This window comes from Aegilops tauschii, chromosome 5, assembly GCF_002575655.3.
Source record: "Aegilops tauschii subsp. strangulata cultivar AL8/78 chromosome 5, Aet v6.0, whole genome shotgun sequence".
Lineage (NCBI taxonomy): Eukaryota > Viridiplantae > Streptophyta > Magnoliopsida > Poales > Poaceae > Aegilops > Aegilops tauschii.
In genome coordinates this window covers 31,441,967-31,514,055 of record NC_053039.3, presented here as the reverse complement: position 1 = coordinate 31,514,055, position 72,089 = coordinate 31,441,967, and the positions used below count along the sequence as shown (strand labels likewise).

The following is a 72,089-nucleotide window of genomic DNA, read 5'->3' as shown; positions in this document are numbered from 1 at the left end:
AACCCTCTTAGGGTATGGGTATGGGACAAAATGTTACCCATGGGTATATAAATAGGAAAATCTCAAACCCATTGGGTAGAGCGGGTACGGGTATGGGATCACATAACCCATACCCACGTACCCATGTATCCTTATAAAATCTAACAAGTACGGACAAATTACATCTACACTTTGTCGTGAGTTTGTCAGCTTAAAATTTATGACTATGTGCTACTATTTATGACTATGTGTTGATGTTATGATGTGTCATTGTTTACAATAAAGTGTTGTTGTTTTGGATGTGTTGTTGCTTCTAATTATGTATTCATGCCATTATGTGTTGTTGTTTATGAAATATGATTGTATGTTGTTGTTTATAATTATGTGTTGCTCAAATTAATGTTATTCAAACATGGGTATTTTTACCCACGGGTACCCATGTACCCTGTCGGGTGACGGGTATGAGAAAAAATTGTACCCACTAACGGGTATAGGTATGGGTGATGGGTAAGCTCAAATGAGACGGGTAAGGGTATGGGGTGGCTCCACCCGTACCCAAACCCTATGGGTGCCATCCCTAGGCGGAGTGGTGCGATTCTTGCCCAGCGTCTGGCCTGATTTATATAAAGGGCGGACGGGAGGAGCCTGCCTGGCGTTGAGTTTAATGCTGCCCCGCTCGTGAACGGACGTGTGGCCAGAGTAGGTTTCTCGGCTTCCACGCGGGTTTAATGAAGGCGTTTGAATGCGGCGAGGAGCATGTTCAGCCGTACGTGTAGCGGGCGGCGCCCTCGGCCAGCGCGACGCTTCAATGACGAAGGCAATGAGAGGTCGCGTCCGCCCTGAGCCACCTTCAATGTGGAGCGGTGCGCTCTACATCTGCATGAATGCGGGCAGCTGACGCTGGGAGAGAAGCGTGCGCGAGAGGGGGAGGGGTTTTTGTGGGCCAGGACGATCAGAAGCGGGCGTTACAACGATCCAGACTCCTACAAACCTCCCCACGTTTGTCTGGTTTGCGGGGGAAAACGCGTCCGAACCGCGCTGCGATGGATACAACTCGGCGTTGGATGTCTTCCTCGGTTCAGACGGATACGGAAGGTTTGAGGTTCGGCGTTGAAGATGCCCTTAGTGTATAAAATTTACAAAAACGGACAACCAACACTTATGTATTTATTTCCAAAAATGGGAAGCAATACAGTATTATGTAATTACCAAATGTGGCGCACCAGTGGTCTAGTGGTAGAATAGTACCCTGCCATACCCGGGTTCGATTCCCGGCTGGTGCAATTTTACTATTTTTGCCATCTGCTTTCTCCTGAGTAAAACATTATATATATTTTTATGTCATGAGCTGGACGAGTGAGATGGAACTAGAGGACCCGGGGTTGAACATCCAATTGTTATGTCTTTTTCAGCATTGGTCTTTGACTAGGACCCACGGAGGTTAATAATTGGTTACTGTGATCAAGTTTGTTCTTGTCTTTGCAGATTAAGTTCGTGTGGAGTTGGGCACATGGCAGCTCGGCAGCTCCCCTTTTCTCTTTTGAAGCTGAATGAATGGTTGGTCAAGTAGAACCTTGATCATGCTGGTCTGAACTTATCTGATCATTCTACTGCTTCCTCCTTCTGATGACCCCACATACTTTTTGGCCGTTAATTTTGATGCATTTTCCATGTCATCAGCTAGAAGGATGATGTTGATGCTGATGCTGGTGCTCAGGCACAACGCGTTCCAAACTTGCAGTTGGTCATGACCTCTTTCAGGGATCAGACAATTAGGACACGACGGCTTGTATTAGTGACAACCGGAGCAGCTGTTTATGCTGTGGGCCCATGTCGCAATGGACGTACACGTGCGGCAGCCAGAATTATTACTATTTCAGACAAAGGGCGGTACTCTGGATATATATGTTCAAAAAGAAAGAATTTTTAAATCATAGTCATCATAGAACTACTGGTACAATATTTATGATTGCAGAAGACACTTCCAAGGTGAATAACCGCGGGCTGCCGGCCGCGCCTCCCCTCCTTCCCCGCAAGCCCTCCCCCTCTCTCCTCCTCCTCCCTGCCGCCGTCGCCGGCGCCCGCCGCGGGCCTGGCCCGGGCGACGTTGGCTGCGGCGGCCCCCGGCCCTTACCCGCCTAGGGTTTCTCCGGCGCGGGACGAAGCGATCCGGGCGGTGTCTTCAGGCGGCGGCAGTTCTGTGCAGCGGCGGGGTTTCCTGTGCGGCGGCGGGGGCGAGTTCTGGGCAGCGGCGGCGCCGTTGGCGGCGGGGCTGCACGGCGGCGCGGGCTGGCGGCGCCCGCCCGACCCAGATCTGGGCCCTTCTGGCCCCATCTGGGCCTGGGCGGGCCGGCGACAGGCGTGGCGTTGGCGTGGCCATCAGGAGGCGGTGGTGAGCGGCGATGACCGGCGGGGGCTGGTGGCGTCGACGCCAGCCTGCTGTAGCGTGGCCGGCGGGGCTTAGCGGGCCCATTTCGGGCCTGGCCGGGCCAGGGGTGGCCTGGTATGCCCCGCTGCCGTGTCCAGACGGCTACCGCGACGGTGCCGGAGGCGCGAGCCTCCCGCACGACGGCGGTGGAGGTGGTTCCCTCCCGCTCGGCCTCGGTGCTGCTGCTCCCGTCGCTTGGATCTTCTCTCCGGTCTTCTTGGCCTCGTGGTGGTGCTCGCAGCAAGACGTCGTTGGTGGCGGTGCAACCGTGATGGCGCATGGTTGGGCGGTGGTTTGGCTGGTCGGCTCCGACTGGCCGGTGGGGTTTGGCGTGTGGGAGAAATCCTTGCCGGTTCGTCCGGCTCCGATGCGGTGACACCGGCGGGTGCCACTATCCCTTCTTGGAGGGTGTCGGGAGTAGCTATCTCCCACCTCCCTCCGCGTACTAGGGGAAACCCTAGGTCTTGTCCGGGCAGCAGCGTCGTCGGCGTCGCATCCCTTCTTGGAGGTGCTGCTTAGTTCGTGGTAGATCGGAGCCTCGGGCTGTGGCGGTTTGTATCCGGAGGGCGCAGCGGTTGCGGGTCTGCCACGCTTTGTCGAGCTGCCGTTGTTAGCATTTATTTCTTTGGGCTTGATGTGCTGCTCGCCCAGCATTACGATGTGTATAATGGTGATTTGCTTTGAAATACAAAACGGAGGGAAACCCTTTTTCGGTAATGAATGGCCTGATTGACTGATCGAAGTAATCAGCTTGGATGAGCTCCCTCACACTTCTGCTTCTGCATGCAGTTAGCCGAGCGTAAGCAGAATCAGAACAGATCATCATCCTAAAAGGAGAGCTAGTAATTAGACTGGTAAAGATCGTTGGGTTACCTGGTTGCCTTTGCCAGCAGCCTCCTGCTTTGCGGCGTCGGCCTTTTCCTGGTCCGCTTTCCTCCTCAGCTTCTCCAGTTTCTCCCTCTCCATCTTCTGCATAATGAACATACTCTAGTTCATTTAGTCCCAACGGCCTCTGTTTCATCGGAGTATGGACAATACTGAAGAAGGTTAGTAGCTGAGTCCGCGGTTACCTGTATGTAGACGTTCTCGGCGGCGCGCCCCTCCTCGCCGAGCAGCCTGCCGGTGCGAACGCTGTCGCCGAAGTAGCGTACAACAAGCGAAGTGGGAGGATACAACAAGCGAAGTGGGAGGATACCATCTCTCGCAGTACTAGCAGCATCTCCAGCCGCGCCCCAGAAAGGCCTCTTCAGGCGATATTTTCGCGTCGGCGCCGAAAAAACGGCCCAGGAGCCCGATTTTCGCCGGCCTGCGGCGAAATCAGCGCCGGCGGACCCAGGCCGAACCCGGCGCGCTGGGGCGCCCGGGGGTGCCGAGGCGAGTTGTTTGGGCGCGAAGCAGCCGCGGGCCCATCGAGTCAGTGAGACGGGCGCTTCGTCGCCCTCATCGCCTCGGTTCTCGCGGTAATCAATGCCAAGGCTGCCGCGCTGCCGCCGCCGGTCAGCCTTGCCATTGATTCCTCACGGGCGGCGCGTCGCCGGACAGCGCGCCGACGCATCCCCTCCCACGCACGCGTACACACGGGCGCGACTAGATAAGCCGGTGGCCTCCCTCGCCTCTGGCCACACCAGCCCTAGCCGCCAAGCTCTACCTCTCCCCTGCGCCGCCGTCGAGCCCTCCCTCTCCCTCTCCCGTGTGCTGCCGCCGAGCCCTCCCTCTCCCTCTCCCGATGGCTGAACGTTTCCCCGGCGATGAGGCGGCGGCCAACGGCTTCGGCCGCCGCTCTCTCCGCGAACAGGAGTCGTGGCTCCTGTTCAAGGGCCAACATCCCGGCGCCGCCGGACATGCGCGCCGGGCCGACGGGGTGGAGGCTCAGCAACGGGGGAGTGCCCATTCCCCCGTTGCCCGACGCCATGGCGCGCGCACCCTACTTCGCCGCCGAGGTAGAGATCGTGCGCTCCTCCCTCACCGACGAGCAGCTCGCCCTGCCTCAGTACGCCGTCGACAACCACGCGGCGTGGACGGCGTACTTCGAGCGCCGTCAGCAGCAGAGGCTGGCGTCCACCAACGGGGCGCCGGTGGTGGGCGGCACGAAGAACAACGAGGGGCGCCACCTGTGGTGGGGCGTCCCCGGCCGCACGCTCAAGGGCGTGCTGACGCACCTTGAGGGCGGCAACAACCCACCGCTGGCGTACCCTCCCCCGGTGAGGGCGGCCGCCCTGGCCCACCGCCGACGCGCTGGGCAATGGATGCCCAGGAGATTAGGCTCCTCCTCGTCCTCCTCCTCGCACTCTTCGTCCCACTCCTCCGGCTCTCCGGCGCTGCTCGGCGTCAAGGCCGAGCCCGCGGCGGAGACGCCGCTCGGCCAGCGCACTCGCAGCGCCGGCATCGTCATCAACGAGGGCGGCCGGCGTGCCTCCTCGTCGGCTCCTCCGCGCTTCGTCAAGCCAAAGACAGAGCCGGGGCTCGCGCCGGTGAAGACGGAGCACGGCGACGTGGATCTCGACGACGACGCGGCCCTGGAATGGGCGCGCAAGGACTCCCTGAAGATGGCGAGGGAGCGCTAGTGCGCTGCCCTGCGGCGGTTCGAGCAGCGCCGCCGGGGCCGCGATGAAGGAGGAGGAGTCGTCATCGAAGACAGCGACGACGACGACGCGCCGCGGCCACCAGTCCGCGTTGGCGACGCCGGTCAGGGGTCCACCAGGGACGACCGCGTCAAGGAGGAGAAGGCCGACGGCGACGACGGCGGCGAGGATGGCAGCGACTACTCAGCGTTCAGCGATTTCTTTTTTTAGTTATATTTGCTATGTACCGCGTCGCGAACATGTCAATATATGCCAAAGTTTGCCGAAATTTAGCCGTGTTTAACAGAACTTCGCGGAACGTTTTTTTTTTAAATTAGACGCATCTGCGGGCGGCCCTGGGACCGCGACTGGGGACCAACTCGCCCCAGGCCCTTTTTTTGCGCCGGCTCGCCCTCGGGCGGCGATTTTAGGCGCCCCGGGGGGCCAACGGCTGGAGATGCTCTAAGGTAAAACAATCATCTGAACGCAAATGCATGATTGCTTTATTCCTAGGGCTCTTGTATCTTATGTAAAGCTCTTCCACAGCCCGTGCTGGAGTCCCTGTATGAACCTTAGGTTTAACTCTAGCTATTTCTTGTTGTGTTTGTTCCGACATTAGTTTTGAACATGCCGATGTGGATGGACTTTATCTCCCTTCTAGCACTGATTTGATGTCGATGTCTTAAAAAAGATGCATTTTTTTGTCCTTATGGCCGGCTGCATTATTTCCGAGTGCCAGTTATTTTGGACAGCAATGGGCATAATTGGATTCAAAATGTAAAAACTATATAGATTCAAAATTTAAAAACTATATTGGTCATCCAACCAATCAAATGTTGCCTTTGTCAAGTATGGAGCAAACTGTATAACTTGGTTTGTGTTTCTTATCGTATTGCCTCGCTTTTTACTGTCGCATGCTTGTCTTCTTTTCCTTGGCTTAAATTATAAATCAAAGTGTAATTACATTTCATTTCTATTGTTCCTGCTGCTTCAAGATTGCTTGTGCTGAGAGCCCGATCCAGATTTCCGGCAGACCAAAACAATGTCTTGCTTTTTTTAAAGTAGTATCCGAAGTTATGAACCTCCTGTTAAGTTATTATATTGTCGAATTGTCCCCTATACTCTTGTACAGCTATTGCCCTACTGTATTAAGTTGTTCCCTTCTTCGGTCTTATTAGCAAGCACCCGGTGAATTTAAAAGATGTTTGTCTTTTTGAGGAACCTCTTAATATGCTATCTTATTCTGCTGTATTCGTATAATTTGTACGGCATGATTTATTCTTCAGCAGGTAACCTCATATGGGTTACTTTATCCATGTTGATCAAGAAGAAGTAAAACGAGGACATCAGCAAGGACAACCATGCTTTTGGAAAGCTTAAGAGAGAAGCTGAGCGTGCCAATAGAGCCCTCAGTAACCAGCACTAGGTCTGTGTTGAGATCGAGTCCCTCTTCGACGGGTCTTATTTCTCCGAGCTACCGACCCGTGCCAGGTTCGAGGAGCTGAACAACGATCTGTTCTGCAAGACCATGGAACCCGTGAAGAAGGCCATGGATGACTCTAGCCTCAAGAATCCACAAAATTGTTTCTTGTTGGTGGCCCCACCAGAATTCCCAAGGTCCAGCAGCTCCTCATGGACTACTTCGACGGCAAGGAGCCAAACAAGGGTTTGAACCCTTATGAGGCTGTTGCCTTTGGTGCTGCAGCGCAGGGAAGCACCTTGAGTGGTGAGGAGGGCGGTGACGAAACCAATGGTATGATGAATCTTTTTACTAGCCTCCTCTTTGTTTCCTGTTGGCATGACACATCCTACTGACCCTACTGCTGGTGTGCTGGATTTCAGACCAAGTTTTGAAGAATCAGTGGCGATTTCTTTGGAATTCTTATTGCTTAATCAAATTGTGTGCACATATACTAGAAGGAATGATAACTAACAAATAGTTTGCTCTTCTTCAAAGTTACAGTGCCAGTTAACCGATTTTTAGTGCCCTTTTAATCACTAGCATGTTTCTTTAGCACTAGTATGTCTGCTGATTTGTGAATTTGTCTGAGGGGTGCAATGCACCAACACAGAGTTATGATGAGAAGATTAGAAAGGTCAGATACTCAACATAGCATGTTCTTCCAGAAATAATGTTTTTATCCCAAAAATATATGAGAGATAACATGCGTAGATGGATAGCTGAGCAGGTGCTTACAGTGTCATTCGGACAGTAATGGGAAATAATCCGAGGCACGATGAATTCCTTGAGAGAAAAAACCATACATGATTTATGGTTGATTATCTTGATTGCTCCTTACTCTGCAAAACTCAGGGGAATTGAAAGCTCATGGGAAAAATATAGCCCTGTTTTTTACCTTTAGGTGACATGGCCTCACCAAAGCTACTGCCTTTCTTTCTGTATCAGTATAGGTGCATCTTCCCTTCTATGAGTTTGGTGTATTTACTCTGCCCGTCTTGCTGTTCTTTTTCTCCATTTTTGCCCCTTCTTGAATTGCCAAGCTCTTTCTTTTCCTCTGTAGTATGTTTCTTGTAAACTTTGGTGGAAGCGTTGAACCCTTTGCTCGGGCCGCATCTCTATTTATATCACATGTGTGCCGTGACTTACAAGGGATCGAGAGAGATCGTGATCGAACGTTACAGGAGATCAGCGAGGTTACAAAAGAAGAAGGGATAGAAAGATACAAGTTTAAAACACCTCTCCTACCTCTATACAATATCATCTAACACCCCCCCTCAATCTAAACCTCCAGAAACTTTCGCGAGGTTAAGATTGTACTTGAACTCATCCAACCTCCTCATAGTAAGGGGTTTTCTGAAGCCATCAACAAGTTGATCTCCAGTAGGTATAAACCGAATGTCAAGTAGCCTTCGAGCTACCCTTTCTCTAACAAAGTGGAAATCAACCTCAATATGCTTGATACGTGCATGAAAAACAAGATTAGCTGAAAGATAAGTTGCACCAATATTATCACACCATAATCTAGCAGCTTGTGGAGCCTTGATTCCAAGTTCATAGAGCAATGTTTGTATCCACATTACTTCTGCTATAGCATTAGCCAAAGCTTTATATTCAGCCTCCTTACTTGACCTTGAGACAGTAGCCTATTTTCTTGCACTCCACGACACAAGATTAGTTCCCAGAAACATAGCAAAACCACCTGTAGATCTTCTATCATCAGCACACCCTGCCCGGTCTGCATCAGAGTAGGCAGTAACAAGTAGAGAAGGAGACTTGGTAATCTGAAGCCCAAGTCCTTCAGGAAATTTTAGATACCTTAAAATCCTCTTGACTGCAGTCCAGTGAGTTGTTCTAGGTGCATGTAAATACTGACATACCTTATTCACAGAATAAGAAATATCAGGACGTGTAAGAGTCAGATACTGCAAAGCACCCACAACACTTCTGTAATTAGTTGCATCCTCTGGTCCAAGTGCTTCTCCACTCTCAATTGTAAGTTTTTCAGAAGTTGAAATTGGTGTACTCACAGGTTTACAATTGTACAAACCTACTCTCCTGAGTATATCAGTTGTATATTTTTCCTGTGTAAGAAGTATACCATCCTTGATCTGCTTCACTTCTATGCCAAGAAAATAGTGAAGATCTCCCAAGTCCTTGAGAGCAAATTCTAACTTTAAATCTTTAAGCAAACAAGTGGTAGCATCTGAACTTGAGCTTGCAACAATTATATCATCAACATAAACAAGCACAAATATAGTAATATTGTCTTTATGATAAAAGAACAATGAGGTATCTGCTTTGGATGATGTGAACCTAAGTTGTTGTAACTGCATGCTCAACCTTGAGTACCAGGCTCTAGGGGCCTGTTTCAAACCATATAAGGCTTTATCCAACTTACAGACATGATAAGGTGTGCTTTGGTTTTCATATCCAGGTGGCTGCCGCATGAACACTTCTTCCTCAAGAACACCATGAAGAAACGCGTTCTGAACATCTAGCTGACGTAAACTCCAACCTCTGGAAATAGCAATAGACAATACAGGTCAAATAGTGGCTGCCTTAACAACGGGACTAAATGTATCTTCATAATCAATACCAAATCTCTGCTTAAAACCTTTGGCAACTAATCTAGCCTTGTATCTGTCTATGCTTCCATCAGGTTTTCTTTTTATTTTATATACCCATTTGCAATCTATAACATTGCTACCTTTATTTGGAGGTACTAAGTGCCAAGTTCTATTTTTCATGAGAGCATCATATTCATTATCCATAACCTCCTTCCATTCTTTATGAGCTAGAGCGTCATGCAAATTATTTGGTTCTCCAACACTACTAAGAAAAGCACGTTTGACTCTGTCATACCGTACCGTACCATCAGTATACTCCTTTTCTTTGATAATACCTAACTGTGACCGAGTGTGTCGACGAGGAGGCTGAGGTAGTGCTGCTGACGTAGCCACAGGAGATCCAGAAGCAGTAGACACCTCCACAGAGAATCCAGGCACCGGATCCAAGGCAGATTATGCCCCTGTAGCTGATCCTGACGTTGCAGACGCGGGTGTCCCCCTGTCGCTAGTCGCGCCAATCGCCGCATCGTCCCCGCCTGGGCTGGCGGGCTCCACCCGGGAGCGGCTGTCGGGCACATGCGTACCGGCGCCCGCGCCTTGGCCCACACCTGGGCTGGTGGGCTCCACCTAGTGGCGGCTGTCGGCCACGCGCGCACCTGCGCCCGCCCCTGGGCGGACGGTCTCACCCAATCGCGAGGCAAGACAGGCGGGGTCCGCCTGGTCGGCCACCCGTGCGCCAGTGGACGCATGCAGGGGAGGGAGATCCTCCTGGGATCGCGCGCCACCAAAGACAGACGAGCTGACGCGAGGATCTGCATGGGATCTAGCGCCGCTGCCAACCGAATCAGCATGGGATCTCGCGCCTGTTTCGTCCGGATCTACACACATAAAATGATGACCACAATCTGCAGAATTACAGTTTTCTTTGGAATTTTCCACATGATCAACTTTATTTAATTCACCCCCGTGATCTTGAAGCAAGGCTATTTCAGCACGAAGAAGGGCTCCTGCATTGGGATTAAGTTTGGCAAAACGAAACAAAGTTTCGTCAAAAACAACATCCCTTGAAATATAGATACGTCCAGTAGCAATTTCCAGGCACTTATAGCCTTTGTGAAGATTACTATAGCCAAGAAAAGCACATTGAGTAGAACGAACCTCAAGTTTATGACGATTGTATGGACGAAGATTGGGATAGCATGCACACCCAAAAAATTTCAGAGAGTTGTAATCAGGTTTTTGATGATAGAGATGTTCCAAAGGAGTAGAGTTGCCAATGACTTTGCTGGGCAAACGGTTAATAAGATATGTGGCAGTGATGAAGGCTTCGTCCCAATATTTGAGAGGCATGGAAGCATGGGCAAGCAAAGAGAGACCAACTTCAACAATGTGGCGATGTTTACGCTCGGCGGAGCCATTCTGTTGATGGGCATGAGGACATGACACATGGTGTGCAATGCCTATGCTACGAAAGGAGTTGAGCTTCTCATACTCCCCTCCCCAGTCACTTTGGACTGTCAAAATTTTCTGTCAAAGTGACGTTCGACAAGTTTTTGAAACTCTTGAAATATAGAGAAAACTTCAGATTTATGCTTGAGTAAATAAATCCAAGTGAATTTACTGTAATCATCAATAAAACTGACATAGTATTTTTTCTTCCAAAGGAGTCTCGGGCATGGCCCCATACATCATTGAAAATAAGCTCTAAAGGAGCATGAGATATACTATCTGACCTAGGATAGGGAAGTTGGTGACTCTTGGCACATTGACAAGCTTCACAAACCGAATCACTAACATGGCTATGTGACAAAGAAAGATTGCCTTTATTGACTACTTGCTTAACTATGACTGAAGAAGGATGTCCTAATCGTTGATGCCACCTTGCCAAAGAGGGCTTGATGACAGAGTAGACCTGACGACGCTTGCGACTAAGTGCTCCGGATGTGATGGGGTAGAGGCCTCCAATGCATCTACCGTGGTGTAGAAGTTCCCTCATTGCCCTATCCTTGATAAAAAAAGTAACCAGGGTGAGTTTCAAAGAAGATTTTATTATCAGTGGCTAAACGAGACATAGAGGCAAAGTTTTTATCAGCTTGAGGAACATGAAGGACATCTTTTAGGACTAGATCACGTTTAAGCATAGGGGAATTAATATAAGCTTGACCAATGTGTTGAATATCCATACGTCCACCGCTTGCGGTGTGAATCTGATCATGGCCGTGGTACTGCTCACGGAGGGCAAGTTGCTCCAGCTCACTTGTGACATGATCTGTGGCACCGGAGTCAACATAACAGATGCCATCTCCTCCTTGCTCACGCATGGCTGCAGCAACATGGCGAGCATCGGGCACATAGTTCTCATCGAAGCGGTGCCAGCAGTCCATCACCTCATGGCCGGCCTTCTTGCAGAGTTGACAGCGAGGGCGACCACGGGAGGAGGAGGGGGGCGGCTGTTGTTGTTGTTGTTGAAGCCACCACCCCCTGATCGATTGCCGGTGTTGTTGTAGCTGCTGCCGCCGGCGTTGTTGTAGTTGTTGTTGTAGCCGCTGTCGCCCTGAGCGTTGCCGCGCCCGCGCCCACCGCCGCGTTGCGCGTGGTGACCGCGCCCACGTCCGCGTCCACGCGAGACGGTGTTGGCAGCGGACTGGCGAAAGCTGGCGCCATGAAGGAGACTGAGGCGGGCGTCAAAGCTGAGGAGTTGGCTGTACAACTCCTGAACGGTGATGGGCTGAACCCGGGCAGCAAGGGCCGAGACGACTGGATTGTAATCCATGTCCAGTCCGGCCAAGATTTTGGACATGATCTCCGGATCGGAGAGCGCGGTAGCAGTGTAGGCAACTTCATCGGTAAGGCTCTTAATCTTTCCAAGGTATTTGGCCATAGTCATGTTACCTTTTTGGAGATTCGTGAGCTCGATGCGTGTATTGATAGCTTGGGCTTGGCTCTGGGCGGCGAACATGTCGTGGATGGCGCGCCAGACTTCAGCCGGCGTCTGGAGCGTGGCGACTTGAGCAAGGATGTCGCGGGAGAGGGAGCCCATCAGGTAGCCTTGGAGCTGTTGCTGCTGTGCAAAGCAAAGGGATCACGCAAAGTTCAGTACCTGTTCTTCTTTGCCGTCCTTGGTAATGGTGAGGGTGGCCGGCGGTGCCGGACTCTTCGCGTCGAGATGGTGTTCCATCTGCGCGCCCTTGATCTGGGGTAGGACGATGGCCTATCAGAGCAGGAAGTTGCCCCTCGTCAGCTTCTCTTGCGGCGGCGATCCGAGGAAGGAGTTGGTGGAGGTGGAGGTGGACGATGACGCAAAAGTGGAGGAGGTGTCGGTGGTGAGCGCACCCATGGTGCTAGCCGTCATGGCGGCGGTGGTGGTGGACATGGTTGCGGTCGCCTGGGTAGCTAGATGTGATCTCTATCCAATCTATCGAGGAAGAGGCTCCGTTACCATGTAAACTTTGGTGGAAGTGTTGAACCCTTTGCTCGGGCCGCATCTCTATTTATATCACATGTGTGTCGTGGCTTACAAGGGATCGAGAGAGATCGTGATCGATCGTTACAGGAGATCAGGGAGGTTACAACAGAAGAAGGGATAGAAAGATACAAGTTTAAAACACCTCTCCTACCTCTATACAATATCATCTAACATTTCTTACTTCGCCTATAACCCGAACCTATCTTCTATAGAGGAGAACTTTGTTGTGATTGCTGGCCGAATTGTAGAAGTTCTTTTTTTCTCCTTAATTTCCTCGTTTCATATGAAGTCAAACTGGCAAGGGGAACTTCAACAATCATGTTGGTGTGTTGTATTTACACGCACAATCCTAGGTTCTTACACCATATTTTTGTTCCAGCACCAAGCAGTCGTCCTCCTTATAGTAGCTGCACCAAGCAGTCGTCCTCCTTATAATAGCCTATGAATCCTAGAAAGTCTTCTTTTTATGGACTTGACAATGTGAAGTTCCGCAGAGGATCAGAGTATAAACTGAGAAATGGAATTTTTTTCAATCCCTTACGTCATTGATATGGGGATTTGCTTGATTTCTTCCCTTTTAAGATAAATTTATATGACGTCCCGATTAAAAGGAGATGGCATTATTCTGTAGAGTCTATGCAATGCTTGAAACACCCACATGTTTATCCTTGGTTCACTTATCCCTCTATCTGAATTTTCATCTTAGTAGGATAATTTTGGTAATGGGTTAGCCTTATCCGTTGTAGTGATGGATCATCCCTGATTGCAAGGTCATGAATGAATTTTTGACTTGATTGAGTTGGTGCCTTTTGTGCCTTTTCTTCTTCTGCTGCTGATGCATTGCATGGGTGTACTGCTTTACTTACAAGGAGCTCAAATGATATGGTCATGATTAGTTTATCATTCATTAGCTTTGTGTTGTCTGAGACCTTTTACGGTACATCAGGTTTATTTAAGCCGTTCATTTTATGTGGTTGGATGGCTGAGATGAGCCAATACTACAACAGATTTTCAGTAGTATATTGAGTAGTTAGGGGTATTTTGGGTAGTTTACTGTTTATCAATCGGAAAAAGCCAGGTTCACGCAGGCAGGTCTCTTAATGGCCACCTATTAGATTGAGCGTGAGGCTCCTCGGAGGAACTGAACGTCGGCACTTGCACGGCTGCTTGCCGTGTTGTAGTCCGGTGTTGCCTAAGGTCGAAATCGATCTCGAGCATGTATCGCCGGAAACCTTGGGCTCTGTTGGAGGCCGCACGCTCGCATGGCATCGATCTCCAGCTTAACTCGCCCGCCGTCTTCTACGTCCATTGGCTCGATGACGCCCAATGCCTCCATGCAAAACGGTTCCTCCTCGTTGCCGTCGTCCTTGCCCGGCCGGCCAAGAAGGGCCTACATGTCGGCGGCGAACTCCATGAGCTCATCATCTGTCGGACCAAAGCTTCCAAGGCTGAACGGGCGCCGGAGACGGCGTTGCACTTGGCTTGGTGTTGGGTTCTCCATGATGTCGTCGTCCTCATCGCGGCACGACGCGACGGACGTCGTCGCTTCCTCCAGAGACAACAGCGAGGAGAGCTCCGGGAGGACGGGATCAAAGATGGGAATGCGGTACAGTAGGTCCTCCACGTCGGTCTCCTTGCACACTTTTGATTCTCCGGCGAGTCCGCACCGGACGCCTCTGGGACGACGAGCACCTTCGATAGGAGGGGCCTGACGCTCTTGCCTGCGAGCCCCTTCGACAGGAGGAGCCTGACGCTCTTGCCTGCGAGCCCGGGGCCGCGCCTGGTACTCGAACCACGCCGCCACGACCTCGTCGCCGCGGCCCGCGGCCCGAGGGAACCACGGTGAAGTGGGCTGCGGACCCGCTCGTGCCTCCACGCGAGGGGGTTCGCAGAGTGCACCGATGTCTTTATGCCGGTGAACTGCCAGGAGATTTTGGGTTCGCGTGGCATCGATAGTGGCGGACGAATCGAGCGGCATGGATACGATGGGATTATGAAAGAAATAATATAATCCTAACAGAGAATTACCAATATATCCTAAAACGAAAATTTGATCGATCCATATTGACCATTGGATTAACTAAATACTACCCACTATATTGGGTAGTATGATGCACCGTAAAAAGTCTCTTTTTTTGGCCCATATATAACTGAGCTATATATATATATTCTCTCCAGGTGAGGACTTCGACCAGAGAATCATGGATTACTTTATCCATGTTGGTCAAGAAGTACAATGAAGACATCGGCAAGGACAACCATGCTGTTGGAAAGCTGAGGACGGAAGCTGAGCGTGCCAAGAGTGCCCTCAATAACCAGCACCAGGTTTGTGTTGAGATCGAGTCCCTTTTCGACGGGTCTGATTTCTCAGAGCCACCGACCCGTGCCATGTTTGAGGAGCTGAACCACAATCTGTTCCTCAAGGCCATAGGTCCCGTGAAGAAGGCCATCGAGGACGTTGGCCTCGAGAAGAACCAGATCCACCAAACTGTTTCTTGTTGGTGGCTGCACCAGGATTCACAAGGTCCAGCCAGCTCCTCAAGGACTACTTCGACGCAAGGACTCAAACAAGGGCGTGAAACCCTGGTGAGGCTGTTGCCTTTGGTGCTGCATTGTAGGGAAGCATTTTGAGCGGCGAGGGCGGTGACGAAATCAAAGGTATGATGATCTTTTTGTTAGAGTAGTCATTATGGTATACGACTTCTAGTCTAAGTTAGTTTTGTACTCCTACCTCAAGTCGGTTTGTACCCTCTTATATACTTTTATATGCCGCACCAAATCATCAATAAGCAATAGTTTTATTCAGCTTTCATGGTATCAGATACCGGTCCCAGGGTTTAGGGTATGGCTCCGCCAACGCCACCGCCCGGCTACTTCGAGCGCCGGGCCGCACTCATCGCCAAGGCTGCCAACGCCGCGGCCGCTTCTCTCTCGGCCCTCACCATAGCTCCACAAAACTACCCTGCACCCATCCTCGCCGCACCAATATCTCTTGCTGACACAATCTCCGACGTCAGCCCCTACATCCCCATAGTTCTTGATCTCGCCGCCCACAACTACTACCATTGGAGACATCTCTTCGATCTCCACCTCGGCCGCTGCAACCTGCGCTCGCATGTCGCCACCAACTGTCTTCCCCGCCCCGACGATCCGCAATGGTTGAAAGACGATCTCGCGATCGTCCAGTGGTTCTACACCCGCATCACCACCGAGATCTTCAACATGCTCGATCACGACGGCGCCACCGCTGCCAACATCTGGCACTCCCTCCGTCAGCTCTTCCAAAGCAACACCGACGCTCGGAAAAACGCTCTCCACACCGAGCTTCGCAATATGGTGCAAGGAGACGCCCCGGTGAACCTGTTCTGCCAGCGCGTTAAGACCATTGGCGATGAGCTCCGCGAACTCGGCGATACAGTTAGCGACTCACAGCTAATCAATATCGTCGTCGTCGGCCTCAGCAAAGACTTTGACAAGCAAGCCTCGTTCATACCGATGATACGGCCCCCTCCTACCTTCGCTGAAGTACGTTCCTTGCTACAACTCGCGGCGGAAACACAAGCTCGCAAGGACTCTCGCCCCAAGGTCTTTCATGCTGCGGCTCGTCCTCCTCTGTCGTCTACACCAGCGCCGCCTTCCAGGCCGGCTCCTGCCGCCGGGCCGTCCGCATCGTCATCTGTTGAACCGCCCCCAGGCCGGCGTCCTAGTCCGAACTACCGCGGCAAAAATCCTATCTACAGGCCGCCGCCGACTCGTTCGGTTCCGCCTATCTACGACATCACCAGCACCGAGTCCTGCACCACCCACCAGTGCTCCATCTGCGGTTGCATGGCGGCCTCCTCATGATCCTTGGACGGGGCTTGTTCAAGCATGGCCCATGCCCTGGTCCGCTCCGTCCACCCTCGGTGCTCCGCCGGCATACTTAGGTGCCTGGCAACCCGGCCTTCGGCCGCCTACTGGTGCTCCCGGGGTTCTCAACCCCCGACAGCTGGCCAATGCCTATCACGCCGCCCCGACGTATGCTCCTTATGGTCATTACAGCACCGACGGTGGCGCCTACTACACTCCCCAGCCGGCCCTACTGCCTTCACCATCGTATCCGCCGGCACTGCTTCCGACGCCACCCTCACCTGCGACGCCGAGCTGGGATCAAGCTGCCTTTCTCCAGGCCACGAATAACTTTGCTGCACAAGGAAACTCAGGTACGGATTGGATTTTTGATTCAGGGGCCTCTAGTCATATGTCTGCATCTAGTAATTGGTTATCTTCTTGCACTAAATCTCCTTTCCCTTCCATTATCCTTGGAGATGGATCATCTATTCCTATATATTGTGTTGGTCAGGCTCAACTTCCCTCTTCCACCAAACCTCTTTTACTTCGCGATGTTCTAGTTGCACCCGCCCTCATTAAAAATCTTATCTCTATTCGCCAATTTACTTGCGACAATCTAGTTTCGGCTGAATTTGACCCTTTTGGTCTATCTGTGAAGGATTACCTGACCAAGGCCGAGAACGCTCGCTTCAATAGCTCCGGTGATCTTTATTCTCTTAATGGAGTTCCTGCCGCCACCCCTCCAACATCCATGCTGGCCTCCGTCGATCTCTGGCATCGTCGCTTGGGCCATCCCAACCCCGCCGTCTTAGCTTCTATGCTTAGTGAATTTACCATACCATGTAATTGGGACTCTCATAATTCTGTGTTTTGTGAGTCTTGTCAATTAGGCAAACATGTGCATCTTCCCTTTAGTTCCTCTAGTTCTTGTAGCACTTATCCCTTTGAATTAATACATTGTGATTTATGGACCTCTCCCATTGCAAGTGTTTCGGGTTTTAAATACTACCTTGTTATCCTAGATGATTTCACCCACTTTGTCTGGACTTTTCCTCTACGCAACAAATCCGAGGTCCATTCTCTTTTCCTTAATTTTCAACGCTATGTGTCTGTTCACTTCTTCCTCCCAATTCGCTTTATCCAATGTGACAATGGTCGCGAGTTTGATAACATTAAAAATCGTACTTTCTTCTTACAACATGGCATCCTGCTTAGGTTCTCATGTCCCTACACCTCCCCTCAAAATGGTAAAGCAGAACGCTCTCTTCGCACCCTCAATGATATAGTTCGCACTCTCCTCATTCAATCATCTATGCCTCCCAAGTTTTGGGCTGAAGCCCTACACATGGCCACCTTCCTTCTAAATATTCGACCTTCTAAAACTAAACCCAACACTACTCCCTATTATTCCCTCTTTCTTTCCCACCCCGACTACTCCGCGGTTCGTGTTTTCGGCTGTCTCTGTTTTCCCAATGCCTACGCCACTTCTGCAAATAAATTGTCACCACGCTCTATCCCATGTGCTTTTCTGGGCTTCTCTGACGAGCACAAAGGCTATCGCTGTCTCGACCTTCACACCGGACACGTTCATGTCTCTCGTCATGTCACGTTTGCTGAGCACATTTTTCCTTTCTCACAACGCACTACTACACCATCCAACACCCCTAGCTCCGCAAACACCCCCTCTCCCCGTCCTTTCCAACTATATACTCCCCTACCTGCCGAACACAACTTATCACCACCACCATTAACACCCACCATAGCCAATCCCAACGATACACTCACCCCACCCGAGACGTCCCCAACACCCCCGACCCCTGCTCCCTCCCCAACACCCCCGGCCCCTCCTCCCACTCCACCACCCAGCCCTGCTCCCACTCCACCACCCAGCCCTACTCCTTCGTCCGACTCTTCCGCTGCGCCGGACTCACCAGTACCCACCTTACCCCCTCGTGCTATTCCTACAGCAGCCCCGATTAATGATCATCTCATGCGTACTAGGGCCAAATAAGGATTTCATCAAGCCCAAGACCGCCTAAACCTTCATACCTCCGTATCTCTCACTTCTCTTCCAAAGAATTACAAAACTGCTCTACTTGATCCCAATTGGGCCGCTGCCATGCAAGAAGAATATAATGCTTTACTTCAAAACAACACCTGGCAACTTGTTCCTCGTCCTCCCAATACAAATATTGTTTCTGGCAAATGGATTTTTCGCCAAAAGTTCCACTCCGATGGGAGCCTCTCACGATATAAAGCCAGGTGGGTTTGTCGTGGCTTTTCTCAGCAACAAGGAATTGATTACGAAGAAACCTTCTCTCCTGTTGTTAAACCTAGCACCATTCGCACCGTTCTTAGTGTTGTTGTCTCCTCTTCATGGCCCATTCACCAACTTGATGTGAAAAATGCTTTCCTCCATGGTTCCCTTCAAGAAACTGTCTACTGCCAGCAACCTCTGGGTTTTGAAAATCCATCCTTTCCAACTCATGTATGTCTTCTTCAGAAATCTCTCTACGGTCTTAAACAGGCCCCACGAGCTTGGTTTCAACGCTTCTCCTCCTTGATTCAAACAATAGGCTTCACTCCATCTCTCTCCGACACCTCTCTTTTTGTGTATCATCAAACTTCTGACACTGCCTATTTACTTCTCTATGTAGATGATATCATTCTTACCGCCTCCTCTCAAAAGTTCTTAGATCATATTGTCTCTCTTCTTAGATCTGAATTTTCTATGACTGACCTAGGACTCCTTCATCATTTCTTAGGCATTGCTGTTGTTCGAGATTCCTCCAGCCTTTTTCTTTCCCAACGCCAGTATATTCTTGATCTTCTTCATCGTGCTGGTATGCTTGACTGTCAATCATCTCGCACTCCTGTCGATACTAGTTTTAAACTTTCGGCTACCGGTGAACCCTTTTCCGATCCTACTCTCTATCGTAGCCTAACAGGTGCTCTCCAATATATCACCATTACTCGTCCTGAAATCTCTTTTGCTGTTCAACAAGCATGTCTCTATATGCATGATCCCCGGGTTCCTCACTATAATCATGTTAAACGCATTCTTCGGTATTTAAAAGGAACTCTCAATCATGGTCTCCACCTCAATAATTCTTCTCCAAACTCGCTTACCGCATACTCTGATGCAGACTGGGCTGATTGTCCTGACACTCGAAGGTCCACTTCCGGTTTTTGTGTTTTTCTTGGTAACAATTTGATTTCTTGGTCTTCAAAAAGACAGGTTACAGTCTCACGTTCGTCGGCCGAGGCTGAGTATCGCGCTGTGGCACATGCCGTTGCAGATACAATCTGGATTCGGCAGTTACTCTCCGAGCTACATAGGCCTATTGAGCAGGCCACTATTGTCTACTGTGACAACATATCAGCAGTCTACATGACCAGCAATCCAGTTCAACACCGACGCACAAAGCATATTGAGATTGATATTCATTTTGTTCGTGAAAAGGTTGCTCTTGGTCAGGTTCGGGTGCTTCATGTTCCCTCTACGGCTCAGTTTGCTGACATTTTCACCAAGGCACTGCCTACTAAGCCGTTTCAAGATATCTGTTTCAGTCTCAACGTCGTCGAGCCTGCCGTTGATACTGCGGGGGATGTTAGAGTAGTCATTATGGTATACGACTTCTAGTCCAAGTCAGTTTTGTACCCCTACCCCAAGTCGGTTTGTACCCTCTTATATACTCTTGTATGCCGCACCAAATCATCAATAAGCAACAGTTTTATTCAGCTTTCACTTTTTACCAGCATCTTCTCTTTTCCTGCTTGTGTGATGCATCCTACTTACCCTACTGCTGGTGTGCTGGATTCAAGACCAAGTTCTGAAGAATCAGCGGTGATTTATTTCCAATTCTAACTGCTTAATCAATTTGATTGCACATATTCTGGATGGAATTGGATTTCATTTTTGTGGGATGTTGCAATGATAACTAACAAATAGTTTGCTCTTCCTCCAGGGTACAGTGCCAGTTAGCCGATTTTTAGTGCCGTTTTAATCGCTAGCATGTTTCCTTGGTACTAGCATGTGTGCTGGTTTGTGAATTTGTCTGAGGGGTGCAATGCACTAACACTGAGTTAGGACGAGAACATTAGTAATGTCAGATACTTAACATAGCATGTTCTTCCAGAAATAATGATTTTATCCTAAATGTACATGATAGAGAAAATGCTTAGATGGGTGAGCAGGTGCTTACTGTGTCATTTGGACAGTAAAGGAAAATTAACTCGAAGCACGCTGAATTCCTTGAGGAAAAAAAATCATACACAATATATGGTTTGTTTCGAAGTATTCTTGAAATTCTTGGCTAATTTATTGCATAGTTTGAAAAACGATTGAGGCCAGAACATGTGGGAGTTGTTGGTTATCTTGATTGCTCCTTGCTCCGCAAAACTCGGGGGGGGGGGGGGGGGGGGGGGGGATATGGCCCTGTTTTTTAACTTTAGATGACATGGCCTTCACCAAAGCTACTGCCTTTCTTTCTGTATAGTTGCATCTTCTCTTCTTTGAGTTTACTGTATTTACTCTCCCTTTCTTGCTGTTGTTCTTTTTCTCTATTTTTTCCCCTTCTCAAATTGTCAAGTTCTCTGTTTTCCTCTGCATATGACGTTTCTTTCTTGGCCTATAATGTGGGCTTATCATCTGTAGGGCGGACTTTGTGATTGCTTGCTGAATTTTAAAATTTCTTTTCTCCTTAATTTCCTTGTTTCATATGAAGTCAAGCTCTTCAGAAGCTTTGTTTCCTGTGACTAAGATACTATAGATACTTCATTCATGTTAATGAAATCCCACATCTTTGTTTTATTCGAGCTATATTGCAGCTGTTGTTGTGTTGGGTCACTACACTATAGATACTTCATTCATGTTAATGAAATCCCACATATTTGTTTTATCAAAACTAAGTGCTTATTCGAGCTTTATTGCTAATTAGTTTGTAAACAGTGATCTTGCTGCCTTGGATATCTCTCCTGGCTCTGCCTTTTTCGTGTCGCAAAATCAAGTTTTTAGACAGAGTTCCCCGTGAGCTAGTAAGCTAAAAAGCAGATCCATCTCTTCTTGCAGATTGATCGGGAAGCAACAGTCGTGTCAGCAGTCGGCAGCGCGCTAGCGAAGTTTCTTCGAGGAGTCTCATGTTGGTTGAACAAGGTAATCCTGGCAGTACTCTGTAACTACACACTAGGTAATCGTTTGCTGAAACTCGATTTATGTATGCAGTTTTCCTCTTCCTCTTCCGTAAGAGAGCCCTCAGTAACCATCACCAAGTCCATGTTGAGATTGAGTCCCTCTTCGACGGGTCTGATTTCTCGAAGCTACCAACCCCTGGCAAGTTCGCGGAGCTGGATAATGAATTTATCCGCAAGAACATGGGACCCATGAAGAAGGCCATGGATGACACTGGTCTCGAGAAGAGACAGATCCATGAGTTGTTTCTTGCTGGTGGCACCACCAGGATTCCCAAGGTCCAGTAGCTCAAGGACTACTTCGACGGTAAGGAGCCAAACAAGGGTGTGAACCCTGATGGAGTGGAAGCCATACTTGCGGTCTTGCTCAGTTTTCACACCATACTTGCTGACATTATATCCTTTTGTTGACCATTGAACCGTATTCCTGTAGAACTAAATGCTGCAGATTGTGTGGTGATGCCACATGTATTGTAGGATTTAGCATGCTAGAATTTTGATAGCTTCTCTTCGAATCAATCAAGTGCATGTTGCAAGGGCAAATTGTAAATCCAGTGTTAGCTATCAGTCATGTGGTATGTGCTGGGACCGAGAAACTAAAACTCATAAAGAGTAGTGTTTTTGTATAGGTGTTGGTGTACATGATTTTGTTGTGAAATAGTATGGTGCTCTGGGAGCAATATGAGGTTCGGCATTTTGGTTGTGTCGTGGGCTACCAGAGAGAAATGAAGTCATCTCATCCTACTGACTGACCCTGTACCCTGCCATGTCATGTTGCTACTGCAGGAAGCAATGGAGGATCATCATGTTTCTGTTGGTCTGCGCCAAGGCGCAGCAGCCAGGGCTGGAGCATCCCTTTTACACTTTTTTTTAATCCTTCAGTGTTGGGTTTGGATACCACCTGTATACTGGGAGTGAAATTTGTTTTGGTTTAGAGCATTTTGCTTTCATGATAAAGCAGGGGCCTCGAGTCCTAAAGATTTATCTTTCGTAAAACTGCACTTGTCAGTTAGAAAGAAAGAAGTCATCTTTGAGAAATCCTTCGTGGTATTTGCCTTATTTTGGTTGACCTCTTGAGTTCCAGGGGATGTTGTCTTGTTGACATGGTTTTTATAGGAGGGGTGTATGTGTTTTGGAATTTCAAAAAGTGATTATATACGGAGCAAAATGAGTGAACCTACATTAAAATATGTCTATATACATCCGTATTCGATAGTCCATTTGAAATCTCTAAAAACACTTATATTTAGGAACGGAGCATAGTAAAGGAGGAGATGCATGTATCTTGATGACAATGATTCTGAGAGATTCCACACCCTTTTTTTGCTGAAAGGAATGCAAGAGATTTGATTTGGTTCATTGGGGCCTTCGTTATTCCGCCGAATTATGAGGGTGGCGGCACGAAGTGATGTCGGGTTTGGAGGCAAAGAAATTGGTCAAACGCGATATGGAGACGAGCAAGTAGTAGTACTCTTACATCTAGTTGGGTACACACTTTTAATTCCGGCCGTCACATGTATGCTTGGTAATGAAGTAGGCGTGCCATGCAAAAGTGACGCTCCCTCTCCCATTCAGTGATTAATAGTAGAATTAAGGAGGCGGGCCATGCAAAATTGACTGCTCCCTCTTCCATTTTGCGATTAATAGCGGTCACTGCATGCGCCTATGGATGGGTGGTGCGCATCAGTCAGGGAGAGGGAGGGAGGGTTCAGATTGCGCCACGTCATCGATCCATGGCCATGGACAATACAACTAGCTAGCTGCACCTCTCTAGAGCTTCTTCTCTCCACCCTGCCGTCATCTCTCTATATATACAAAAGATGGTGAGTCGTTCGCGTGCGGGGTACGCGTGTGACTTGGACATGGCTTGGGCAACGGCGATGGCTTTTCCATGTGAGTGGGCATTTGGTTTGGGCGTGTCCGTGTATGTACTCGTCCGCTTCTTCTTGTTTTGTTTTTCAGTTTAAGCTTGCACTTGGTTCGATCTGGTAGTGGTAGGTACGGCCTCCTTCCTGCGCGAATTCGCTATAAGCTGCCGCCAACGAGCGAGCAGGATCCAGCGTGGCTTCGTCATGCCCCGCCCGAGGAAGGAAGCAGGTGCCCCACCAATTCACCAGGTGTGGAGCTGCTTGGAGACCTCACTCGGGACGAAGCCGGTCAGGCGTCATAGAAGCGCCGTCCTCGTTGCCCTGGCTGGCATATCGGACGACGGATTGCAATGCCTTCTTCCTCGTGTCCACCTTTATCATCCAAATCCGCTTGTCGCCGTCGTCTACGCCAATGAAACGCCGCTGATCACTCCTCAGCATGAGGCAGAGGGAGTCGGGCTCGTCCATGCTGATGACAGGGAACTCCGCCGCGATGCGCGGTAGGAGCTCGCAGCCCGGGAGCGCCCACAGCTCCTCCGAGTAGAGCACGCCGTCGTCCACGTTGAGGGTCCAGGTGGTGATGCTGAACGAGAATCGGGAGCGATGGCACTCGCTCCAGGGTGTGATGATGTCGCCGCAGCAGCAGCGTGGGTCGATGCTGACCAGCTTCACCGCGCGCCGGCTGTGATGCCGAGGGTCCGGGTTCGCTTGATGGAAATACGATCGAGGTAGTCGCGCGGCCGCACCGAGGCAGCTGCCGCGGGCAGCGGCACGTACCGGTGCACGGGGTTCGCGTCGAACACGTCGCACAGCACCAAGCCAACGTAGTAGTCCACCCAGCACAGAAACCTGTCGCCGATGGGAGCGACCGCGTCGGCGACCCAGGAGCGCGGGCCAATATCTCCTGTGCGACGTTTTTCATGCGAATTGAAAGGAGTGCGATGTAGTTCGAATGAATGGTTGTGATGCGACGTCTTTGAAGCCAACAATAGCTCCAATGCGACATGACTCTGTTTAACCATGAAATGAAAAACACGAGGGGTTAGCGATTTGAGTTATGACACGCGGGACCCACCAGTTACTCGCATGCGGGTGGGACCCACAACTTATCCACACAAGCATGCCCGTGCTCATCAGCGTGCCCCGACCCGAGCCAGCCATGAGCCCGACCCAGCCCCCCCCCCCTCCATTGCTTGCCCTGCCCCTTTTCTTTCCCACCTTCTTCTTCCTCTGCTCCGGCAACGAAGCGCGCCGCGGGCGAGTGATGTCTAGCTCGACTTCGGCCTCCCACCAATCATTGACGCAGTGCGGTCCACTGCCGTTGACAAGATGCCCCGATTGCCCGCGCATGGAGCCTCTGAAGCATTTGACTTGTGTGAGGGAAGAAAATGGCAACCGTGGGCGCGAGTTTGTGAAATGCTTGAGCAAGCCACAGCCGGGGCAGGTTAGATCTGTGTTCTTGACCAATTGTATGGTCTAATTTCTTCCGATTCCTTTCTTTTTCCCTCGAATTAGGGCGGTGGATCTGGGTGGTGGATTTAGGATTCATGCGCCGCCGCCCTCCTGTTTTTCAGGTTCTGAAGAAATGTGGGCATTTTGAGTGGCTCGATGACTATGTAGAAAGGTTGAAATTGGAGGCATCAACCCCAACCCAAGAGCTCAATTTTGGGGGGCGGCTTGCCGTGTAAGAAGCCCCCAATTTGGCGGACAGAGCCGATCCGATGATGCAGAGTGCAGAACTGAACTGTGAATTGAAGAAAATGGGCAAACAACTAAAGCATATGATCGATTTGAAGCAGCAAGCAAATATGATGGCTGGAGCATTTTATTGTTGTGTCATTGCTATGGGTTTATTTTACTTGATGTTCATCAATCGCTAGAATTTGTAGAGTTTCAGTTAGTGTGTCAGCTAGTTTCAGGGGTTCCTTAATTTCAGTTATTGTGTCTATAGCTAGTAGTGCCCAGTAGTTTGAGTTAGCCAGGGATCATTTGTTAGATGAATTTGAATTTGTGTGAAGCAAAACTTGCTTGAATTATTGTAATGATATTCTCAGGGGCCCTATTCAGTGTTCATGCTCTGTTTCTTTTGTTTTTGTTCTTCAGTTAACAGAGTACACACCCAAATTCAGTTTCTAGTAAAACAACAAAACTGGGCTGCCGAATAGATGTTGGGCCGTAAGAAAATAACCATGCCCAAATAGAGACCAGCCCACCCGCGTAGGGGCACCAGCCCACCTCTAACTTCGGCAAATAAAATGTTACTTGTTTTTACTTTGGCTTTTTTCTTGCACTAAATTTTGTGATGGATTATTTTTTTGATGCACTAAAACTAAATGTTACTTGTTTTTATGCATGTCTACGGTTCCATGAACTAAATGAGTTGCATGCTTGCATGAAGTAAATTAGTTTGCATTTCCTAGTTGCATGTCCATGGTTTGGCCAATATTTTGAAGATGGTGTGTGTGGTGATTGGAGTGTAGCAACCCGGGCCCGTAGCAACCCATAGCAATACACAACTAATAGCAAGAACAACTCATAGCAATCTACGAATAATAGCATGAAACACACAATATATATAGTAGCATAATGATTATATAGAAGCATAACGATTGCAACCCATAGTTCCACGATAGCCTTACAACTTAAAATACTAATACAATTTAATAACAGTAGCATAACGATTACAAATTAAAAAAAACTAATACGATAGATATATAGCAAGCTAGATAGATCGGGGGGCACCAAACGCGGGTTCTTCTTCTCCTTCTCCTCCGGGTGAACAACGCCACCTCGCTCCTCCGGGCGCCGCCCTTCACTCCTCCCCGTTGTTGATGGGGTACGGGAGCGTGTGCATAACGCCATTGTTGGGGAAGATGCTACTGAAGTCGGTGAAGATATTATAGGTGGTGAAAGCTATGAACTCACAACCAACCCAATACGCTCGCCCGAGGAGGTGGAAAGCATTGAAAGGGTTAGTGAACGTGGCGAGGAGCCCAACCACGACGCAGTTGTGGTTGACCTCCTCAAGATGGTACATCCGAGGAGAGCCGCGGGGCAGGTGGCGGAAGCCGGCCGCAAGGAAGAACTTCGTTAACTCCCTTGCGCCCCTCCACCTCGAGATTGCCCACACCCTAAGGGTTCTCTCTACATACACTCCGGCCGAGTAGAGCCTTTCCGGCACGGTTGGGGGGAAGCGGTAGGTGGGGGCGTTGTACTGCATGGTGGCTCGAGGGCTCGATCGGGTTTGATGGAGAAGAAGGAAGAAGGAGGGCAGAGGAGGCAGAGGATGGGGTATGGATGAGGAGGGAGAGGAAGACGATGGTGCCCGGCTTAAATAGCCCAAGTGCGACGTGGTTTCATCCTGTAGAATTAATGGGCGGGCGGTGTTTGGTGGCGCCCCATAAAAGTGTGTACACCAGTGTGGGAAACGGGCTGCGACGCTTCTGTGCCACCGGTCGCGGGTCAAGGGGGACGGGCTCACGCACGCGTCTGTGCCGTCGTGGGTCAAGGGGACACGCCTGCCCGGATTCTCTGCGTGTGCCGCCCGTGCATGAATGCATGGCAATGTAGGGGCCCGCAATGTAGCCTGCTTGCTAGGGCCTGGCTAGAGGGCAACGTTCGGTCGATGGGAGACGTGACAATAATGGACGCCTTAATTTGCCCATCTTGTAACGAGCAGCACGCCTTTTGAACTGCATCAATACTCATCATGCCAGTATTATGTCGTTCAAAGAGGAGCACGCCATGCACCGCACGCCATGCACCGTTGGCTTTTTGGTTGTCTTCATCGGGGTCTGGCTGCTGCATTGTGGCCGGGTGCATGCTTTGATGCGGCGCTGCATCGACGCTAATGGTAGGCATGCGACAGCTTACTGCGTCGAGAGGGGTGGCAGATCAGGGCTACGTCGAGGGCATGCATGCAACGCATGGGCGCAGTTTTGCGGGTGGGCATGCATGCTGCAACGGGCGCCGGCGCTACGGGTAGGCACGGGCACGCATGAAACGATGGAAAGGGCACTGCGTAGGCTTGGTCCATGCACCGCGTCAACTCGTGCCGTTGGATTCAAATGAACGGTTCTAATGCCCCAACGAGAGAGGCTGATCCAAACCCCACTGATTCAACCAATCAGCGCGTCTCATGCTGATCGAAGGACACTGTAGCTAACCCTAGCGCCTGATCTCAACCGTCCACGCACAACGATCGACGACCCGGTAGTGTGCGGGGTTTTGAGGGGTTTTGAGTGATTAGGGTTGAGCATAACTAATTCGAAAAAAATCAAAAAAATATAAAACTTGTGCACATAGTCTTATTATGTCGTATAGTAACGAGAAAAAAAATATAAATATGATTTACATACATTTTTACGAAAAATCCTTCACTGAATTGTCATTCCTCGAACAATGTAGTATGGAGTTCAAGGGAGGGAGTAGTGGGCACCCGAGAGTAGGTGGGGTTTTGAAAATGAAAAGAAAACCTCACCAAAACTTCATTTTGGATTGACTAAGAAAGATCTAAACTTACTTTTCTCATTTTCATGTTTTAAACTTGTTTTATATATAATTTTCTATTAAACCTTGTTTTTTCAAAAAGAAAAGAAAATAAGAGAAAATTAATTCAATAAATAGTGAGACTTTAGATTTACACTATATAGGTAGAATAGATGTGTAGAAAAATTATTTGGCTGGTTTAGACAAGGTGCCAAAAAATCTTGCTTAAATATGAGGCCGTTTACCCTACCTTTGGAGGTCATTTGAAACACACTTTTCATGACTATGAGTTCAACTTAGCAAAAGGGCTCGGATTGACCAGCAAGCAAACATATTTCAGTTGAGGTACTTTAGATAGCATTAAAACATCAATAGCCCATCCCTAATTCAAATTTGAGCCCAAATTTGAATCCAAATTTGAATTTAAAACAATGACACAAATATTATCTATTATTTTATTTGGCTGGTTTAGACAAGGTACCAACAAACAAGTTCGAATAGAAATACGGGGATACATAGTGACTACCAGTACGCACCAAGTTACAGGTATTATTACATGACACAAATTTTCAAACTGTTCTCTGTTCTACCTCTTCCTACCACGTCGTGTGCCCTTCTTCGCCTTAGCACTTCTTGTTTTTGGTTCTACTACACACACAAGTTCACTGATCATCTTGGTTTTCTTCACTGGTCTTTTCAACACCTCGCCAACACCCTCGAGATCAGTGTCTTCAGTCTGAATGTTGACAGCAGTTTCAGTTTCTTCGGTGTGTACCTCAACATGGGTTTCTTCAGTCTGAACCTCGACACGCTCAGGTTCAGTTTCAACCTCGAGAGCAGTTTCTTCAGTCTGAATGTTGACTGCAATTTCAGTTTCTTCGGTGTGCACCTCCACATCAGTTTCTTCAGTCTGAATGTTGACTGCAGCAGGATTTTCTTCAGTCTGCTCAGGCTCAGGCACACTTCTCTTCTTTCTACATCCATTGACTCTTGCTTTTTTTGTTGGCCAACATTGTTCAACAACAAGGGGTTGACTTGCTCGCTTCCTCCTGGCCATTGGGAAAATGTTATAGATATAGTAATTGGATAAAAACACCAAATCAAAACACAGACAAATAAACAAGAACATACTTTGGCTTATCAGGAGTGTAACGGCATTTGACAGATCCCACTCTGTGCCCAAGTTTCTGGCACAACTTGCATATGTTTTTGTTACCTTTTTGGGCCCTTTTTGGCTTTCCATCTTTCTTTCCCTTCTTACTACTCCCACCTTTCTCAAACCATGCCTTGAATCTACTCTATTTAGGCCTGCCAGCCTTTATTTTCGTCAAGGGAGGACACATGAAAAATTCAATCTCCACTTCAGGCCACTGAGACTGATCTATAAGTGCTGGAATTGGAGTAGCATATGCAGCTTTGAATCTTGCTACCGAATAATATTCATGCAAATATGGGTGCATGTTTATCTTTGGTTGGGATGCTAAGAAAAGAATGTCATGCTCACATGGTTTACCAGTGTGTTGCCACTCGAGGCAAGTGCAATCATGCAATTCAGTGTTAACAGCATGTCTCCTTCCAGTTTTGTTATCTCTAATTTCAGCACCCCAAGGTGAAGATTTTTCAACAAACAAATGTGAAAGACTTCTGCTCCTATTGACCACCTGTTGTACCACTGCTGGAAGCTTATCACCTTGCAGACAATCACCTATCCTTCTTCTTAATTCCGACAACCGCATGAGCATGATCCAGATTTGGTCAACCATGTCATGCACAGGCAAATCTTTTAACTCCTTAACCTTGTTGTTGAAACTCTCTGCCAAATTTTTGTTGATGTGGTCACACTTGATGGCAGTGTTGAATGCTAACCTGTACCATAACAAAGAATGGTAGGTGTTCAGCTGTAACACCCCAGATGTAACTTTCCATATTTGTAACTCCAACTCTTGCCATTTTCGGCTATGTGTTATGATATTCCCTCCGTGGTTGGGTTTTGTTTTCGTTTTGCATTTTGTTCATGTCATGCATCTCATATCATGTCATCATGTGCATCTCATTTGCATATGTGTTCGTCTCATGCATCCGAGCATTTTCCCCGTTGTCCGTTTTGCAATCCGACACTCCCACATGCACCGGCGCACCCCTCTTGTTTCTTTTCGTGAGCGGGTGTTAAACGTTTTCGGAATGGGCCGAGGCTTGCCAAGTGGCCTTGGTATACCACCGGTAGACCACCTGTCAAGTTTCGTTCCATTTGGAGGTCGTTTGGTGCTCCAACGGTTAACCGCGTAACCGCAAAGGTCTTTTGTGTGTTGCAGCAAAAACCCCTCCAAACAGTCCAATAACCCCTCTAGGTCCCCTCCATGCTCTCGGTCGTTCGATCACGATCGTGTGGGCGAAAACCGTGCCTCATTTGGACTCTCCTAGCTCCCTATGCCTATATAAACACCTCCCCCTCCGAAATCCGGGTCCAAACCCTAGCCACGCTCCCTCCGCGCGCCGGACACGTCCGCCCGGCGCCGGACGAACCCACCGCCGCAGCCAACACCAACCGCGAGCCGACACGTGGCGCCCCGCCGCCCGTACGCCGCCGGCCCGCGAGGCCCGCATCCGGCCCCCGCGGCCCGAGCCGCCGCCGCCCCGTGCGCGCCTCCTTCCCCGCGCCTTCCCCACGCGCATCGCCGCCGCCGCCGTTCCGGCGCCTCGCCGCCGCCGCCGTTCCCGCGCCCCGCCGCCGCCGCCGTACCCGCGTCCTCGCCGCCCGTCGTCGATCGCCGCCGCCTCCCCGTCCCTGCCGGCGCCAGATCCGGCGAGGGGCCGGCCGGATCCGGCGTCCCCGCGTCTCCCCCGAGCTGCTCCGGCCGCCGCCGTCTTCCTCTCCCTCTAGTTCCGGCGACGAACCCAGCGGTCCTCGGTTCGTGTGCACGCGGTTGACTTGTTTCCCCCCCTCGAAATTCTCTAAGTCCCGAAGTTTTTGCATAATATTGCTCTGTTCATCGCATCATATCTCCTCGCATACTGCTCCATTTCGTGCGTGCAATATATCGAAATGTTCGCCTCGAGATGATCTTCATTTTGGTCCATTGTGCCATTCTCGTTTGAGTCCATCTTGATGCCCAAATCTCTGGTGCAAGAGTGCTATATGATGTTTACTACTGTTACTTATCAGAACTTGATGTTTTGTTATTTTTGTTGCATTTGATGTGTGCATCTTATGGGCATGAGCTCTACAGGTGTTTTGATCTATGTCATGCCATCTTTACAGGGGTGTATGCCATGTATTTTTGTGATCTATGTGGTGACTAGACAAGCATGCAAACTAGGATTCGTGATGTTTCTGTTTTCAGGGACTTAGAATTTTGCAAAGTCTGTGACTGCTGTTATTTTATTGTCATGTATCCATGCGCCTACAGAGAGATCCATGCTTCTTCTGGGCATGTTCAGTAAGGATGGTTTGTTTATATAGTTGTGCTCTATCCATCCATGCCCCTGTTTGCAATTATGGAGTGCCATAATATGTCTTTGCTATAAAATATTCCTGGCAGAGAGATCCATGCTTCTTAATCTTGCTCTACTTTTGCTATAAAATATTCCTGGCAGATTGTTAACACGATATTCAATGTTGCCAAGGTTATTGTATTTGATCCATACATGCTATGTATTTGCTCTTGCCATGGTTAGCTTTATAAGCATGCCATCTTACTGTAGGTATGCTTGTTTTGTCATGCATTGCTTTGTGATGAGTGCATCAAGCTCACAAAGATGCCTTCATAATGCTGGGAATGCCATGCTCTGTTTTCTGCTAAGTCTGAAACCTGTTAACGAAACTTGCTATGTTTACATGGTTGACATCATATCTTCTGATCCTTTTTGGCTCATAGTCAGTAAGGGACTTTTGTTCTATGCATTTAGTAGATTCATGCCATGCCTTGTTCTGCTATGTTAAGTTCCTGTAGCATGTGTTTTGCTTGCTCTGTACATTGCTACCTGATATTGTTTCTGCCATGTCTAGTAATTTCACCAAGTCTGTGAAGCTGATATCTTTTGCACTTTTGCCATGCTTGTTTGAACCTGTTATGGTGTGATCTAGCCGTAGCTCAGTGCTCATCGTTTGTTAAGAATCTCCTGTAGATTACTGCCATATGTTTTTTGCTATGTTGGGGTGCTGTAGCATAGTTTCTTGATGTATTCTAAGTGCTATCATGCTGTTAATCGCAGAATCGTGTCATTCTTGTTTTGCTTGCCATTTGCAAACCGTGCATCCGTTTCCGGTGATCTTTATCTCAATTTCGACCGAAATCATCTCACCTTTCCAGTGGCATACTTGGTTTGCCAAGTTACTGCCTTGTTAATTCTTTTTCTTCCGGAGCACGGATATGCATCGCATACCACATCTCGCATATCATACATGTTTTGCATCATGTTGCTTGTGCATTTCCCGTGATTGATTGTGGTTCCGTTGCTTGTGTTCTTGTTTTGGGTAGAGCCGGGAGACGAGTTCGTGAACGAGGAACCTGTTGAGTACGCTTACGAGGATCAAGCTTTCGTCCACTCTGAGAACCTTGCAGGCAAGATGACCATACCCTCGAAATCACTTCTATCTTTGCTTTGCTAGTTGTTCGTTCTATTGCTATGCTGCGCTACCTATCACTTGCTATATCATGCCTCCCATATTGCCATGTCAAGCCTCTAACCATCCTTTCCTAGCAAACCGTTGTTTCGCTAAGTTACCGCTTTTGCTCAGCCCTTCTGATAGCGTTGCTAGTTGCAGGTGAAGTTGAAGTTGGTTCCATGTTGGAACAGGGATATTTTGGAATATCACAATATCTCTTATTTAATTAATGCATCTATATATTTGCTAAAGGGTGGAAGGCTCGGCCTTATGCGTGGTGTTTTGTTCCACTCTTGCCGCCCTAGTTTCCGTCATACCGGTATTATGTTCCTTGAGTTTGCGTTCCTTACGCGGTTGGGTGATTTATGGGACCCCCTTGACAGTTCGCCTTGAATAAAACTCCCCCAGCAAGGCCCAACCTTGGTTTTACCATTTGCCACCTAAGCCTTTTTTCCCTTGGGTTTTCGCAAGCCCGAGGGTCATCTTTATTTAAACCCCCGGACCAGTGCTCCTTCGAGTGCTGGCCCAAACTGGGCGATGTCCGGCGCCCCCTGGGCAACCAGGGTCTATGCCAACCCGACGTCTTGCCCATCCGGTTTGCCCTGAGAACGAGATATGTGCAGCTCCTATCGGGATTTGTCGGCACATTCGGGTGGCTTTGCTGGTCTTGTTTTACCATTGTCGAAATGTCTTGTAAACCAGGATTCCGAGACTGATCGGGTCTTCCTGGGAGAAGGTTTATCCTTCGTTGACCGTGAGAGCTTATAATGGGCTAAGTTGGGAGACCCCTGCAGGGTATTATATTTCGAAAACCGTGCCCGCGGTTATGAGGCAGATGGGAATTTGTTAATGTCCGGTTGTAGAGAACTTGTCACTTGACTTAATTAAAATACATCAACCGTGTGTGTAGCCATGATGGTCTCTTCTCGGCGGAGTCCAGGAAATGAACACGGTTTGAGTTATGCATGAACGTAAGTAGTTTCAGGATCACTTCTTGATCATTTCTAGCTTCGCGACCGTTGCGTTGCTTCTCTTCTCGCTCTCATTTGCATATGTTAGCCACCATATATGTTTAGTGCCTGCTGCAGTTCCTCCTCATTACACCATCCTTTCCTATAAGCTTAAATAGTCTTGATCTCGCGGGTGTGAGATTGCTGAGTCCTCGTGACTCACAGATTCTACCAAAACAGTTGCAGGTGCCGACGATGCCAGTGCAGATGACGCAACCGACCTCAAGTGGGAGTTCGATCAGGAACGTGGTCGTTACTATGTTTCTTTTCCTGATGATCAGTAGTGGAGCCCAGTTGGGACGATCGGGGATCTAGCATTTGGGGTTATCTTATTTTCATTTGGATTTTGACCGTAGTCGATCTATGTGTGGATTTTGGATGATGTATGAATTAATTTATGTATTGTGTGAAGTGGCGATAGTAAGCCAACTCTCGTTATCCCATTCTTGTTCATTACATGGGATTGTGTGAAGATGACCCTTCTTGCGACAATACCACAATGCGGTTATGCCTCTAAGTCGTGCCTCGACACGTGGGAGATATAGCCGCATCGTGGGCGTTACATCAGCCATGGACCAAACTCATCGCATGTTGCCATTATCTTATCAAGATGATATTTGTGTGTCTGTCTAGTGTAAGATCTTGCTGCTGGCCACATGCGCCCAAATTCTTCTCCTCTAAATTTTTTGATCAAATTCATCCACAAATGACCGAAGCATTCCCTCTGCTCAGCATGTGGGAAAACATTTTTCACTGAATTTTCCAGCCCCTTACATGCATCTGTATGTATAGCCAAAGGTGACACTGGCCCTAGGCATCTTTTCAACTGGATCATGAACCACGTCCATGAAGCCTCTGTTTCTGACTGAAACAAGCCAACAGCAATAGGAAACATCCAGTTGTGTCCATCTAGAGCATTGCATGCTGCCAACTGACCATTCCACTTGCCTGTCAAAAATGATGAGTCTATGCTCAAATATGGACGGCACCCTGCTTTGAAGCCATCGATGCAAGGCTTCAAAGCCATAAAAAACTTGGAGAACTTTACTTCACCCTTCGGCTGATACCTCAGTATCTATCTCCACAACACTGCCAGGTGACCTCTTTTCCACCTCTGCTTTGAAGTTGTAAAGCATCCTAAATGTATTTGCCCAATCACCATATATTTTCATTGCCCTTTGTTTTGCCTTCCACACTGTGGTATATTTCAGTTTAATGGGGTACATCTTTTCCAAGTCTACTTTGAGTTTCTTGGCAGTAGTGTTTGGTGTTTTGGCTAAAATTGGGGTGATCTTTTCTGCAACCCAAAGTTGTGATGTCATGGTTGATACTCTCTGTGAACTTGTAATACAAGTATGTTGATTGGGGATTTGGTTAACCCTGACAGTACTTCCATCAGGTTGCAGTCTAGAAGATATGTACCACTTGCAAGGCTTGACACTACCATCAAATCCTCTGCACCTCGCATAAAACTTCTTTCTATCAGTCCAAACAGTCTTAGCATCAAACTCATGTTTCACTGCATAAGTCTTGAAGCACATCCTAAAGCTTGGGAACAACTTGCCTACTTCAATGACAGGGTTTTCTTTGTTATACACATGCACCAGCTCATCATCATGTGCGTCATCTACTTCATCTGCAGCTTGTTCCATCAACTGTCCATCTACATCTTCATCAGCATTAGCAGGCAAACTAGCCTCGCCCCTCTCCTGCTTATCTCTGTCATCGACTGGAATGCCAAAAAGTTTGGCCATCTCAATGTCAGGCATTGGTGCAATGACCAAATCAGTAGGCTCATCTAATTCAACTACATTCCAATCAATAGTTGCTGCAGTTTCAGTTTCAGTTCCAGTCACCTGTCCCTCTTCGGCTATTACTGTAAGTTCAGTACACATGGGAATCAATGGCCTCTATGTAGCCCAATCATCATCTACCATCTGCGCAGCCAAGTGTGATGACACATATCCAACCTTCGAAAAAATATTCAGATCAACGAGCTCAGTAAAAAATTAGCCCGTTTGCTTGTCCAGCCGTTTTGCCGATCGATTTCTTCAACAATCTGTTCACCATCTTCTATTCTCACATACTCTCCTTTCCAATCATCAAACCGCAACAGTGATACTTCTTGCTCTGGACCCCAAACAAATTCTCCCCAATTTTTTCCACCCATTTCTTCACTGCCTTCTCTCCCATGTTTTGTAGAACTTGTGGATCAATCTCTGTAAACTCAACCTCCCATTTAACAATTGTGTCTCTCTCAATGTTCTGTATGCTACCATCAACTAATTTTGCCTTTGATGGAAAGAAATTGACCGTCAATTCGAAGGTCCGAGCGGCAGCATCCCCCTTGTCAGTGGCGGACAGTGTGAGCCCGTGAGAAAGAGAAGACGAGGCCCTAATTGCATGCAAAATTGGATCAGAGAGAGGCGCATTACCTATTCGAAGTTGAATCTGGCGGCTCCATCTCAGTATGCCCACGGGGTCCCCTCACAACCTATCGATTCAACAAGCGAAAACAGAGGAAACGAGCTGAGATCTACGGGCCCGAGAGAGGAACGGGAGGGCGACTAGGGTTCAAATTCACTCACCATTTTCTGAGGACGAAGGCTCCGCCGCCGTTGAGAACGAGGGCTCCGCCGCCGCCACCGAGAACGCAAGATCCGCCGCCACCGGAGAAGAAGGGGGGAGGGGGCAGAGTGGCGGGCCCGGGTCGGGCGGCAGGGCACGGTCAGCTGTTTTGAGGACCAATTAAGTTGGACCCACATGTCCTAACATAAACGGGCTTGGTTGATGACCAATTTAACCCCATTTAACACCCCATGTGGCCCTGGGCTATTTACACGCTCAAGTGTGTCGCATCATAGCCATTCATTCCAACAACGTCGCACTCTTTCCAATTCACATCAAAGACGTCGCACCAGAGCTATTGGCCCCAGGAGTGCGGCACTCCGGCGGTCGGCACCCGCTTGATCTCCCACTCGAGGGCGTTGACCGGGCCAGGAAGCAGCACGTAGAGCTTGTGCTCCACACTCCACGCGTCGAGCTCGGCCACGGCCAGCTCGTCGTCGCCACGGCACAGGACGACCGTCTCCTCGGAACACATTATTCTCATGATCCTCTCGCTTCCCAGTGAATCGGATTGCGTTGGAAGGTAGCAAGGCGGGAGCAGCGACAGCGACGACGGCTGGGATTACATGAAGTACTCCAACGGGCCACCCTTGTACGAGTCGCACACATCCCTGGTCTTGAAGAGGATGGCGTCTCGGTGGGCCGCGATGAGCTCGGGGCGCCGGAACACCCGCTGACCGGGCGAGTCCGGACAGTCGACGTAGAGGTTGGAGTTCCCCGGCGGCGCTGCGAGCCGGAAAGAGGCTCGGATGCACTTCCCCGTGGAGGTGCGGGCGTACGCGACAGTGTTGGCCTGGGCGCGGATGGAGTCCCTGGATTCGCCGTGGTGGTCGAGGATCACCCAGCGACAACAAGGATCGGCGGCGGCGGCGGCCGCAGGCGCATTGGAGGGTTTGGTTTCCATCGTTGATAGATGCTGGGGATCGAGATCGGTTTGTCCTCTCCTCCAAGTGTATAGGAGACGCGAACCCAGGACGTATGGTTTAGAACAACTCCAACGCAGGGACCCAAACGGACACGGATTTTGTCCGTTTTTTGTCCGTTTGGGTCTCATGTCCGCTTGGCGGACATGGGGCGGACACGGCGAGTATCCAACGCTAAAACGCAAAAGAGGACGACAGCTACACCAGGCGCCCCGCCTCCTCCATGCCGGTCGGCACCTCCTCCCGCCGCCGTGCCATTCTATTACCCCTCGCACCATCGGGCCCCGCCGCTCCCCCTCGCATTGCTGCGCTACTGCGCTCCCATCGCCCCCACGCCGCTCAGTGCCGGCCGCTTCTGGCCTCGTCCGGCTTCTGCCGCGCCGGCACGCACTCCCGCCATTCGCTGCTCAGCCCGCCTCGCCGCTCCGCCCCGGCTTCCGCCTCCCCTGCCCTACTTCTCGCCGTGGGCGCGCACCAGGATGGCCTGCAGGTCGTCGCAGAGCAGCGCCTCCTGCATCTGTTGCAGCACGAAGCTCTGCAGCTCCCGCACGACTCGCCGGCGGAGCCCAGGCTGCTCGTCCCACCATGCGCCGCCGCCGACGAGATCTGCAGTTCCCCGGCTCTTCCCGGCGCCGCGCCGCCCACGTGCAGTTCCCCGGCCCCGTCGGCTCGGCTCAGAACGGGAGGCGGCAGCGGAGATCTCCCCGTCGTTCTGGACCACGGCGTGGGATGCAGCTTGCGCCACTGAGCGCGGCGGCGGGCCTCAAGGACAGCGGAGGAGGTGGGAAGGAGGACTGGGTGGGGATGGCGGCAGCCTGCGCCTGTGAGCGGGACGGCGGAGAAGGCGGGGGAGGAGGACTGGGTGGGGACGCCAGCTCGTGCGCGCTCACTGCTAAGTGGGACCAAGGGCGGACACGAGCGGACGACAGCGGTCGAGCAGAGCGTCCGCTTCTATCCGCTTCGTACCCATTTCTTCCCAGATTTGGGTTAAGTTTGGGTCGGGGGCGGACATCACGCGGACACGGACGTCCGTTTGGGTCGCCCCGTTGGGCCAAGTTTTGTGTCCGAATGACCCAAACGGACAAAATGGGTCGCCCCATTGAAGTTGCTCTTACGGACTCGATCAAGTCGTGCATGGAATTGATCGATGCATGCGTGCCATCAAGTGTCTAGGCGATGCGTGCGTGGCAACCCCGTTTGGGAGAAACAATAAATTGAGATTGAGGGGCCAACTATTGGCAAAACAAAGGGCAGCAAACCTGTATACAGATGAGAGGAGTCGGAGGAGGAAGAGATATACCAGATTAAACCAAGTCGGAGGAGGAGCATTTGGATCCCATCTCTCCCATTCGTGCTCCAGCAGCAAAGAGACGCAAAACTAAATGCGAAATGAAAACCTAGCGGTACCGGTTTCTACGATTCCTGCGTACACATCACTTCCATACCCTAGTTCATGTAGCAATAGTGGCCCAACTATTTTTTGTTGTGTGTGTTCGCACACAATCCCATTGTTACATTCTAGCCTCATATGATTCAGGGCATGTGGCCTCTGAGCCGTGGGATTCCCTGTCCAAACGAGTGTCGGTCGTTGGATTTCTTGATGGATCACTCCTTGCCGTTGGATCGAACTGGTGTGACTAGCACTACTAGGAAAAGGGCTATAGATGGAATGGCCACTAATGACGCACCAGACATGTGGTGCACGACTACTATATAGCAGTGGCGCACCATGTGCTGGTGCGCCATTAGTGTGATGGCGCACCAGACACACGGTGCGCCACTAGTAACAATTTTTTTTCCAAACATACTAATGGCGCACCAGGGCACAGTGCGCCATTACTAGTTCTAACTAGTAATGGTTACCTGCCTCAGAGTGCGCCACTACTATTTATTTCTTTGCAAAACTACTAATGGCGCACCAGTGTATAGTGCGTCATTACTAGTTTAAACTAGTAATGGCGCACTGTGCCCTGGTGCGCCATTAGTGTATATATATTTTTTATTTTTTTTGCAAAACTACTAATGGCGCATTTGTAGGTGGTGCGCCATTAGTAACCTGGGACCAGCTAAATATTTTGGACAGCCACACCTACTCACTCACTTTCCCCACTTCATTCTCTCCACCTCCTCCTCCAAGCTTGTCTCGGCTGCCTCCTCCTCCTCACCTCATTTGCCAAAAAGATGAGCCGAAAGATGGGCCGAAAGCAAGGGCAGACTTGAAAGCAAGGGCAGACATGAAATCAATGGGCATCAGGGAGGAGCTTCACGCTAATGATGATGATGATGAGGCGAAGCAGGACACGGAAAGTCGTCGCAAAGGCAAAAAGGCCAAAAAGACCGGAAATGACTTCCCTCCCGCGTGCTTCACTCTAAGTCAGGAGAAGATCGATCAGTTTTTCACCTGCCTCGTAGGAGTAAAACTTCCTTACGGTTACGCGGGGAAGATAAGCAGATACCTAGACTCAGCGAAGTAGAAGTTCAGCGGGATGAAGTCTCACGACTGTCACGTGCTGATGACGCAGATACTTCCAGTTGCAATCCGTGGGATCATGGACGCGCACGTCTGTGAAACGCTATTTGGCCTATGCAACTTTTTCGACGTCATCTCTCGGAAGTCGGTTGGCGTGAGGCAACTCAGAAGGCTACAGGAAGAGATCATGGTGATACTATGCGAGCTTGAGCTGTACTTCCCGCCCGCATTCTTCGACGTTATGGTGCATCTGCTGGTCTATATCGTGGAGGATATCATCCAACTCGGGCCGACGTTCCTGCACAGCATGATGCCGTTCAAAAGGATGAATGGTGTCATCAAAGGATACGTTCGCAACATGTCACGTCCAGAGGGAAGCATAGCCAGGGGCTTTCTGACCGAAGAGTGCATCTCCTACTGCACGAATTATCTAGGCATCGAGAACCCCGTTGGTCTGCCCGTCAACAGGCACCTCGGCAGGCTCGCTGGATGGGGTCACCGTTAGGGTCGCCGCGAAATGCATGTCGACTTCGAGGGTCGACTCGCCGACTTTGAAAGAGCAAACCTAGTCACGCTACAACACATAGACGTGGTCGATCCTTGGGTGGTAGAGCACAAAACCTTTATTGAGAAGACGTACAATGACCGAGGCCAACAGAGGACGGACTGAGATATAATCAAAGAGCACAACTCATGTTTCATGCGTTGGTTCAAGCAGAAGCTTCTGTCGTACCCTTTACATGAGGATTCTTCCGCCGAAGAACAACTCATATTCGCCTTGTCACAGGGCGCCGAGCACAACCTGATGACGTATGAGGCATACAATATCAACGGCTACACATTCTACACTGAGGACAAGGACATGAAGAGCGATGGTTATCAGAACTCTGGGGTAACGATGGAATCATACACCGGTAACGACAAGGACAGATACTACGGAAGGATCAAGGAGATCTGGGAGCTGAGCTACGCTGGAGAGAAGGTCCCGATGTTCCGTGTCAGATGGGCCAAGAGCGTCATAAAAGAAGACCGGTATTTTACCACCATGGTTATACCCGAAGCCAAATCCAAGACCGCAGGCGCGAACATCACCGCGAAAAATGAGCCATGGGTACTGGCTTCCCAAGTGGACCAATACTTCTTCATTACCGACCCGTCAAAGCCCAGTCGTGTTGTCATGAGGAGAGACAAAAGGAAGATCATCGGAATGGATGGAGTCGCCAATGAGCAAGACTTCGACAAGTACGGTGACCCGAAGATGGAACATGACGACGACGATGAAGTATCAGCATACACCACAAGAAGAAGTAGGACCACCCTACCTAAAGGACATCCGTTCAAGAGAAGAACTACATTTACGAAAAATAAGGGCAAGAAGATTGTGAACAGATAGCTAGCTAAGATCGATTGTATTTAAATTGTAGCCTTCATTTCTCGATTGTATTTCATGGGCACTTTTTGAACTCATGAATATTTTTAAATTTCATGGACACTCGATCTCGATCCCCCTCCATCTCGATCGCTATCCCACCTCGCCAGATCCGGTCCCCCTCGCCGCCGAGCACCCCCCGCACCCTCTACCCCGCTCCACCGGCCGCCGCCGACCCCCCGCACCCTCCCCCGCTCCACCGCCGCCGACGACCCACCGCACCCTCCCCTGCTCCACCGCCGCCGACGACCCACCGCACCCTCCCCGGCCCGCTCCATCGCCGCCGACGACCCCCCGCACCCTCCCCGGCCCGCTCCACCGTCACAAATGAATGCAACTAAAATTGCAAAAAAAACAAATTTGATTATATTTTCAAATAACAAATTTGATGATATTTTCAAATAATAAATTTGATGATATTTTTTCATATTCATAAATATTTTCAAATAACAAATTTGATGATATTTTTAAAAAAATTATTACTGTTTCATATTCATATCCATTTTCTCAAAAATTATTAGATGCAACAAAAAATAATAATAATAAAATTACTTATGGCGCACCTCTGGCTGGTGCGCCATTGCTATATAAAAAAAGATTACTAATGGCGCACCTCTGGCTGGTGCGCCATTGCTATATAAAAAAAAAGATTACTAATGGCGCACCGATCGTGGGCGCGCCATTGCTATGTAAAAAAAATATTCTAATGGCGCACCGCGTCGGGGTGCGCCATTAGTAAGTTTCCCCCCTTAGCTAATTCCTCCCTCTCCCTCGCCAGATCCCCTTCGTCCCTCTCCCTCGCCAGTCCACCCGCGCGCTCACCTGACCCACGACGCCGCCGCCCCGACCCCCGCCGAACTCCACCCCCGCCGCCCCCGCGCCCCCCACCACTACAGCTCCCCCGCGCCGCCGCCCCCGCGCCCCCACCACTGCAACTTCCCCGCGCTGCCGCCCCCGCGCCGACCCGCGAAGCACGTGGCCGCCGGCCTCCCCACGACCAACCGAGGCGCCCAGGAGGACCGTCGCCGTCTTCCTCTTCGACTACGAGCGCCTGCACGCCAAGGTGCCCGTCTACCCGTCGCCCCACCTCGTCTTCCACGCACCAAATCGAGCGGCGGCCAGGTAAATCTCTCCTGACCCGCCGGCGTCCACCTCAACCTCCCTCCTCCCCTCCATTCTCGTCGTCCCACATCTCTTTATGGCTCCGTTTGACGGACTCCTCCACCTTCCCTTCTCTCTGCAGGATCGGACGAACTCCATCATCGAGCAGAACCGGGGCGAGCTCCAGCCCTACCCACCGGCGTCCAGCGCAGGTATGCTCATCCCCTTCCCGCCCCTCCGGCTGCCACGTCCGCCCTCCCTCTCCCCTGTCCCCCATCTCTGATTGTTTTCTTTTCCAGTCTGAATCTTGCTTTTTGATGGTTTCTTCAACTGCAAGTTTATTGAATTTACAATGTGATTCACTGGTAGTTGTCAATGTGTAGGTTTTGTAGTTGTGCTGATTTTAAAATTGATGTAATTTACACGAAGATTTAACTGTGATAGTAACTGAAGAGTTAGTATATTATTGTGAACTGGCCATGTATTCTTGGTCTTGGTGTTATGCATCTCATGCTGTTGTTGGCCTCTGAGTGTTTGCTCTATGCAGTTGATGTTCTAGTACATGTGGTGTTATGTTGTGTAAATTGGGAATTCCCCAATTCTAGAGTTTCCTACTACTGTAGATGTTCATCTACTAGTATGGTTAGTTAACTGATGTTAACTGGTTGTGTTGCATATGTAGTACATGGCAAGTACCTACTTGCTGGGGGTTTGGTCAATTAATCCATGTGTGTACTAAAAGTACATGCTGTAGTTATTGTGTAAGCTTGCTGTTAACTACAGTTGGTGCTCTTTACCGAATTTAGTGTACTGAACCTCTGCTACCAAGTTTAATTATGCAGTTGTGTTTAGTGAAGTAGTTAGTGTACTGTACTTGCAATAGTTTGCTTGGTCTTTCTTTGGTTTCAGTTAAGTTATTGTCAGATTTTCCTCTCCATTGCTCTGAGTGGTGCTTGTGTTTCTACTTGCAGAAATGTACCATAAGTGGTACAATCTAATTTACTACTGCTGCTATATACATCAATGCTTTACTACTAGCCCATGAGTGGTGCTTGTGTTTCTACTTGCAGAAATGTACCACGTGCAGTGTGGACTGTGTTGCAAGTGTTCTGCTCTAGCAGATCATTATGATGTGGTAGAGGGGTCTATTTCTTTATATGATACTCCCTTCGCCCGAAAAAACTTGTCTCAAGTTTGTCGGAGGGAGTATTATGGACAGTAGGTGACACCGCTATACATTTTACAAAGGTGTAAGAACACTGTAAGGTTATATCAGAAGTAATGTAAATAGATGCTGCTGCTGGACTATATGTTCATTGGTACTATATGTTCAGAGTGAGTTAACTTGTTGTCATTTATCGAAATTCATAATGTGGTGGACTATATGTTCATTGGTACTACTTGTGATACTGCTGCTGTACTACTTGGGAATTTTGTCAACTTGTGATGCTGCTGCTGTACGCCGAGAGGCCCTTGAGTTTGCCGAAATGTCGATTAACTTCCGTTCCGGCAAATTCGGGTACTCCATATGTCCTATTTTCAGCAAAGGTCATGCTGAAATTTTCCGTGAATTTTAGCATGACTTTGCTAAAAATAGGACATATGGGGCACTTGCGACTAATGCATGGGCCGGGGTATCTTAGTACTTAATTAAGTAGGATCAACTGCCTCTTGTGTTATACATATAGAAGTGTGATATCTACTCATAGTTATTACTAATGTCAGTTGCTCGTCATCGATAAACCCTAATCTGGTAGGATGACCTACTAAAACAGCCCATACCACATATTCTATTTGAATGGCCCTGCTAACCCTTGACCATAAATACTTGAGATGGATGTAGCAGGCTTAAAGAAAGAAATGTTTTTAGGCCAACTCCACTGGGCCTGGCTGAAAATGCACAAGTGTGCATGACTAACAATATTCTATTGTAAAGCTAAACAGGAAAGAGGAACCACTCATCCTAACCATTTGCTCTCAAAATTACCACTTCACTTCTTACTACTGAAAATCTTAGATCATCTCCATTCACCAATTGCTCAAACCAGTTCGAAGGGCGTGTTTTCACCACACTGTGGATTATCTTATTGGACCCAACAGAGATGATGTAGTTTTGGATTATGAACATAGGAAATGTCGTCATCGGACGACGAAAGTCTCCCGGGGGAGTGCGACTGGTGCCACGACGGTCGAGGTCTGTGCGACAGGCCTCACCTGGACGATGATCGGCGCTTCAACATTAAGCTCGAGGAGACCTTCGAAGTTGAAACGGTACGCAACGACGACAAGTATTTTTCTCATAATTAAGCATGACTTCAACTATTTCAACGTGTAATTTCATCTTTTACAATTCGAGTATAGTTTATCCCATGCCATGCAAGACGCTATGTCTTGGAGAGGATGGACTTTGAAGATCATGAAAATTTTGAAACGAAGAAAATTCACCTAAGGACACATCGTGATGTGGATTTTGAAGTAAATCTGTATAATGCTGAGAGCGTAACCCATTTTGGTTGCAAAAATTGGGAAGCATTTTGCAAGATGTATGGTTTTGATGAGGGTATGCTTGTCACCATGGATCTTGGTGATCCTGACATCGACCAAGACAATATGGACGTTTGGGTCCTTGTTGATACGCCTCCAGTTCTACCGCTATGTGAGTTTCTCAAACATAGTTAATTATTAACTAATTTATATTGCTTATTTTAAAATAGTTGACAACTTATTTCCATTGACAGCTTATTTTGATTGTTCAAAAAATGTGCGGAACATGGTAGACAAAACCCACTACAGCGATGGCTCCGAGTTAACTTATCAGGGGAAAAATCATCTGGTCGGATTTTGTACTGATATTGAGAATTACAATATCTACAATCAAACTCCTCAACATTATGGTCAATACGTGCCACTAGTGCACGTGTTGAACTACGGTAACTACCATGGAGATACCCTGGTAAGATTTTTTACTATTACGACATCAGTGCATCTTTTCCATACTTCTAAAACTAGTACATCATTGCTAACTATGAAGTTATTACTATGTTTTTCAACAGAGAATCCCAGAGGATTGTGTGCCTCATTTGATGTATCAGAATGGCAGCCTTCGTGTTTTGAACATATATCCAGGTCATCCTACGAATCTCAACTGTCCATACCAGAATTCTAGAAGAAGTGGAGACATGCTAATCAGAGAATGGAAAAAATGTATGGACAGTCGTAAGGAGGTTCTTCGAAGCAAAAGGAAGCGGCGCGCAAGAAATGGAGACAGGATGATCTCCATTCTCCATAATGGAGAGTCAGGGTCTATATTGTTTTATGCTATTTTACCTTAAATAGGGTATTTAGGTCCTGCCTAATACTGATGATCATGTGATAAGAACAATTAAGTAGGGTTGGTTCGATGACTATCAGGATGATGATCGTATGACTTGTTATTAATAACGAGTAGAAGTCGTATGATGATGATTAGTAGGACTTGTTAGGATTAATATTACTTTCGACAAACTCGCTACTCGCGGTTGCGAGACTTGTAATGTTATAACTTTGTTCGGTATTTGAAATTCGGAGACTAATATGATGAATTGTATTCGGAGACTAATCTTCTATTGTATTCGATAAATTTGCTGTTGCTGTGTGGTGCTGTCTATATTCTGTCCAATAATATATTTTGTAATCTGTGCAAATATCAGAAAAGAAAAAAAAATAATCCTTAATATACATACTAATGGCGCATCACCCCAACGTGCACTATTAGTATGCCAAAGGATACTAATGGCGCATCACCCTGCAGTGCGCCATTAGTATGACAAAGCACATGGGTAAATATGGCCCCCGGGAAGGCATACTAATGGCGCACGATGGGCTATACTAATGACGCACGGCGTGATGCGCCATTAATATACCAGATACTAATGGCGCACCAGTGCGCCATTAGTATTTAATACTAGTGGCGTGGTACTAGTGGCGCACCAGTAGTGCGCCATTAGTAGGCAAAACTGGTGCGCCACTAGTAGGCCTTCTTCTAGTAGTGTAGCAATGAATAGTGTCAGAAATTTTGCCCCTATTCTACCACCCTCAATCTCTATGACAGGCGGGGCCTGGCCGGGGTGGGCCGCTTATTCATTGACATGTAATGGGGGTGTGCCCGGTGCAGTCTTTCTACGGTCAAAACGCCGTGCCACTGCCCGGAATTTCCTTATCCCGCCGAGGGCATTTGTGATAATTCACGTGCGCGTCCGTGCATGACGTCCTGTGGGTGGTTGCGTTTCGCATAGGGGCGAGGAGGGTGCCCGATTGGGTTAGAACCCTAGACGCCACTCCTCGCCGTGCCCATCGCCATCCCGCGCCGCCGCTACATCTCCCCTCGCCCCCCGCGCCGCCGCCACATCTCCTCCGCCACACTCAGCCGTGCCCCTCGCCCTCCCGCGCCGCCGCCGCCGCATCTGCTCCTCCCCATTGGATCTCTCACGCCGCCCCTGTCTTTCCTTCTTGTCCTGCATCACTCGGAGGGCTGCAGCTGCCGCTCATGTCGCTGCTCCCCGTGCGAGCTCACGCGTCACCATCCCGGGAGGAGTTGAGGCTGCCGCTCACGTAGCTGCTCTGCCCGGCGAAGCTCGTCGTCACCATCTCCATCGTCCGCAGGAGTGGCAGGCAGCACCGAAAGACGATTCAAAAGCGACCGGCGAGGGCGTCGAGCCGAGGTAAGACCCCTTTCCCGCACCTTCCCATGGTGCCCCCCTTGGTGGTGCTTAGCCGCTGGTCATCTGTGGTGTGCCACTGCCGCTGAGAGAGGGGAGGAAGATGAGGCGGACAGGAAGATGGATTTGGAAAGAACAAAGAATGCCGTGTAGTTTCTTTGGATCTGATGCCACCTTTTTTTGTTATTAAGTAGAGGCAGACAAGGAGATGGATAGTATTTTTATTTCTTCTTATTCTGGGCTATAGTGGTTTGCGTAATTTAATCCCCAGGCATTCACATGCTTGCTTAAGTGGTTCTTTTGTCTATGCCTACAGGGTTTTCAACGATAATATAAGCAGGCTAACAAGGAAAGACAGCTTTATGCATTTCAGGTAATTTCTTTTTTCTGAAATTTAGCTCCAATACATGATGATTGGAAAGTATGAATACTTGATGGGAGTATTTGTTTATGTGGTTCTTTTGTCTATGTCTACTATGCTATTGAAGCAAGTACCTTTTCAGATGTGCAGTTTGGCCTATGAGCTTGCGGATGCTAAGAAGTTTCAGAGGTAACTTCTTTTACCAAGATTATTGCTATATACTCTATTTGCCTATTTAACTTCATGGATGGCCTAATTATGATTTTATTTCTTTGCATTATCTCATTCAGTTTGTGGGATATGAAACATTATGCATTCAGGTTGCAGATTTTTTTATTGTCCCAGGATTTCACTGCTGCCTTGACTAAGAAAATGAAAATCCTTATGTTCAAAATATTAATTATGGGTGTGTGTGGTGGAGCAGGGCATAACATTAAGTTGGGCACATCCTTCCCTTGGTTTCTTACCGTTATAGGATGCACATATGTTATAATGCCAGATTAATGTTTTGTTCTGCTTGAATGCGATTGTGGTCTCTAATTCTTTCATTTTATCTTCACACTCAATTTTCCTAAATTAGTTGTCAAAGAAAGGTAATAGATTTCGATATGAACTATGTTGATGATGGAATATCATTGATCTATGCTAAATAACCCATACGTCATGAAAATCACCTTGTGACTTTTAAGTGATTAAGTGACTGGGAACACACTGAGTTCAGTGATTAAGTGATGTTTCTGCAGCGAATGACGTTCTCGATGATGGAGAGGGACCGGCTCGGCCTCAGCGGCCTTCTCCCACCGGTTCAGTCGTTTCCTAGCAGCAGCCAGGTCGACCGATTTCAGTACGACATGATGCCCCATCGATTCAATTGCTTCCTTGCGTACCTCGCGGCTGGCAGCCAGTTTGTTGGTACCGTGCTTTAACTCATTGTTCCTCATCGTTCAGGAGAAGCTTAGGCGCGATTTTGCAATGAAGGGGGGCACATCTATGGGCAATGATCGAGGACAATACCATCAGTCAGTGAGTAGAATCACAAGCCTACCCCTTATCGACAGGTAACAACTCCTTTGTTTCTCTCTTGTGTCCCCCACTCTCCTTTCTTTCCTCACCATTCCATCCCAAATCAAGAGGTAAACCATCCCAACCCCTTTCAAGTTATTATCTATATGCCACCACATTCGGTCAGTCAAAATTCATACTTGGCAGGGAGTCTTCGATGGTTCGTCTGCCTCATCGGCGTTCAACGGGGGTGCGAAGAGATCCTGACCATCTCAACGGACAGCCCCGCTCACTACTTATGCAACATAAGGATTCCAGGCAAACCCCTAATATCCACTTTCACTAATTTCTTTTCATGGCTTATATGTGATCAAATGCTCCAGATTATATATGAAATCTTCCTGTTTTATATAAAGCTTAACTGTTTCTTGTGAGGCAGCTACTAAGAGTGATGCATATAACATTGCTTGGGGAGTTGTGATTTAGTCATGGGCTATGGCACTTGCACCCTGGACAGTCTGATTAGCTGTCCAAAGAAGTTCTGCCCGTCGGATTTTTTGATGGGATGATCCTGGCCGTTGGATCGAGTTGATGTGACAACCAATAAATAGTGCCCGTTTTCCTGCATGCACGCTACCGCTCTGGCTCTCCATGACAGGCGGGGCCCATGCGGAATGGGCCGTTTCTGTCAGCCACCGTGGAGGCAGATGTGACAGGTGCTACTTGTGGTGTGCTTCAAGGGCGTGCCACCGCCAGTAATTTTGGGTGCCCGCCAAGGGTAGTTTGGGGACTTTATGTGTCCCCGCTTGAGTGGCGTTCTGTGGATGGCTAGCCTGCACGTAAGGGTGAGGAGAGTGACCCATTGGGTGAGACCGTGAGAACCCTAGCCGCCTTTTCCTAGCGCTCGCCTCCCTCTGCCGCTCGCGCCACCGCCTCCCCGTTAAGGTTGTGCGCCACGCCTTGGGAAGAGAGGAAGCCGGCGCCGCTTTTCCTGGCGAAGTGTGCAGTATACTAATGTGAAATATTATCATTCTGGGGCTGCACTTCATGTGGTGTTTAGACTCCCATTATTTCCCCATATGTTACATATATATAACTGTGCTAAACCAAATCTACCTATATACCAATAGAAGTACACCCTTTGTGTGAGGAGCTCTGTATGAAAGTATAGGATACTTCTTTTTCCTATACTTATATTTATCTCTGTAGATCCAGAACATTATTAGGCAGTAATCTTAAAACATAGTTTCTAGAGTTCATTTTGTATTTCTTGGTAATAACTTTATATTAGGTCTGCAAACTAACTACTATTGTGAAGAGCCTGACTCCGCCCCCCCCCCCCCCCCCCGCGTCGTCTCCTCTGAGGCGACTCGGGGGCTAACCCTAGCTGCCGCCAGTGCACCGCTCCTCCCCACCTCCCCTTCGCCGCCGCCAGAGGTGAGCTCCGGTGCGGGCGCGCAGCACCGATGAAGGTGGCGGCGGGAATTCTGCGCCTCCACCTCGCGTGGAGGGCTTTGGCTTCCGGAGCGGCGGCCCCGGCAGGTGGCGCGCGGCGTAGCCGGGGCGGCGGGCTGCGCCGGCGGGTGCATGTGGGTCGTCCCTCGGCCGTGCGGGCGGCGAGGGACGGCGGTCGTTGGCTGCGTGCGCGGTGGCCCCGTGTTGGCCTCCGCTAGATCTTGGAGCTGCTCCATCCTTCGCCCGATCTACTTCGTTCTGCGCCGGCTCCGTCTCCCGGCGGTTGTGGTCGTCCTCCCCGTGTGCTGGCTCCATGGATCTGGTGGGAGGGTGTGGATCCGGAGGAAACTTTTGGTCGGCGCGGCGGCCACATCGAAGTCGACACCTTTGGGTGCCGATCCCCTCCTTGGAGGCTCCGGTGAGGATCCTCCCCTGCCCACCCCCATCCCTGGGCATGGGATAAATCCCTTGCTCCCCTGCTTTGGCCGACGACGTCGCCGCGGGGTCGTGCCCCTTCCTAAAGGCGTCGGCCGGGATCTGCTAGGTGTTGGGGGAGTCGTGGTGGCTTGGCGGCGGTGCTGTTGGCTTGCTCTTATCTCCAGCAACAATGGACCTTGTGCCCCTGGTTGCCCCTTTGACCTGCTCCATGGTTGCGCCTTCGACTGACAGCTCCCGCCCGGCGTGATGTCTTCTCGTTGCCGGCGACGGTGCCTGGGTGGTTGGTCTGTTGCTGCTTGCGGATCTGTTTCTGCTATGTCTTCGTGTGACAGCTTGTGCACCATGGTTCTGGGTTCTGGGAACCATTCTGCCGGCCGCCGGTGCGGCACCCATCGAGCCTGGGTGAAGGGTAGTGGCCCTTTGCGGCGGCCGAAACAGACCATGTTTGGCCCCTGTTTGGTCCTTCGGATACAGTTAGCGACACGATGCAAGCGCGATGTGCCTCCTACTCACGTACCTGTTGGTCTGTCGGTGATGGCATTGCGGTGGATGTTGGCATCGGTGCTTCAAGCTCTTGCCTGGGGTTGTCGCTGCCTTAGTGTCTGTTCCACATTGTACCTTGTATCCTTTATTTCCGTCTCGCTGTGTACTTTTCCTGTAATGTTCTGAGCTTGTAATCCCGGTCGGTTGATGGCTTTGTTAATTCAAAGCCGGCCAAGGTTCGAGCCTTTTCTCGGGCTCGGCTGCGCCTTTTCTCTAAAAAAAAACTAACTACTATTGCAACTATGAAACACCAGGAGCACACCCTATCAGCTTAAATCACAAGCCATGGAGCAGAATCGATGTGACCAACGAAACAACTATTGCAGACTTGGCTGGGCTAGACCCCTGCGACATCATGGTAATATACAATGCTCCTAACAGTAATATCATCTCCATGCTTACATTTTATTCTTTACAAGTTTCTAATAAATACTAATACATGATGTCACTTTATATGATACAAGTTAAAATTTAGAATCACTGAAATTGTGTTAACTGATAACTGGTGCTAGATCAGCTGTAAAGCAAATGTTCTACATGTTCTGATTTTGGTGCCAATTCCAAGGTATGTTCTGAAGACAGCATACAAACGGCTGCAAAACTATATTACTCGTATTCAGAAATCCCTAATCGTGCACCTGTTCAAGGTTTCATTTACATATGCGAGCCAGGCTCCGATGTAAGCACTGAATAATTGGTCGATGGATCTGTTAGTTTTTGCCGGAGTGTCATGTGATTGTTAGGCACGACGAGTTGTTGAGTAACCTGTGAATGTGATGCTTGCTTTTCCGGTTCCTTTTGCACATGCCACATTAAGGAATGATGATGCGCTTATCTTATAACACACTCAGAGCAAAATTTACTAATCGAGTAGTTCTTATATACATCTAATGTACATGCTCTTTATACATCTATCAGGATTTTCAGCTATTATGGTACGGCATTGGTGTCATCGTGAAAAAGATTCTGAAACTAACTCCTAAAGGTCAGTTATGGTGTATGTACGTCAGTAATCTTTTCTCTTCCTTTACTATATGTACAGTATTACAACAATGAATACATCTTCTTGCACACTAGCCATAGAATAAATTAGTTGGGATATATTTTAACTTTTTGCAAGAATCTTGGGTGCACTATAAATAAATATAATTGTTTCCAAAACAGTACTGAAAAGTGAGTACTGTAATTTCATCAGATTATATTATCATGCCTGATGTAATAAAACTTGTTATTAGATGCTGCAGCAATGGTGAAAACCATGTATGGAGCCATATTTATCTGAATATTCATCACTAAAAGATCCCAAGGTAATATTCAAGGACAACCAAGCATTTAAGCTCCCCTCTTTCGTCTTCAATTCATCAGTAACTTTACTTGAGACTATATTTTTACCATATGATATGTGTTTTGTTTAGAGCGTCTTGTATGATATGAGTCTTTGCTTCTTAGTTTGCCACAATCATCCTTGCTGTACACACCTTTTGAGAGGGACATGCATTAATCGTGAATTTATTAGAATACTCTATGTGCTTCAGTTATATCTTTTGAGCTAGGCAGATTGCTCTAGTGATTCACTTATATCTTTTTCGAGTACGGCGGTGGCTTTATTTTATAGAAATTGATGAACTCTCATGCTTCACTTATATTTTTTTGACAGTCTTAAACAGCATGGTAATTTGCTTAGGTTATGAATTTAGTTCTAATATGATGGGCATCCAAAAGAGATATAATAAAAAATCATAAAAAGAGCATTGAATAGATGAGAAGTTTGATTCCTTGCATTTTTTTAGATATAAAGATGGTGATATTAGAATCATGCTAGTGAATAATTGTGGATTGGTAGAAATACTTGTGTTAAAGTTTGTGATTCTCGTAGCATGCACGTATGGTGAACTGTTATGTGATGAAGTCGGAGCATGATTTATTTTTTAACTGTCTTCCTTATGAGTGGCGGTCGGGGACGTGCGATAGTCTATTCTTACGAATCTATGCCCCTAGGAGCATGCGTGTAGTACTTTGTTTTGATGACTAATAATTTTTTGCAATAAGTATGTGAGTTCTTTGTGACTAATATTGAGTTCATGGATTATATGCACTCTCACGCTTCCACCATTGCTAGCATCTCTAGTACCGCGCAACTTTCGTCGGTGCACTAAACCCATCATATACATTACTCAAAACAACCATCATACCTACCTATTATGGCATTTTCATAGACATTCCAAGATATATTTTCATGCAACTTCCATCGTTCCGTTATTATGACACGTACCATCATTGTCATATTGCTTTGCATGATCATGTAGTTGGCATAGTATTTGTGGCAAAGCCACCGTACATATTTTTTATACATGTCACTCTTGATCATAGCACATCCCGGTACACCGCCGGAGGCATTCATATAGAGTCATATATTGTTCTAGAATCGAGTTGTAATTCTTGAGTTGTAACTAAATAAAAGTGTGATGATAATCATTATTAGAGCATTGTCCCATGTGATGAAAGGATGATGGAGGCTATGATTCCCCCACAAGTTGGGTGAGACTCCAGACGAAAAATAAAAAAAAAGAAAAAATAGGCCAGAGAGCCAAAAATAAAAAAATGAGAGAAAAGAGAGAAGAGACAATGTTCTATCCTTTTTCCACTCGTCCTTCAAAGTAGCACCATGATCTTCATGATAGAGAGTTCTATTTTATCACTCTCATATACCAGTAAGAATTTTTCATTATAGAACTTGGCTTGTATATTCTAATGACGAGCTTCCTCAAATTGCCCTAGGTCTTCGTGACCAAGCAAGTTGGATACACAACCACTTAGTTTTTTTTTGAGCTTTCATACACTTATAGCTCTAGTGCATCCGTTGCATGGCAATCCCTACTCACTTGCATCTGTTGCATATTGCTTTGCATGATCATGTAGTTGGCATAGTATTTGTGGCAATGCCACCGTACATATTTTTTATAAATGTCATTCTTGATCATAGCACATCCCAGTACACCGCCGGAGGCATTCATATAGAGTCCTACATTGTTCTAGAAGCGAGTTGTAATTCTTAAGTTGTAAGTAAATAAAAATGTGATGATTATCATTATTAGAGCATTGTTCCATGTGACGAAAGGATGATGGAGGCTATGATTCCCTCACAAGTTGGGAGAGACTCCGGACGAAAAAAAAAAGAAAAGGAAAAAAGAGAGGCCAAAGAGCCAAAAATAAAAAGATGAGAGAAAAGAGAGAAGGGACAATGTTACTATCCTTTTTTCACACTTGTACTTCAAAGTAGCACCATGATCTTCATCATAGAGAGTCTCCTATTTTATCACTTTCATATACTAGTAGGAATTTTTCATTATAGAACTTGGCTTGTATATTCCAATGATGGGCTTCCTCAAATTGCCCTAGGTCTTCGTGAGCAAGCAAGTTGGATGCACAACCACTTAGTTTCTTTTTGAGCTTTCATACACTTATAGCTCTAGTGCATCCGTTGCATGGCAATCCCTACTCACTTGCATCGATATCAATTGATGGGCATCTTCATAGCCCATTAATTTGCCTAGTTGATGTGAGACTTTATCCTTCTTTTTGTCTTCTCCACAACCACCATATTCTATTCCACCCATAGTGCTATATCCATGGATCACGCTCATGTATTGCGTGAAAGTTGAAAAAGTTTGAGAACACTAAAAGTATGAAACAATTGCTTGGTTGGTCATCGGGGTTGTGCATGATGAAATACTTTATGTGATGAAGATGGAGCATAGCAAGACTATATGATTTTGTAGGGATAACTTTCTTTGACAATATTATTTTGAGAAGACATGATTGCTTTATTAGTATTCTTGAAGTATTATTGTTTTTATGTCAATATTAAACTTTTGTTTTGAATCTTATGGATCTGAATATTCATTCCACAATAAACAAGATTGCATTAGTAAATATGTTAGGTAGCATTCCACATAAAAAATCCTATTTTTATCATTTACTTATTCGAGCACGAGAAGGAATTAAGCTTGGGGATGCTTGATACGTCTCCAACGTATCTATAATTTTTTATTGTTTCACGCTATTATATTATCTGTTTTGGGTATTTTATATGCATTAATACGCTATTTTATATTATTTTTAGGACTAACTTATTAACCCAGAGCCCAGTGTCAGTTTCTGTTTTTTTCCTTGTTTTAGAGTTTTACAGCAAAGGAATATCAAACGAAGTCCAAACGGAATAAACTTTGCGATGATTTTTCTTGGACCAGAAGAAATCCACGGAGCTTCGAGAGGAAGGCAGGAGATGGCCAAGGAGGCCACAAGCTTGCCAGGCGCACCCCTGGGGAGGGGCGCACCCTCAGGGCTTGTGGACCCCTTGAGGGTCTCCTAACCCTAATCTTTAGCCTATAAATTCCCAGATATTCCCAAATCATGAGAAGCGTCCACTAAAATACTTTTCCGCCGCCGCAATCCTCTGTTCCCGTGAGATCCCATCTTGGGGCCTTTTCCGGCGATCTGCCGGAGGAGGATTCGATCACGGAGGATCTCTACATCAATCTTGCGGCCCTTCTGATGATGCATGGGTACTTTACCACAGACCTACGGGTCCATAGCTAGTAGCTAGATGGCTTCTTCTCTCTCTCTCTTTGATCTTCAATACAATGTTCTCCTCGATGTTCTTGGAGATCTATTCGATGTAATACTTTTTTGCGGTGCATTTGTTGAGATTCGATGAATTGTGGATTTATGATCAGATTATCTATGAATATTATTTGAGTCTTCTCTAAACTCTTTTATGCATGATTAAGATATCTTTGTATTTCTCTTCGAACTATCAGTTTGGTTTGGCCAACTAGATTGGTTTTTCTTGCAATGGGAGAGGTGCTTAGTTTTTGGTTCAATATTGCGGGTGTCCTCACCCAGTGACATAGTAGGGGTAGCGAGGCACGTGTTGTATTGTTGCCATCGAGGATAAAAAGATGGGGTTTTCATCATATTGCTTGAGTTTATCCCTCTACATCATGTCATCTTACTTAAGGTGTTACTCCGTTCTTATGAACTTAATACTCTAGATGCATGCTGGATAGCGGTCGATGTTTGGAGTAATAGTAGTAGATGCAGACAGGAGTCGGTCTACTTTTCACGGACGTAATGCCTATATTCATGATCATTGCCTTAGATATCATCATAACTTTGCGCTTTTCTATCAATTACTCAACAGTAATTTGTTTACCCACCGTATGCTATCTTCAAGAGAGAAGCCTCTACTGAAACCTATGGCCCCCGGGTCTATTTTCCATCATATATTTTCAGATATATAAACCAAAAAAACCCCAAAATACCTTGCTGCAATTTATTTATTTTTACTTTGTTTTACGTTTTAGTAATCTTTTATATCTATCTTTATCAGATCTCATCCTTGCAAGTGACCGTGAAGGATTGACAACCCCTTTATCGCGTTCGGTGCAAGTGTTTGATTGTTTGTGCAGGTGCATAGATTGGAGACTTGCTTGTACCTCTTACTGGATTGATACCTTGGTTATCAAACTGAGGGAAATACTTATCTCGACTTTGCTGCATCACCCTTTTCTCTTTAAGGGAAAAACCAACACAAACTCAAGAAGTAACACAAGCCGCCGCGCCCCGCGTCAGCGCGTCGCCGCCGCCCCACACTAGATCCCACAACCACCACTGTCGAGCGAGGGGGGGAGGGGGGGTAGCCCTGCCGCCGCCCACGCTGGCCGAGCTTTGCCCTGGGGCACACCCAGGCGGTGACGAGGAGAGTGGGGGGAGAGGGGGCCTAGGCCGGCGGCGGCTAGGGTTTGCCCTCCCGGTCGCTTGCGGGAGCGACACGGGAGGTAGAGAGGGACGCCACTAGTACTAGGCTAGTCGTAATAGGTGTATTGGCTAATTGTACCATCGTTTGTCTACAACACTAAGACCATCTACGGTCGGACTTTACAAATCTAGTCCCTCAAACGCCTCCGGATGCGTCCGGGAACACTGGCCAGTCACGCCTTAAATTCTCTTTTCACAACCGGACATCCTAATTAGCACACCTCAAATTCATACAAACTCATGCAACTACGTACTACATCAGGACATTGCCATCGGACTACCAAAAATTGGCATGTTTACCTACGTACGAGCATTGGAGAAGATAATTCACGGCTGCCCTTGCCCTTCCTGGCACCCTTGCCATTCTTCTCGTGGAAGTAGCGGCGAAGACAAAGTAAGGATCGACCCGAATCTGCTCGTCGTCGGAGCTGTCCGACCCGTGGTTGTCCTCCTCCTCCTTGGGGGTAGTCGGGCCATGGCATAGACCACCCGACTCTGTTCTCGGGCGTGGGCGCGCGTGTTCCTCCTCTACTGCTTCTTTACAATGTGGGCGCAGGTGGCTTCCTCCTCTTCGGCAGCGCACGCCGCGGCCTCTGCCGCCGCCATGTTGGCGGTGAGTCGGGCCTTGGAGGCCCTCATCCTCTCTTTCCCATGGCGGTCACACCGGTCCCGGTAGGACTTGTACTCCGCCCGACCGGTAATGAGAAAGCAAGATTGGAAAACTCCCGCGATGATCCAGTCCCGGAGGATCTGAGCGCCCGATGTGCCGAACCAATGGACTCGTGCCAGACAGATCCCGCTGTCGGTCGAGCGTTGTCCTCCCGGGAGCAGTGGAGTGCAATGCGAATGGCCATTGCCTCCTCCCTACCGCACGGGACGACACATCAGTCGACGGATCTGTATTGGTCATCATCGGAACCGCTTCTCGCCATGCCAGCGAAGGCCGGAGATCGCCGGATGGGAGCTTGGGTGGCGGAGGGGAGTGGAGAGAAGTGGAGTGAAATGGTTAGGGTTTGGTCCAGCGAGCGGATGGGGAGGAATACATGTAGGGTCGGGTGGGCCAGCGTGGGCCGAGGCCGACATGACGGACGCACTCGGGCATCTTCATATCTGCCCATATGAGGGGCATTTGAGGTCCGTTTGAGGCACCCGCATGTTTTGTTTTTTCGTGACCGATCAGTGAACGGGCCATTCGCTCGGACGTTTGAGGTGGGTTTGGAGCGACATGTTGTAGATGCTCTAATAGCAATGGCTGCCGCACGTGTCGACTGTGCCTTTGGGTGCACGGCACCAACAGCTGCAACCGACTGCCACTCACACATGTCGTCGTGTCTTTATTATCTCGTCAATGAAAGAGATCATGACCAATTGCAAGATTTGCAATGCTTTCTGCCTCAGTAGCTGTAGCAACATTATTATTATCGTCACTGTATATAACTGATCGAGCTCAATGCTCATGACATAGAAGAAAAATCCAAAAGGTCCATTACGAGAAGGGAGAAGAACGACCAGTTGTGATCGGATCAGCATCAAGAATCAAATATAACCTCCACATGCCACTGACTGGATCCTCGTCACAAACCAATGCTGAAAGATATAGCAATTGGTTGTTTACTCGTTATAAATTCAGTTGAAATCAGAAGGCGAACAAAAAATTAAACCTGCACCAGCCGGGAATCGAACCCGGGTCTGTACCGTGGCAGGGTACTATTCTACCACTAGACCACTGGTGCAATTGACTGTGGGATGTTGATATCAGCTTAATGCAATCACTACATCCAAGTAACAAATACAGACGCCTCAACGTTACAACACTGAAAATTTTATACGCTAGCTACCACACGTGTACTCGGGAAATTTATATGAGCGTCATATTTTTAAAACCATATTTATGTTTTTAATGTGAAAATAATAAATATAAAGGGAACGTAAAAATACATAGTACTCGCTACGGATGGGAATATGAGCCGGCATAGGTCTGTAGGTCTTCGGTTTTAATAGCAAAAATTGTGTTGTATGCCATAAAAAATGTTTTTAAAATTACAATGAAGTTTGTAAATATATATTTTTATGACATGTTTTATATGTTTTGCTAGTTAATTAAACTAATGACTTATATTCCCACCCGGAGGGAGTATGTATGTATGTATGGAAATTTTAGGTGCAAATGCCAGAGAGTTTCACTCCCTTTCTCAAAAATGATAAAATAAAATGCTAATGTATGGTCTGTAATCTAGAAACAGCATTACATGTTACTATAACTTATTGTGGAACGATGGCCTAAAAAACGTGCCAACTTATATTCCCATTTGAAAGGAGTATTGTTGGGGCACGTGACACGCTATGCTATCGCAAATTAAAAACATCTAGCGGGCAACAAAGATCATATTCCTAGGGATAGAACACGAGATCAGATTGTACCACTAGTCACGTAGTCACGGCACCGGAAGGAGATTTGATGATGCGCATCATCGCCTCGTCATGGTTCCCTCGAATGGTTCGTATGAGCATTGTAGGTGCAACTCCTCCAAGGAATCCACATGTGCGGGGAGCAGCGTCGCTCACCGGATTGCTAGATCCAAACGGGCAACCTCAGGTCATAGGGAGTGGCAACAACGGTTGGGTGTGGCAAAAGTAAAAACCCTACGCCGCGTGAGTCACTCTCCTTTATATAAAACCCCCTAACACGATTCTACACTAACCCAATCTAACTTGGATCTTAATCTGAATTAGGTTCAAGTACACATGGACACGACCCGAGTAGATGTTGGTAGTGGCTCCTAATAGAACATGTCGACCCCGTGTGTGCATAAACTCGCTATGACGAGCCTTGACAATGTGTCATATGCAACTTTATTTTGTATCGTGATATATGTTGTCGAGCTCAAGGCGAGTACTTGCCCTTGTTGGTAGCTTGACCTCTCTTCTTGAAACTATGATACAGATTTATATCAGCAAGGTTAGGAATAGCAAGACCACCAAACTCTTTTTTCATAGTTATGAACCCTAGTTTAGCTAGATGGTACTTCAAATTGTTATCATAGCTATCCCAAAAATTGTGGACCATTTGGGAGTTAATGAGAGAAATGGTCCATTTAGGAAATCTAATACAACTAAACAAATAGTTGGGGATGTTGGCTAGCAGGGTTTAACAAGCACTAGCCTTTTAGCAGGGGAAAAGCCTGTTGGGGAACGTAGTAATCTAAAAAAAAATCATACGCACACGCAAGATCATGGTGATGCATAGCAATGAGAGGGGAGAGTGTTGTCCACGTACCCTCGTAGACCGTAAGCGGAAGCGTTATGACAACGCGGTTGATGTAGTCGTACGTCTTCACGATCGACCGATCCTAGTACCGAACGTACGGCACCTCCGCGATCTGCACACGTTCAACTCGGTGACGTCCCACGAACTCACGATCCAGTAGAGCTTCGAGGGAGAGCTTCGTCAGCACGACGGCGTGATGACGGTGATGATGAAGCTACCGGCACAGGGCTTCGCCTAAGCACTACAACGATATGACCGAGGTGGATTATAGTGGAGGGGGGCACCGCACACGGCTTGGAACAATCAACTTGTGTGTTCAAGGGTGCCCCCCTGCCCCCGTATATAAAGGAGCAAGGGGGGAGGCCGGCCGGCCCTTGGTGCGCCCAAGGAGAGGAGGAATCCTCCTCCTAGTAGGAGTAGGATTCATCCTTTCCTAGTCCTACTAGGAAGGGAGAAGGGGGAAGGAAGGAAAGGAAGAGGGAGAGGGAAAGAGGCCCCCCCTCTCCTATTCCAATTCGGACTCCCCTTGGGAGGGGGTGCGCCACCTCCTGGACTGCTGGCCTCTCTCTCCCCTAAGGCCCAATAAGGCCCAATACTTCCCCGGGGGTTCCGGTAACCCCTCCGGCACTCCGGTTTTCTCCGAAATCACCCAGAACACTTCCGGTGTACGAATATAGCCGTCCAATATATCGATCTTTATGTCTCGACCATTTCGAGACTCCTCGTCATGTCCCCGATCTCATCCGGGACTCCGAACAAACTTCGATCATCAAATCTCATAACTCATTATACAAATCGTCACAAAACGTTAAGCGTGCGGACCCTACGGGTTCGAGAACTATGTAGACATGACAGAGACTCATCTCCGGTCAATAAACAATAGCGGAACCTAGATGCTCATATTGGTTCCTACATATTCTACGAAGATCTTTATCGGTCAAACCGCATAACAACATACGTTGTTCCCTTTGTCATCGGTATGTTACTCGCCCGAGATTCGATCGTCGGTATCTCAATACCTAGTTCAATCTCGTTACCTGCAAGTCTCTTTACTCGTTCCGTAATGCATCATCCCGCAACTAACTCATTAGTTACATTGCTTGCAAGGCTTATAGTGACGTGCATTACCGAGAGGGCCCAGAGATACCTCTCCGACAATCGGAGTAACAAATCCTAATCTCGATCTATGCCAACTCAACAAGTACCATCGGAGACACCTGTAGAGCACCTTTATAATCATCCAGTTACGTTGTGACGTTTGGTAGCACACAAAGTGTTCCTCCGGTATTAGGGAGTTGCATAATCTCATAGTCATAGGAACATGTATAAGTCATGAAGAAAGCAATAGCAACATACTAAACGATCAAGTGCTAAGCTAACGGAATGGGTCAAGTCAATCACATTATTCTCTAATGATGTGATCCCATTAATCAAATGACAACTCATGTCTATGGCTAGGAAACTTAACCATCTTTGATTCAACGAGCTAGTCAAGTAGAGGCATACTAGTGACACTCTGTTTGTTATGTATTCACACATGTACTAAGTTTCCGGTTAATACAATTCCAGCATGAATAATAAACATTTATCATGATATAAGGAAATAAATAATAACTTTATTATTGCCTCTAGGGCATATTTCCTTAAGTCTCCCACTTGCACTAGAGTCAATAATCTAGTTCACATCGCCATGTGATTTAACACCCATAGTTCACATCATCATGTGATATAACACTCTATAGTTCACATCGCCATGTGACCAATACCCAAAGGGTTTACTAGAGTCAATAATCTAGTTCACATCGCCATGTGATTTACACCCAAAGAGTAATAAGGTGTGATCATGTTTTGCTTGTGAGAGAGGTTTAGTCAATGGGTCTGCCATATTCAGATCCGTATGTATTTTGCAAATTTCTATGTCTACAATGCTCTGCACTGAGCTACTCTAGCTAAATGCTCCCACTTTCAATATGTATCCAGATCGAGACTCAGAGTCATCTAGGTCGGTGTCAAAGCTTGCATCGACGTAACTCTTTACGACGAACTCTTTGTCACCTCCATAATCGAGAAATATTTCCTTAGTCCTCTAAGGATAATTTTGACCAATGTCCAGTGATCTACTCCTAGTTCACTATTGTACTCCCTTGCCAAACTCAGGGCAGGGTATACAATAGGTCTGGTACACAGCATGGCATACTTTATAGAACCTATGGCTGAGGCATAGGGAATGACTTTCATTCTCTCTCTATCTTCTGCCGTGGTCGGGCTTTGAGTCTTACTCAACTTCACACCTTGCAATACAGGCAAGAACTCCTTCTTTGACTGTTCCATTTTGAACTACTTCAAAAACTTGTCAAGGTATGTACTCATTGAAAAAACTTATCAAGCGTCTTGATCTATCTCTATAGGTCTTGATGCTCAATTTGTAAGCAGCTTTATCGAGGTCTTTCTTTGAAAAACTCCTTTCAAACACTCCTTTTATGCTTTCCAGAAAATTCTACATCATTTCCGATCAACAATATGTCATTCACATATACTTATCAGAAAGGTTGTAGTGCTCCCACTCACTTTCTTGTAAATACAGGCTTCACCGCAAGTCTGTATAAAACTATATGCTTTGATCAACTCATCAAAGCGTATATTCCAACTCCGAGATGCTTGCACCAGTCCATATATGGATCACTGGAGCTTGCACACTTTGTTAGCACCTTTAGGATTGACAAAACCTTCTTGTTGTATCATATACAACTCTTCTTTAAGAAATCCATTAAGGAATGCCGTTTTGACATCCATTTGCCAGATTTCATCAAACGTGGCAATTGCTAACATGATTCGGACAGGCTTAAGCATCGCTACGAGTGAGAAAATCTCATCATAGTCAACACCTTGAACTTGTCGAAAACCATTTTGCGACAATTCGAGCTTTGTAGATAGTAACACTACTATCAGCGTCCGTCTTCCTCTTAAAGATCCATTTATTCTGAATGGCTTGCCGATCATCGGGCAAGTCAACCAAAGTCCATACTTTGTTCTCATACATGGATCCCATCTCAGATTTCATGGCCTTAAACCATTTTTGCGGAATCTGGGCTCGTCATCGCTTCCTCATAGTTCATAGGTTCGTCATGGTCAAGTAACATGACCTCCAGAATAGGATTACCGTACCACTCTGGTACGGACCATACTCTAGTTGACCTACGAGGTTCGGTAGTAACTTGATCTGAAGTTTCATGATCATCATCATTAATCTTCCTCACTAATTGGTGTAGGCATCACTGGAACTGATTTCTGCGATGAACTATTTTACAATTCGGGAGAAGGTACAATTACCTCATCAAGTTCTACTTTCCTGCCACTCACTTCTTTCGAGAGAAACTCCTTCTCTAGAAAGGACCCATTCTTAGCAACAAAGATCTTGCCTTCGGATCTGTGATAGAAGGTGTACCCAATAGTTTCTTTTTGGGTATCCTATGAAGATTTACTTCTCCGATTTGGGTTCGAGCTTACTATGTTGAAATTTTTTCACATAAGCATTGCAGTCCCAAACTTTAAGAAACGACAGCTTAGGTTTCTCGCCAAACCACAGTTCATACGGTGTCATCTCCACGGATTTAGATGGTGCCCTATTTAACGTGAATGTAGCTGTCTCTAATGCATAACCCCGAAACGATAGTGGTAGATCGGTAAGAGACATCATAGATCGCACCATATCTAATAAACTACGGTTACGACGTTCGGACACACCATTGCACTGTGGTGTTCCAGGTGGCGTGAGTAGTGAAACTATTTCACATTGTTTTAACTGAAGGCCAAACTCGTAACTCAAATATTTTACCTCTGTGATCATATCGTAGAAACTTTTATTTTCTTGTTACGATGATTCTCCACTTCACTCTGAAATTCTTTGAACTTTTCAAATGTTTCAGACTTGTGTTTCATCAAGTAGATATACCCATATCTTCTCAAATCATCTGTGAAGGTCAGAAATAACGATACTTGCCGCGAGCCTTAACACTGGTTGGACCGCATACATCGGTATGTATTATTTCCAATAAGTCAGTGGCTCGCTCCATTGTTCCAGAGAACGGAGTCTTAGTCATCCTGCCCATGCGGCATGGTTCGTAAGCATCAAATGATACATAATCAAGTGATTCCAAAAGTCCATTGGCATGGAGTTTCTTCATGCACGTTACACCAATATGACCTAAACGGCAGTGCCACAAATATGTTGCACTACCATTATTAACTTTGCATCTTTTGGCATCAATATTATGAATATGTGTATCACATGATCGAGATTCAATAAACCATTCACATTGGGTGTATGACCATAGAAGGTTTTATTCAAATAAACAGAACAACAATTATTCTCTGACTTAAATGAATAACCGTATTTGCAATAAACATGATCTAATCGTATTCATGCTCAACACAAGCACCAAATAACATTTATTTAGGTTCAACACTAATTCCGAAAGTATAGGGAGTGTGCGATGATGATCATATCAATCTTGGAACCACTTCTAACACACATCATCACTTCACCCTTAACTAGTCTCTATTCATTCTGCAACTCCCGTTTCGAGTTACTAATCTTAGCAACTGAAATAGTATCAAATACTGAGGGGTTGCTATAAACACTAGCAAAGTACACATCAATAACATGTATATCAAATATACCTTTGTTCACTTTGCCATCCTTCTTATCCGCCAAATACTTGCGGCAGTTCTGCTTCCAGTGACCAGTCCCTTTGCAGTAGACGCACTTAGTCTCAGGCTTAGGTCCAGACTTGAGCTTCTTCACTTGAGCGGAAACTTGCTTGCCGTTCTTCTTGAAGTTCCCCTTCTTCCCTTTGACCTTTTCTTGAAACTAGTGGTCTTGTCAAGCATCAACACTTGATGCTTTTCTTGATTTCTACCTTCGTCGATTTCAGCATCACGAAGAGCTTGGGAATCGTTTTCGTTATCCCTTGCATATTATAGTTCATCACGAAGTTCTAGTAACTTGGTGATAGTGACTAGAGAACTCTATCAATCACTATCTTATCTTGGAGATTAACTCCCACTTGATTCAAGTGATTGTAGTACTCAGACATTCTGAGCACATGCTCACTAGCTGAGCAATTCTCCTCCATCTTGTAGGCAAACTGCTTGTCAAAGGTCTCATACCTTTCGACATGGGCATGAGTCTGAAATACTAACTTCAACTCTTGGAACATCTCATATGCTCCGTGGCGTTCAAAACATCTGTGAAGCCCTGATTCTAAGCCGTAAAGCATGGTGCACTAAACTATCAAGTAGTCATCATATCGAGCTTGCCAAACGTTCATAACGTCTGCATCTGCTCCTGCAATCGGTCTGTCACCTAGCGGTGCATCAAGGACATAATTCTTCTGTGCAGCAATGAGGATAATCCTCAGATCGCGGATCCAATCTGCATCATTGCTACTAACATATTTCAACTTAGTTTTCTCTAGGAACATATCAAAAATAAAACAGGGGAGCTAAACGCAAGCTATTGATCTACAACATAGATATGCTAATACTACCAGGACTAAGTTCATGATAAATTTAAGTTCATGATAAATTAAAGTTCTATCAGGACTAAGTTCATGATAAATTAAAGTTCAATTAATCATATTACTTAAGAACTCCCACTTGGATAGACATCCCTCTAGTCATCTAATTGATCACGTGATCCAAATCAACTAAACCATGCTCGATCATCACATGAGATGGAGTAGTTTTCAATGGTGAACATCACTATGTTGATCATATCTACTATATGATTCACGCACGACCTTTCAGTCTCCAGTGTTCTGAGGCCATATCTGCATATGCTAGGCTCGTCAAGTTTAACCCGAGTATTCTGCGTGTGCAAAACTGGCTTGCACCTGTTGTATGTGAACGTAGAGCTTATCACACCCGATCATCATGTGGTGTCTTAGCACGAAGAACTGTCGCAATGGTGCATACTCAGGGAGAACACTTGTACCTTGAAATTTTAGTAAGGGGTCATCTTATAAAGCTACCGCCGAACTAAGCAAAATAAGATGTATAAAAGATAAACATCACATGCAATCAAAATATGTGACATGATATGGCCATCATCATCTTGTGCTTTTGATCTCCATCTCCAAAGTACGGTCATGATCTCCATTGTTACCGGCATGACAACATGATCTCCATCATCTTGATGTTTTATCAATGTGTCGTCACATGGTCGTCTCACCAGCTATTGCTTTTGCAACTATTGCTATCGCATAGCGATAAAGTAAAGCAATTACATGGCACTTGCATCTTATGAAATAAAGAGACAACCATAAGGCTCCTGCCAGTTGCCGATAACTTTAACAAAACATGATCGTCTCATACAACAATTTATATCTCATCCCGTCTTGACCATATCACATCACAACATGCCCTGCAAAAACAAGTTACACGTCCTCTACTTTGTTGTTGCAAGTCTTACGTGGCTGCTACGGGCTGAGCAAGAACCGTTCTTACCTACGCATCAAAACCACAATGATTTTTTGTCAAGTATGTGCTGTTTTAAACTTCAACAAGGACCAGGTGTAGCCACACTCGATTCAACTAAATTTGGAGAAACTCACACCCGCCAGCCACCTGTGTGCAAAGCACGTCGGTAGAACCAGTCTAGCGTAAGCGTACGTGTAATGTCGGTCCAGGCCGCTTCATCCAATAATACCGCAGAACCAAAGCATGACATGCTGGTAAGCAGTATGACTATTATCGCCCACAACTCATTTGTGTTCTACTCGTGCATATAACATCTACGCATAAACCTGGTTCGGATGTCACTGTTGGGGAACATAGTAATTTCAAAAAAATTCCTACGCACACGCAAGATCATGGTGATGCATAGCAACGAGAGGGGAGAGTGTTGTCCACGTACCCTCGTAGACCGTAAGCGGAAGCATTATGACAACGCGGTTGATGTAGTCGTACGTCTTCACGATTGACCGATCCTAGTACCTAACGTACGACACCTCCGCGATCTGCACACGTTCAGCTCGGTGATGTCCCACGAACTCACGATCCAGTAGAGCTTCGAGGGAGAGCTTCGTCAGCATGACGGCGTGATGACGGTGATGTTGAAGCTACCGGCGCAGGGCTTCGCCTAAGCACTACGACGATATGACCGAGGTGGATTATGGTGGAGGGTGGCACCGCACACGGATTGGAACAATCAACTTGTGTGTTCTAGGGTGCCCCCCTGCCCCCGTATATAAAGGAGCAAGGGGGAGGCAGGCCGGCCCTTGGTGCGCCCAAGGAGAGGAGGAATCCTCCTCCTAGTAGGAGTAGGATTCATCCTTTCCTAGTCCTAGTAGGAAGGGAGAAGGGGGAAGGAAGGAGAGGGAGAGGGATAGGGAAGAGGGGCCGCGCCCCCTCCCCTAGTCCAATTCGGACTCCCCTTGGGAGGGGGCGCGCCACCTCCTGGGTTGCTGCCCTCTCTCTCTCCCCTAAGGCCCACTAAGGCCCAATACTTCCCGGGGGGGGGGGGGTTCGGTAACCCCTCCAGCACTCCGGTTTTCTCTGAAATCACCTGGAACACTTCTAGTGTCCGAATATAGCCATCCAATATATCGATCTTTATGTCTCGACCATTTCGAGACTCCTCGTCATGTCCCCGATCTAATCCGGGACTCCGAACAAACTTCGGTAATCAAATCACATAACTCATAATACAAATCGTCACAGAACGTTAGGCGTGCGGACCCTACGGGTTCAAGAACTATGTAGACATGACCGATACTCATCTCCGTAACCAATAGCGGAACATGGATGCTCATATTGGTTCCTACATTTTCTACAAAGATCTTTATCAGTCAAACCGCATAACAACATACGTTGTTCCCTTTGTCATCGGTATGTTACTTTCCCGAGATTCGATCGTCGGTATCTCAATACCTAGTTCAATCTCGTTACTGGCAAGTCTCTTTACTCGTTCCGTAATGCATCATGCCGCAACTAACTCATTAGTTACATTGCTTGCAAGGCTTATAGTGATGTGCGTTACCGAGAGGGCCCAGAGATACCTCTCCGACAATCGGAGTGACAAATCCTAATCTCAATCTATGCCAACTCAACAAGTACCATCGGAGACACCTATAGAGCACCTTTATAATCACCAAGTTACGTTGTGATGTTTGGTAGCACACAAAGTGTTCCTCCGGTATTCGGGAGTTGCATAATCTCATAGCCATAGGAACATGTATAAGTCATGAAGAAAGAAATAGCAACATACTAAACGATCAAGTGCTAAGCTAATGGAATGGGTCAAGTCAATCACATTATTCTCTAATGATGTGATCCCGTTAATCAAATGACAACTCATGTCTATGGCTAGGAAACTTAACCATCTTTGATTCAATGAGCTAGTCAAGTAGAGGCATACTAGTGACACTCTGTTTGTTATGTATTCACACATGTACTAAGTTTCCGGTTAATACAATTCTAGCATGAATAATAAACATTTATCATGATATAAGGAAATAAATAATAACTTTATTATTGCCTCTAGGGCATATTTCCTTCAAAGCCCTCCATCTCCAATCAGCTCCTTTACTGAGAGTTTTGTCTACTACAGGTTGGATACCTTCTCTTTTAAGATTAGAGTAATGCAAGGGAACTCCTAGGTACTTAAGAGGTAACTTCCCAATATGTAGCGACCAGACCTCAAATAGTCTGTGCTGCTGTGCACCAGTGTCATCCCTGGATCAGTAATGCTGACACGCACAGTACAAATGGAGGATTTATAACAGAGTAGCAATCACACACTTATTACATCGAATATCTCAAAAGAGAATAAGTATGATAAATATGGCTTAAGGCCATCTAAAAATGATAACAGCGGAAGGCTTGGAAGATAAGTGAGTCCATCAACTCCAACGGCATCACTGAGTATAAGACCACGACCTAAGGCACGTTACTCGTCGTCTGAAAAGTCTGCAACATGAGACGTTGCAGCCCGAAAACGGGTCAGCACATGGAATATGCTGGCAATATAACACATAGAGAATAATGAACATAATAATGCTATACTACATGCATATATGGCTGGTGGAAAGCTCTATGGTTACAGTTTTGCGAAAAGCCAATTTTTCCCTACTGCAAAGGAATAAATTTTATTTAACTGTCATGGTGGTTGTTAAATATTGAGATGGTTGATAGCATCTCAATCCCAATTGAGTATCATCATTAACCCAACAAAATTAATTAAAGTAACATGGTGATGAGATTCACATGATAATCCAAGTACTAGATACTCAAGTTGTCCATAACCGGGGACACGGCTAACCATGATTAGTTTGTACACTCTGCAGAGGTTTGTGCACTTTTCCCCACAAGACTTGATCTCCTCCGTTGGATTACTCGCACTACATGGTGTTTGAGTAACGGATGACCGAGACACAGTCTTTCAGAAGTGTTTGCACCTTACGAATGGGTAGACCGTTACACTTACTTTCCCCTACATCTGCTAGTCTACCACTGTAAGAGTTCACACAACTTAATCAGCTATGCTAGAGCCCATAATAGCTTGCGGCTGCACACGGAAGTTTCTAGCATGAATAATCTCATGATCCCTTTGAGCCTGGGTGGCGGTCCAAAAGAAAAACAGGCAATCCTGGAATACCGAGGTACCTCAATCCACCCAGATGTGAGTTTTAGTTGCCACCTTAAGTAAACCATTAATTATCAATCTCACATCTGTCATGAATATCTCTCAAACCCAATCCACGTCTACAAGCATAGCATGGCAATATAATAGCAAACGTAGAAGTAACTCCCAAGGGTTTGATAAAAAAACAGGGCAATAGGTACTACCTCAACTACTTCCCAATACCCACAATTTAATTAGATCCTAATCATGCAATGTTTGAGGATTGATCTAATGCAATAAAAATGGGTATGAAAAGTATGATCAAAGTGTTACTTGCCTTGCTGATGATCCGCGAAACCTAGAGATTCGAAGTAACAAGTGGCGCACTCCGGGAACTCTATCGCAAACAAACAAGCAAACAATAAGTACTCATCCAATGCACAGATAAAACTCGAATGAAAGATCCAACCAGAAAGTTCAACTTAAGAACTCCGGTTTGCAAAAAGAATCAACTCGAACTAAGCAACGAAAGTCAAACGGCGAAAGTAACAAGCTTCGTTTACTAATCTGGATCTAGGTCAAATTTTACAGTAGCAAAAACTTGTTTGAGTAGGTTAATCGAAAAGAGAATTTCGAGACGAAACTCTAGGCGCTTGAATCGCCTGATTCCGATAAACGAGCGAAAAATTAAACGAAAACGAAAATCCGATCTGAAATCGAGATCTCGAATAATCGCGAAAAATCTGACGAAAAAGAAACTGACGAACGGTTAAAGAACGGACGTTCGTTAACAGCGAAAATCCGACGAACACGTTCGTTAAAACGAACGGGTCGGTGAACGTTCACTAAATAATAAAACCGAAGAAAAATAAACCGATCTAGGGTTTTTTTTAAAACGAATGGTTTTTTTTCTTCAGAAAACCGGCAACGGCATCGGATCGGTACCTCGTCGGGACGGGGCTCCGGCGGGGTCGGCGGGCTCCGGCGGGGTTCGGCGAGGGCGGCGGGGTGCGGTGGGGCTTGGGGCGGCGACGGGCGACGGCGCACGGGCTCCAGCGGCGGCGTCTTGGGGCGGCGGCGCGGGCGCGAGGGAAAGGGGCGGCGGCGGGGTGGAGAGAGGCGGCGGGGTGGGGGGGGTATTTAAGGAGGGGGCTTCGCCGGCTTGGGGAAGGGGGCGCCGGGGAGGCGTAGGCGAGCGGGACTCGGCGGCGGCGGGCATGCTCGCCTCGGTCTCCAGGAGGGAGACGGGGCGCGGGGTGGGCCGGCCGGCTCGGCTGGGCCTCGGCCCGGTCGGGGGCGATGTTTTTTTTATAAAATTATTCCGCCGAATTTAAAAAAATGACAGAAAAATAAATAAAAATCCAAAAATGATAAAACAAATTTTCCCCGTCTAATTAAAATAATTAGAACAATGTGAACATTTTTTTGACATAAAAATGCAGTTTTGAAAACGTGCAATTTTTTTAATGCAATTAAAATTGCAAATAAAATCCGAATAAAATCCAATATATGATCTTAATATTTTTCCTCCAATATTTCAATTGTTTTGGAGAAGTCATATTTTCTCCTCATTTATTTTAATGTGAAATATTTTTTCAGAGAGAAAATAATTAAAACCAAGATCCTCGTTTTATTATTTGATGAAAATCAAATATGATAAATCGGAAAAAATCCCCAACTCTCTCCGAGGGTCCTTGAGTTGCTTAGGATTTATCGAGGATGTGCCAAAATGCAATAAAATATGCTATGCAATGATGATCTAATGTATAACATTCCAAATTGAAAATTTGGGATGTTACAAACCTACCCCCCTTAAGATGAATCTCGCCCTCGAGATTCGGGTTGGCTAGAAAATAGGTGAGAGTGGTCCTTCCGTAGATCTTCCTCTCGCTCCCAGGTGGCTTCATCTTCCGTATGGTGACTCCACTGGACTTTGCAAAACTTGATAACCTTACTGCGGGTAACTCGGCTGGCATACTCGAGAATCTTAACTGGTTTCTCCTCGTAGGTCAAATCACTTCCCAGCTGAATCGCTTCCAGTGGCACTGTATCTCTTAGTGGTATCTCAGCCATCTCTGCGTGGCACTTCTTCAACTGTGAAACGTGAAATACATTATGAACTCCTGACAATCCTTCAGGCAATTCCAGCTTGTAGGCAACTTCTCCCATACGTTCCAAAACTCTGTATGGTCCGATAAAACGGGGCGCTAGCTTTCCCTTAACTCCAAAGCGCTTCACTCCTCGAAGTGGTGATACTCGAAGATAAACTCTATCTCCGACTTCGTGAACTGTCTCCTTTCGTTTGGAATCAGCATAACTCTTCTGTCTGGACTGGGCTACCTTGAGCCTATCGCGAATCAACCTCACTTTCTGTTCAGACTCCTTAATCAAATCTGGTCCAAACAATTGACGGTCTCCAACTTCGTCCCATAACAACGGTGTTCTACACCTCCTTCCGTACAAAGCTTCGAAAGGGGCTATCTTCAAACTGGTTTGATAACTGTTGTTGTAAGAAAACTCTGCATATGGCAAATTGTCGTCCCAACTAGATCCATAATCTAGTGCACAAGCTCTCAACATATCCTCCAAAATCTGATTGACTCTCTCGGTCTGTCCATCTGTCTGTGGGTGAAAGGCTGTACTGAATTCTAGCCTGGTTCCCAATGTTTCATGTAACTGCTTCCAAAACTTCGAGGTAAACTGGGTTCCTCTATCTGATACAATGGTCCTCGGAACTCCATGCAAACATACGATCCTGGTCATGTATATCTTCGCCAACTTAGCACTGGTGTAAGTGGTCTGCACTGGAATGAAATGAGCCACTTTTGTCAAACGGTCGACTACAACCCATATTGAGTCATAGCCTGAACGAG

The 72,089-nt window shown here is 47.4% G+C and overlaps 1 protein-coding gene, 1 long non-coding RNA gene and 1 other non-coding gene across 8 annotated transcripts; 2 read left to right on the top strand and 1 right to left on the bottom strand.

Moving 5' to 3' along the window:
* The first annotated feature begins 14,680 nt into the window (after positions 1-14,680).
* On the top strand, positions 14,681-21,772 carry LOC123493973 (heat shock 70 kDa protein BIP1-like). The gene is made up of 3 exons (XM_073498586.1): positions 14,681-15,049; positions 15,082-15,121; positions 21,519-21,772. The coding sequence occupies exons 1-3, from the start codon at positions 14,681-14,683 to the stop codon at positions 21,770-21,772; spliced, it is 663 nt and encodes a 220-aa protein (XP_073354687.1).
* A 24,460-nt stretch (positions 21,773-46,232) lies between these two features.
* LOC109767665 (uncharacterized) lies at positions 46,233-55,273 on the top strand. Of its 6 annotated transcripts, XR_012183984.1 has the most exons (11): positions 46,280-46,707; positions 47,021-47,077; positions 47,193-47,254; positions 47,809-47,909; positions 48,014-48,123; positions 48,275-48,385; positions 50,758-50,861; positions 51,021-51,068; positions 51,422-51,488; positions 51,739-51,810; positions 54,683-55,273. It is a non-coding gene; the product is annotated as an uncharacterized lncRNA (long non-coding RNA). The 6 variants fall into 6 exon arrangements; XR_012183981.1 differs by lacking the exon at positions 51,021-51,068 and having other exon boundaries at positions 46,277-46,707; XR_012183983.1 differs by lacking the exon at positions 51,021-51,068 and having other exon boundaries at positions 54,754-55,273.
* Positions 55,274-57,985: 2,712 nt separating this feature from the next.
* Positions 57,986-58,056, bottom strand: TRNAG-GCC (transfer RNA glycine (anticodon GCC)). Its single transcript has one exon. It is a non-coding gene; the product is annotated as a tRNA-Gly (tRNA).
* Between the last annotated feature and the right edge of the window lie 14,033 nt (positions 58,057-72,089).

Bases quoted from the DNA above. Each gene is read 5' to 3' on its own strand.
- LOC123493973 (XM_073498586.1), top strand. From the start codon at position 14,681: ATGTTGGTCAAGAAGTACAATGAAGACATCGGCAAGGACAACCATGCT. The intron at 15,050-15,081 runs GTGAGGCTGTTG...GCTGCATTGTAG, and splicing joins AACAAGGGCGTGAAACCCTG to GGAAGCATTTTGAGCGGCGA. The intron at 15,122-21,518 runs GTATGATGATCT...TTATGTATGCAG, and splicing joins GGGCGGTGACGAAATCAAAG to TTTTCCTCTTCCTCTTCCGT.